General features: G+C 48.0%; 3 protein-coding genes across 3 annotated transcripts in view; 2 read left to right on the forward strand and 1 right to left on the reverse strand.

The window, feature by feature from the left end:
* The first annotated feature begins 24,612 nt into the window (after positions 1-24,612).
* Positions 24,613-36,041, forward strand: LOC135804422 (protein Wnt-4-like). Its single transcript, XM_065318291.1, has 8 exons — positions 24,613-25,098; positions 31,733-31,840; positions 32,434-32,618; positions 32,971-33,098; positions 33,393-33,536; positions 34,164-34,304; positions 34,655-34,817; positions 35,163-36,041. The coding sequence occupies exons 1-8, from the start codon at positions 24,959-24,961 to the stop codon at positions 35,318-35,320; spliced, it is 1,167 nt and encodes a 388-aa protein (XP_065174363.1). The 5' UTR covers positions 24,613-24,958; the 3' UTR covers positions 35,321-36,041.
* An 18,723-nt stretch (positions 36,042-54,764) lies between these two features.
* LOC135804428 (peptidyl-prolyl cis-trans isomerase FKBP1A-like) lies at positions 54,765-59,708 on the forward strand. The gene is made up of 5 exons (XM_065318297.1): positions 54,765-54,928; positions 55,026-55,073; positions 57,243-57,335; positions 57,619-57,641; positions 59,222-59,708. The coding sequence occupies exons 1-5, from the start codon at positions 54,892-54,894 to the stop codon at positions 59,348-59,350; spliced, it is 330 nt and encodes a 109-aa protein (XP_065174369.1). The 5' UTR covers positions 54,765-54,891; the 3' UTR covers positions 59,351-59,708.
* Positions 59,709-59,972: 264 nt separating this feature from the next.
* LOC135804426 (protocadherin Fat 3-like) overlaps positions 59,973-71,635 on the reverse strand; it is a 29,140-nt gene continuing 17,477 nt past the window's right edge. The window contains exons 3-5 of the mRNA XM_065318295.1: positions 64,862-65,274; positions 64,130-64,371; positions 59,973-62,048 (exon numbers count right to left, since the gene is read on the reverse strand). Coding sequence (XP_065174367.1) covers positions 60,423-62,048; positions 64,130-64,371; positions 64,862-65,274 — 2,281 coding nt within the window. The 3' untranslated portion in view covers positions 59,973-60,422. The remainder of the gene's footprint in view (positions 62,049-64,129; positions 64,372-64,861; positions 65,275-71,635) is intronic.

The raw sequence follows: 71,635 nt of genomic DNA on the forward strand, positions 1-71,635 counted from the left end.
GGAAACCGAGCAGAATTCAGCAGAATACCGTCTGTGTGGAGCAGAATCGTCAGACAGTACACAGACACATCCTGTTGCTGTCATTGGAACTGGAACAACTATCATGCGTGATACTGATGATACCAAGAGTACATAACCCCCAGACTGGCCAGAGTGTGCAACGCCTGATCCTTCTCTGCATAGGGTCCTGGTCGATCGAAATCGGATCTTCTGATGTAATGCGTAGGTCTACGCTCCACATGCATGGCCACACCAGAGCGAGGTCAGGTCTCCTGTATGTTTGTGATTCTGGGACCCAAAAATAGATGATGTGGATGTACGGTAAAATGACGCATTTTCTTGGTCTTTGAGGCTATGTGACACATCCTGTACACAAAAGGAATTGACACACGAAATTTCTACTGTGAGAAGGGTCTATGACTATGGACAGGCAGCATGCACTTAGGCAGCATGCAAATAGGCACCGCCCCCCCCCCCCGTACATGATGTGTATCGCGTCGCGAAAACAGGAACTAACGTTACAAGCCACCACAACCGCAACACTGCCAAACTCAGCAACTGCACGCGCAAATATCCCCAATATCCCCTGCTTCTAGAAACACCGTGACGACAGTACAACTCGCGCACAATGCCAGAAAAGGAAGGCACTGCACATACGCCAGAATGCAAAGGGACACTAGTAGTGGCTATGGCTATGCGCAGAAGGTCCAAAGAAGATGGTACGGCACGCATCACATTTGCGTTTTTGAGAATGGAGGGAGATATCGAATCTGATCCAGTTCGCGATCGGGCTTGCGACTATGGCTCAGAGTCAGATCTTGACGTGTTGGATGAGAATTACGAGAATGCTGGCAGTGAGCCTTGGGAAGATTTAGCAAAAAAAAAAAAAAAAAAAAAAAAAAAAAAAAAAAAGCTGAAGCCCGAGAGGCCACGATAGCTCGGAAAAGGTCCATGGAGCGCAGTGGCAAAGATAGTAGGATCTCCAACAAGCCAAGGGTAGCTCATGGCCACAGTACTGCCATTAGCATCAGCCCGCAGCAGCGTGTAAAAGAGTTCCCCGATGAGATGTTCGTGACCTCCGCAGGGAAGCTGTTCTGTGAGGCGTGCCACACTACAATACATGTAGCATTGAAGAAGAGCATTGTGAAAGACCACGTGGCTTCCACTCGGCACAAGAGTGGCAAGCTCGCGGCCAAGGAGCAAGGTGTTCGCCAACAACGTGTTGTTCAGACTTGGGAGCAGTACCAACGGCGCCATGCCTCTGAACTACCAGGTATGGGCTTGAGCGCTGCAGTGGCACCTGATATCAGTTTGAGGAGAATTGAAGTCACTACCGTTATGCTCAAAGCAGGTATCCCTCTCGCCAAGGCAGACGTGCTCCGGTCGGTGCTGGAGAACGGGGCAGAGAGGTTGACTGACTCCACCCACCTTGCCTTCTACATACCCTTCATCCTTGAGAGTGAGAAGGAGTCCATCAAGCAGGAACTGAGTGAGAAGCCTCACATCAGTGTCATATTTGATGGCAGTACCTACCAAGGAGAAGCGCTCGCCATTGTATTGCGCTTTGTGAGCAGTGACTTCAAGATCTTCCAGCGCTTGGTCCGAGTTCTTGCAAAGAGCTTGAAAGGACAAGAGCTTGCCCGGGAGATTATTGCCGTCCTGTCCACAGAACTGCAGTACCCTACCGAGAAGTTCATCGCTGTTACACGCGACGGTGCCAGTGGCGCAGCTGTTGATCTTCTCAAGGATGTCATGTACCCCGATCTAGTTGACATCATCTGTATGTCCCACTCATTGGACAACGTGGGGAAGCGCTTCGCCACACCAGAGCTCACCCGATTCCTGCAGTCGGTCCTGTCCTGGGTGTCCTTATTCTCCCACATTCCAGCATCAAAAATTGCATGGCGAGACTTCACCAACGTGGCTATCAAGTCCTACTCCTGTACCCGCTGGTGGAGCTGGTGGGAGATGCTGTCTCAGTTGCAGAAGCAGTTCGACCACGTTCTTCAATTCCTGCGCGGCTTAGAAAGCTGGAGACAACCAGCCACATGGCGTGGCACAGCTATTGACCCAGGCCAAAACCTATGTCCTTGCAGCCATCCAGTACTTTCGCACCCGCTTCAATCATTGCGAGAGTGAGCTCTACCAGGCCATCCACCTGTAGACCCAGACCCAGCCAAAGCCACTTGACTTAGAATCGGCTTGCCGAATGTTGAGGGCTTGCGCGTGCTGCCAGCCCTTGACAAGGATGAGCAATCTCTCAGCTGCTCGAGGAGCTACCTGCCTACCTTGTAGCTGCGGAAGAAGCAACTGTGGCCGAGGAAACTACTCGTCTGCAATGGTGGAGCGTGCAAAGTCACATCCCTGGGTGGCAAGCAGCGACGCGGATCGTGTTCACCCTACTACCTACCGTCATCAGCTCCGGTGGAGAGAGTGTTCTCGCTGTTGAGCTCGATCAGCCATCTGCAGCGAAACATGCTGTCAGACCAGCTTGAACTCTCCCTCATGCTCCAGTATAACTGCCGATAACTATACCGCCGATAACTATGTGTGGATACGGAGCTATCTGCATTGTCCATGGTGCTCTGTGCCTGTGCTAGGAGCTGCTCGTGGCTACCATCCGTGCGGCATTGATATGCTTTTATGCTCTGCCTCCTACTGTGCCCCCCCCCCCCCCCCACCACCACCAAACACACATGTACCTGTAAGTTGTTGCCGTGCAGCTGGTGTGAAACGTTTGTATAGTATCATATCATTACACTATAACCAGTTCGGTTCTGTTTCATGACCGTAAACATACCACTAATTGTGTATTAGCCCCCCCCCCCCCCCCCCCCCCGGAGTGCCTTTTCTGATACTGTTACTGTTACGCTGACTTCTGCTTGCATACCAGTATACTAGTACATTGTGATTGTATGATTGTGTACATAAGGCAGATTTCGTACATGAAACGTACCAAACTCTCATTTTCTGACTATTGTTCGGAGCAGAAAACCAAGCAGAATGTGGTGTTTGTCCGAGCAGAATGCGAGCAGAATGAAAAGCAGAATCCGCCTTCGAGCAGAATCCGCTGGACCCTAGCTGGACATGCATGCTCTCACCAGGCCGGGAGTCGTCAAATGCCGGTACTTGACGACTCCCTGACTCTCACGTGTCAGCCAGCTCATACGTCTGGTTGTGCACGCGCAGACGTCCAGCATACATACATGTATCATGTGACACTAGCCATACCGGCATAATATTTTGGCATAATCTTGGGATTTCGTCAAAAAATTATGCTCCGGCATAATATACGGATTCCAACGTGTAAGGTCGGCATAATCTTTCGGTTTAGACAAAAATTATGCTTTGGGCATAATACATCGGGTCCAGCGGATAATGCCGGCATTATATTCGGCATTATGCTGACCTTGCATACTTGCACAAACTTCCAGTCAACTTGCCCATCATGCTGGCGGCTACCGCTTATACTGGGCATATAAACTTCATACAAACCCCATATAGACCGCCACCATAGAAACAGGAAGAAGTTGACTGTCAGTTTGTATGAAGGTCAGCATAAGTATAATACATGTACATGTACATCCCACTAGTACGCTTGTACTGTTGGGTTGTATTATATACTTATACGACTATCCGAGCATTATGGAGCATTAGAAAGGAACACAACGAGCATTATGTGAGGTTTGAGCGGCATAACGAGTTTCATAGTGGATAATATCGGGAAATCCCAGGTTTTTGGCAACAATCGGCTACACATGATCATGATCATGAGATGATGTCTGATGATTGGTTTTTGCCATGAAACTCTGAGTAACAACGAAACAGCCCTATTTTACTTCCTTTTGTGTACCTCTTGTGTACTACGCTCCGCCCATTCCGGGTATTTGAGCACTATACTACCGGTGCATGACTTTGTGATTGTGTAGACACGTAACACCTTTAGCACTAACGCTACATAACTATTGCTCCATAAAAACGTTATGATTGTAGCGATGTGGTCAGGTAAATGTATACAAGCCATTTGTGAAGCATGCCCAACCGAGGCCGAGGCAGTTCAAGTGACACAAATCCGGAGAAATTGATTTACGAGGTTTCTTTTACTTTTAGAATAATGGAGAGCTATGGAGGAGACATACGCGAAGTGAATATCAAACAGACGAAGAAGAGTTTTCTAGTTGTGCCAGAGCTCTGGCGATAGCATCTCTAGCGATACTGAAGCAGACACTGATGCATTGCTAAATTTGGACCAGGATGAAGGAGCGGCTATAAACAGAAATAGCTCGTTCCAAAAGAACTGCCTTTGCCGAGTCCAGCTCAGGAGGCTCGAAAAGAACTAGAATTTCTCATGGACTCAGTACCAAGTCGATTGCTCAGCAGCGCCTGTCTTACTTTCCTGATGAAGCACGTACAGTTAGTTTTTGACGGTAGTAATGTCAGGCCTACAGTCACTGAATGCTATCAGAAAGGAGGAGTATAGTAGCAAGCCATACGTCTACACACCATCTCAAGGAGAAGCCGATGAGAGCACAAGCAAAGGATGTAGAGTGGCAAAATAACTTCTGACCACGTGTTTTCAGGATTTCCGCAAATGGGAGGGCTCTCCATCTGAGATCGGATCTCAGGAGCTGGCCTCACGTCTGGTGTTTCAGATGAAGACATTATTCACAGAGTGGACGCAGTGACAGCTTGTCTGCAGGCAGGAATACTATTTGCCAAGATTAACTTCATCCCAACAATGAATGACTACCTGCAATAATGGTTTCATCTCTCACTACATGGATAATTAGGGGAAAGATTTGATACACCGACTATTCTGCCACAACCCTGCAGCAAAGTTGGAATGGAGAGCAATCAATGGAGGAGTGCTATAAAGTGGTGGAGCTCGTGAGAGATAAGGTGGCAGCTAGGCACCGGCGGATTATGCCGGCATAATTATTGGCATAATTTGGTGGTTGAAAATTTGGAGCATAATTTGGCATCCTTTCGGAGGTAGGAGCATAACTTTCTCACACTGATACTGCAGTACATGTAGCAGAAGATGTGAGTGAATCAGCCTTTATCAGGTATCCTGGAGCGGACGAGATAGTGACGGGTAGTCCGCAAACTGACTCTGCGTACATGTATATCTACATGTACATTGTTCATGATACGAAATCATGACCTCTGGATTTTAGTAGCTATGACCGTGCAGGCTTCAGACATTGCTATAATAATTTAAAAAAATTGAGTTATAGTTGGTGTTCGGTCATGATGGAAGGAGAGGTGGAGGCGGCAGTGGAGCTACGGAAGAGATGAGCTGATTATTCGCAGGGTGAGGGTGACATATCGGTTGGACGAGTATGACGATTACGAAGACAGTTGAACATGGTAATTTTCAAAGGTAACTCAAACTGATTTGACCAGAGCTCTGCAAAAACCGACCTTAGGTGCTATTTTGGCGAAATTGAGTTTGTGCTGGATTGTTGACCCATGACCCTTTCTTCAACTTCCGGTGAAGTTTGAGGTGGATTGCATACATATTCAGTTAGATACAATGACAATTTCTTTGCACTTTTCCCACAATTTTTGGAGGAAAAGTAGCAAAAATCCTGGATTTTATGCTACATTTTGGAGCCAATGCTGTGAGAATTCAAGCAGCATGATTGCAGCCAAACTTTGCAGAATAAATCTGTATGTCATAATCTTCAAAAGGAAAGGTTTATGATGGCATTGGATCTTCCTGTTGTGGAGATAGACACATTCTATCTCTGTTCTGTGGATGGTGTTGCTCACGAATCTGCTGGAAGAGGTATTTGGCTCTGTATGAGGATATGCCAGCCGGAGTGATGGGTAGAGGCAGGTGCAAAGTAGTGAAGAAGCTCCGATCAATGCCGGGTTAAAGGATATTGATAGTTTTATCTGGTACTGGTAGTAGAACATCTAGTTATGTCTACATCTGCCGCACACATTGTTTCATAATCGGTGATATCATGGCAGTCTCTTTTCCAAATCTTGCCAAACGTACTGTATGCAGCTTTGCCCTGACCAGGCCTTGTGAACGCCTGGTGAAAAAGCTTCTTCGTAGTGATACTGGGCAAATACATGTAGGTTGGTACTAGCTTGTTGTGCCCATGTGGATCTGCAGGTTAAGCCCTGAGCTATAGCATAATGCTCTATAAAATGCTTCAGCTCCACAACATCTTCCACAGGCAGTGCATTCCAGAGTTCATTCCTGTGCTGGGCTGATTTGACTTGCACTGACAGCAGCCTGCACAGATTTCAGCACCCAGGGCTTGATCCTGGGCTGGAGGCATACACAAAGACTTCCTGACATGCATGTACATGACTTCCACACCAGCCACTGACTGTAGTCTTCAGTACGACTGTAGTTCAGAGTAGCATTTCGGAGGCTCGGCCTTCGAATGTGACAGTGTGTTAGGCCCAAAATCGCTCCGTTTTCATATAATTCATAGCGTTTTAACGACAAACACATTCAACCTCATTTCCCGCCAAAACCAACCCTTCCCAGAATCTCTTTGGCCTTTTTCTTCGCTCCGTTTTGTGAACGTTTCAATTATTTATTTCTCTCTGACATTCTTGTCACAACCATGGCCTCGTAAGCAACGCCACATGCTCATATCGGAGCAGTGTGCATGCCATGCCTTGCTGAGCGGAAACTCAGTGGCATCGGGTCGCGACCCGGATTCCAATCGTGACTCGGAGCTGGACGGAAATCCAGTTTACTGAGTTGAACGATTTGCTCAACAGGAGCTTGAACGGCCGTCGCTGAGCGGAAACTCAGCACGGTTCGATTTGACGGACGGAAATCCGTCAGTAGAATTTTCCCGATCGTCAGCTACTAAAAGCTGTATTCGATCCGCAGGCACTGGCGGCTGCCAGTAGATTATTAATTTATTATGTATTCCGATCACTCGGAGCTGGGCCGAAATCCAGTTACTGAGTTGGACGATGTGCTCAACAGGAGCTTGACCGTCCGTGGCTGAGCGGAAACTCAGCACGGTTCGATTTGACGGACGGAAATCTGTCAGTAGAATTAGCCGATCGTCAGCTCCTGAAGTTGTATTCGATCCGCAGGCACTGGCGGCTGCCAGTAGATTATTATATATTCCGATCACTCGGTAGATAGTGATACTAATATTCTTTAATTCCACGATGGCCATGCCTTGTATACAGAATAGGAATTGGCCTATGAATTGATTATTACATGTATTATTATTATTATTATTATTATTAATTCAACATCTCCTGGCTCGTCAGAAGACTGCCAATATATATGAGAAGTCGAGTGGCAGTGGTAGCCAACCACGGCGAACTGAATAATAAGGAGAGAAACAAAGTGAGTACTGCAGCTGCAAGGGGAGGCATGACGAAAATGGTGAGATTATTCAGTAGGACGAAGAAGCTGAAGCTTGAACTCCTTAAAGGGGAAGTGCATCGATTTTTCGAGTAGGGTCCAGAAGAAAGACAATTTGATATCGGTTCGAATGGCATATCTCTCGCTTCCATACGATAAGCCAAACTTGCCAAATCGCCAATTGTATGCTCACGTTGCCATAGCGACCAGCGGAGTGATGACGTACGAAAGGCTTAGCTCCTCCACAGAGAAGGTCGATCACTGCAGAAATTGGTCATTTTCAATTGTCTTATTGTATTCACGATGTGAAAGAAGTGCTGTGTTCAATGCTGTTAGTGCCGTGAACTATTTGTCGCCCTTCTCATGCATTTCCCTAGGCTGACTGTGCCTAGGAAATGGTTTCCTCCAGGACAAGATGCTTGGAATTCGCCGTCTCTCCTGAGACATTTTCAGCAAACTTTCAAACCTACGACATTATTTCATTCGTCAATCTCCACCACCCGTCGTCTCACCTGGCTTCAGAAGATGTTACGAGAGATAGGAGAGTCGCCAGGAAGCATCACATTCACCTTCAGGAATTGGAAAGAGCAAACGGCATGGTCCTTGGTTGGGGGAAATGCTGAACGTCTGATTTGTCCCAACCAAGATTTCAGCATTTTGTTTGTCACTATTTTCGCTTGTCTGCTGGTGTCTCCGCGCTCCAGCTTTCTGCTGTCGGTGTCACGTCCCAGTACACAACCGAGAGGACTACTAACAAACAGTTCACTGCACTTACAGCATTGAACACAGCCCTTCTTTCACATCGTGAATACAATAAACCAATTGAAAATGACCAAATTCTGCAGTGATCGACCTTCTCTGTGGTGGAGCTAAGCCTTTCGTACGTCATCACTGCGCTGGTCGCTATGGCAACGTGAGTATACAATTGGCTATTTGGCAAGTTTGGCTTATCGTATGGAAGCGAGAGATATGCCATTCGAACAGATATCAAATTGTCTTTCTTCTGGACCATACTCGAAAAATCGATGCACTTCCCCTTTAATGACTTCGCAGCGCGTGCTCGAGTCGAGACAAGATTTGAGGAAGAAGCTCAGCCGCTAGTGGGCTTGCGGATTTGTTTTGACATCGGCGGTTTTTGGATAGCTTGGTTCTCCTGCCGACGTGTCGTGGGGATGAAGACGCGGGAGAGTAATCTGTCACCCACGACGCGGCCTCGCATTCTGCGTACTGGACGATTCAAGAAGCCGAGAAGGGGGACGCTTCGCAAGCTCGAACGATCGATCGAGTTCCTGAAAAACGGAAAGGGCGATCTCCACCACCAACGCCACTGGATTCGACTCCCGCGAAGAGGTCGTTCAGTGCCCCTCTTCACGGTCGACGAATCGTTCATCTCAGGTATCTGGCTGTGGGATTGTCTGCTTGCCAGAATCCTGGATGTGGCAAACCTCTGGCGCTCATTGATTGCGTTGAAGAGAATAGGTACGGCCTGGGCAGCGTACTTGTCATTCCGTGTCAGCAGTGTGGGATGGAGAATTTTATAGATACAGATAGCCCTGTAACTGCTCAGCACCCTGGCCCCGTGCTTCCACAAGCAACACCAAAGCTGCTTTGGGTAAGTGTGTTTTTCAATCTCATAAGATTTATTCATGATATTTGCGAGTCATTGCCACCCTATGGCTATGGAAATGTATGAGCACACTGTATGCGCGGCGCGCGCGCGAGCGTGTGTGTGTTTGCATAGACCTGCATGTTTGTGCATGTGTGCACCATACGCATGTATTAACATGCACATGCATATACGCTCATGTGGACGTGCCCTCGCACATATACTATACACACGTGCATGACCGCCCCAAGGGCATGTTGGTGTGACATGATTGTGTATGCGGGCATCTCCACTCATGCACATGAGTGTGCACATGCATGTGGGTGGGTACGTACACGTGCGTGAATGTATGTGTGTGTACGCGCACGAGCGCGTGTGTGTTCTATTGCGTGTGAGAGCATGCGTGTGTGTGTGTGTGTGTGTGTTTGTGTGTGTATTGGCGTGGGCCTGCGTTTTGTAGTGCGTTCAATGATGAGTGTTCTCAATTCTGATTGCCGGTACTTTTATCCCATTATTGCGGTTCTATAATTTTTTGTGTTACATGCGCGTGTGTGTCTGTGTCTGTGTGTGTGTGTCTGTGTGTGTGTGTGAGTGTGTGTGTGTGTGTATGTGTGCACGCATGTGTGTGTCGATGGTGTGCATTTGTGTGCTGGGTGAACACTCTGATCCCTAAACCGCGATACCGGGGCTCCCAAGCTACAGCCTCAGATTGATTTATAGTTCATCGTTGGGAATGAGTTCGCTGCTCATGATGCTGTTGCGGATATTGCGGCCCTAGTCGAAGCTCGCCCTGATGCCAGTATCCTGTAGCACTCTGTCACTTTTGCATCAGCATGTTCGGTGATGGAGTTTGCAGAACATCAACAAAAGCGGCTGGCCACCCTTCAACCGTTGGTCCAAGCAACGTGCTGCTCTAAATCAGTTGCAGTGCGGGCAGCTGCTAGTGGGTTGGTGATGAAGCACTTTGTCTCGCCCTACAAACGAAGTGGTGAGCCAGCCATTTCCAGACTGATGAAGGAGCAAGTCGGAGGTAAGAAGCGGGTGACAGCCTCAAGGAAGATTATATTAGCGGTGGCTGAACACCTAGCCAAGAACCAGCAGCAACCCAACTGTAAGTAACGCCCTGTGGCACAGCGCTTCACTTGTTTGTGCGCACCGTAAAATACCATCATTTTTGCCAGTGTGGGAACACGTTCTAGCTCGCATAGTTGAAGAACAAGAGGACTCAATGTTGTCTGATTCGTTCCAACATGTCAGCTTTCATTGTAGTTTGATATGGGGCTATGCTAAGCGCTATCACAGCTACATGTGTAGTGTATCCACTCCAAACCCCATGCCCGGGAGATTTCCGTCAAATTTGTCTAAATCGCAACTTGTACTCTTGACCCTTCCTTACTTTTTGGTCCCGTATATCCATAATCACTCTACTCTAGTTTCTGCCGATCCCGCGTACCCGAGTGCGGTGTTCTCACGCACCGTATTGCGTGGTACGATAATGTTGTACTTTCCTGTGCCGCGTACCCATTTTTGGCTTTCTTCTCCCTTTTTATGTATTCTCCCTTCGACAAGAAGTGCTTCTCTTCCCTTGGTAGTTAGAAGACGGTTGTCGTTTTTTTCTCTCTGAACTTCAGTTTATCCATGTAATTCTGGTGCCCCTGGCTTGCTGTGTCGTGTGGTGTTGGATGTGAGGAATCTGCATGCTTTCCGAAGATTCCAACACATGTACATGTATCAAAACCAAGTACCAACAGGAGAGTAATCATGGAGAAAAGTACCTATCGATAATGCGTGCACCCAGGGTTTTCCGGCAAATTCACTAGTTCAGCTATTCCATCCTTGTATTGTTCTGAACGCCGAGGGCTCTAGCGAGTTTATGCAACACCTAACAGCCAAAAATCCAATAAGTTATGACCAAAGCAGCAGCAGCGAAGTACAAGCAATATAGATACGTGAATTTACCAATTTTAGGCAAATTTTGACAGTTTTTTGGATTTTTCTCCAGAATATGCACGGTGACCCCTATTTTCGCCACGGTAAACCTGTTCCAACCCACGTATAGAATGTATTTGAAGTATCCACATATGGGGCAAACTCAAAAATAAGCTGCAAAAAATATTCAAAGTTTCATTTTTTGCGTCTTTTTGTTCTTCTCAAGGAAATGACGACCTGGATCCCATCGTCAACCAAAGTGCACATTTTTCGGTGTTGATATCATCTTACAACATACCTCGAACAGTCTGTATAATATTATGTCATATTTTCTGTCCTAACTAGTGTTATGGACGATTTCTCATCAATTTTCGGATTTTGCGATATTTTGTGTTATCAAGGAAAATTGTGTTTTTGGCAAGACCTATTCAGGCAATTGAAAAACTGATGTTACTAAGCGAAAATATAAGGCTATACCTATTCAAACCTGATGTCAGATTGGGCTGATGTTGAAATTAATTTTTTGGGCCTAACTGTCCCGAACCCCCTTAAGGGGGCACATCACCCAAAAATTCGCTGAAAAATCGAATTTGTAAATTCATATTGAGTGCTACGTCAGTTGAAAGAGCATGAATAGCTGCAAATTCTCTGAAAACTGTGTCCCTATCTGACCAGCCGTTCAAGAGTTATGGCCGAAAATGTGCCCTTGCAAGGAAAGATTTTTTTGTTGCATGCTGTCATTTGTTGGCAGCACTGTATTTGAATGTGAGCAGACCGTGCGCAACTTGTCGTATTATGGAAACACGCGAAAGTGTGCAGAATTTTGCCCCAAGTCCAAAAAAGTCCAAAAAATCACGTTAAAAAACCACGTATTGGGCTGCACGGCGGCGGGCGAAGCCCGCCGCCGGCGCGCCGTGCAGCAGGACTTTTGCCAGCACCCTCGTGACGTTGCAGATATGTGGCTTGATTATTGTAGTTGACGTTGATTTAGTGACTTTGGCAAGTTTGAGTCGTGTCAAGAAGTCAGGTAGGATTCAGTACTAGGCAGTAGTGAAACGTGAGTGGCAGTCTTTGCCGGTTTCTGAGGGCATCCTGGATTTGGTTTGCAGCGCTGTGGAAATGGCTTGCTGTGGAGGTCCCAGCACTGGATGTTGTATCAAAGGTACGACCTCGTAGCACGTGCCAAACCTAAAAAAATTCAAAAATTGCCTTGGGTCTGTGGGAGTCCGTGAAAGAACGCCCACTCGTTCCGTTGTGACAGATTCCAGGGCCACGTTGAGGGGCCCTACCCCACCACCCATGGCTGCTTCTGGACTTGTTTTAGGTTTGGGTCCCGCGCACGGACAGAATGGGCACGAAAATGTGAAAAAAATGTAAATGCATTTGTTTGGCTCCTGGGTGGCTCGCACACCGTAGCACTATGCCGGAAATTTGAGTTTTTCCGGCCTGGAAAGCCTGTCAGTGAGACGCAAGAACTTGTAAATCATGTCCTGAGGGCCAGCATAGTGGCAGGAGTGTGTGGTCAAAATTTCACTCAAATCCACTGAGAAACACCAAAGTTACGGTCAATTGAATGCCATATGAAATTTTTGGGTGATGTGCCCCCTTAAGGCAAAAATTAAAATTTCACCAGTTGTAGTCTTCGGGGTGCTGAGTCGAATGGTCTTGGTCCGAGAAAGCTGAGACGCTCCCTTCCTACTTGAATCCCAATCGAACTCGCGCACTTCCACCGAAACTGGGTGACTGCGCCCTACTAGATGGGGATTTGTATGCAAAATCTCACTAAAAGCGCCGTTTCGTTCTTATAAAAGCACGGATGACCGCGATTGGCCCTTATGTTGTAGTCTTTTGGACGCTGAGTCGACTGGTTTTGGTCCGAAAAGGCTGCGATGCAGCGTTCCTCCTTTATTCCCAATCGAACATGGTTGAACAAGCGGTCACGTGCTCCTGCGTACACCAGTCAGCTGGTCACCGTGCCTGCAGGGTACAACTTACTAGCCTGTTTGACCTTTTTTGGGTGCAGTCCTGTCACTTGAGTTGAACTCGAGTTGAACCTTGGTGTGAAAGTTGTCGCCTGCTGGCGTGGTGACCAGGTGATTTTGGGCACCCAGGAGCACGTGACCACTTGTTCAACCATGTTCGATTGGGAATAAAGGAGGAACGCTACATCGCAGCCTTTTCGGACCAAAACCAGTCGACTCAGGGTCCAAAAGACTACAACATATGGGCCAAGCGCGGTCATCTGTGCTTTTATAAGAACGAAATGGCGCTTTTAGTGACATTTTGCATACAAATCCCCATCTAGTAGGGCGCAGTCATCCAGTTTCGGTGGAAGTGCGCGAGTTCGATTGGGATTCAAGTAGGAAGGGAGCGTCTCAGCTTTCTCGGACCAAGGCCATTCGACTCAGCACCCCGAAGACTACAACTGGTGAAATTTTAATTTTTGCCTTAACTTCCCCTTTAATGTCTGTGCATGCTTTAAGGCTAGTTGGCAGGGAAGACCAGAGAGTGTACGCAGAGAAGATAGGAGATTTCAGAAACAGGGAGGTATTGGCACGGGGTAATGAGAAGGAATGACGTGTTGATCTGGTGGACACAAACCAGTTATACTTAGCAAAGTGTTTTGGAGCCAGGTCTAATAAGATCATGTGTACAAGGATGCAAACAGTCATGTTGCTGGTGTCGCTCTAAGAGGGGAGATACTGAAGCTAAACTGTAGAGACGTTGGGAGGAGAATGTTTGATTTTTGCGAAACAGGATTTTTAGAAGCAGACGCTGGTGTATTTCCAGAGTTTGAACAAGGGCCTGAGACAGACCGCACCACGCTGTGTCACAGTAATCAAATATAGGTAGAATATACGACGTAAAGAACAATTTTCGGCAATGGTCATTTAAATGGTGGCAGTGAGGTTGCAACATGCCAAGGGAGGAGCTAGCTCGCTTGCATACTGACTGGACCTGTGGGGACCAGGACATATGGCTGTCGAATATAACACCAAGGTGTTTGTGTTCATGAACAATTTTTAACGTTAGCATTGGCTCCTGGAAAGTGCAACGGCTGAGCAGGCGGCGATGGGCTGATGAACATCGCTTCGGTCTTCGCGATGTTGGGCCTCAGCTTCCAAGCTTCCATCCATGCTATGGTGGAGTTAATGCCGGTCTGCATGGAGGTAACGAGGTTGGACGACGAGCTGTCAGAGCACAACAGTGCAGTGTCATCAGCAAAAAGGCTGACGTCTGGAACTAGAGAGGGCAGATCGTTCACATAAGTTAGGAAAAGGAGTGGACCCAGTATGGACCCCTGTGGAACACCAGACACTACAGGTAAAGGATCGGACAAGGAAGCAGAGACACGGACAGTTTAATGACGGGACGACAAATATGACGACAGCCACTGCAGAGCTGTACCACGTACTAGAAAAATGTACTCAAGCTTTGCAAGTAGGCCTCGATGCCAGACTGTATCAAACGCGACAGATCAAAAAAGACAAGACTTACATGCTTCTTCAGGTTACGATGTCCGTAAATATCCTGGATTAAGCGTGTCAATTGCAAAGTAGTTGAGTCGCCACGACAGAAGCCGGATTGTGGAGAGGGCAGGGGTGACATGGTGGTAGAGAGATTCATCCAGCTCAGCTCTCTTTTTATCTGTCTTTTCTTACTCTTTTTTCTTTGTCAGCTTTCCTGGTGGTTATGTGCTTTTTCAAGTAAATAAAAAAAAAAAAAAAAAAAAAAATTCATAGAAGATGCGTTCACAGACCTTGGATATAGTTGGTAGGAGGGAGATGGGCCTGTAATTAACAGCTTGGGAGCGTTGTCCTTTCTTAAAGATCGGGACAACAATAGCAGATTTCCACGCAGATGGGAAGACTCCTGCACGATATGACAAGTTGAAGAGCAAGCACAGGGGATACGACAAGGAAGGCACCAGCAGTTTAAGGACTTCATTTGGAATACCGTCTTTTCCAGGAGACTTGCAGCTCTTAAAGACGTTTCAGTTGTTTGCGGACCACACCAGTTGTTGTAAAGACCTCCAGAAGTGGAGCGCGCAGCTCTGGAGCTGGGTGCAGGGGCGGGATAACCCAGTTCGGATCGTCGGGAAGGCCGGGAGAGACAAACTGTTTGTTCAGAGTGTCCGCAATGGACTTTGCCTCAGACTGACGGTTGCCATCAGGATCAATCAAGCACTGGATTGGGGCGCGAGAGACACTGGGACGCTGGGTGCGAATGAACTGATAGAGAGAAGGACGATTGGGTGATGAGATTGTTGCAGAGAGGAAGCTGATGTAAGAGCGGTAGGTTTTACGGGATAGGTATTTGACAAAGTTGCGTTGAATTCAGATCAGTCTGAAATAAAAATTAATAAATAAAAATTAATTACAAAAAAAACATTTTTTATTTTATTTTAATCTACACTCAATTTCTGCGGAAACTAGAACAGCATGCTGTTTCACCCTTCATATGACTGTGGACTGATATGATCATCAGCGCAGCATTGAGAAAATGAGGCCGAACCTGATACCAATGGAAAATAAAATTTCCAAAGCCTTATTATTATACTTTTAATCTACATGCCATGACATGTAGCAAGGGCCAGGGAGAAAGCCTGAACGACAGCTGCTGGAAGCTGTGTTCGATCCAGAGACGCTGGCCGCGGCCAGTAGATTTAATTATGATCGTGTTCGATTGAGGCTCCTGTCATGATGCAGGATACTTATTACTTATGTTGACAAAACAGTCCACGTATTTTTGCCCGACCCAGCCATAACCAGATAACTGCGTAAGGTGTAGCTGCTATGCAACAATAATGGCGGAGGCACATGCGAGACACCGTACTACAGACACGTTACTGATGCCAAGGGCTGATGATGTGGTTGGGTGCTGTGTATGCCAATGCGTCCTTATCTAAAATGAGGCGGAACTGGTTGATAGAAGCCAAGCACAAGCTCTTGGCTAAGAGCTGCCGGAGACTGGAAATCTCAGTGGCAAAATGTTTTCCGCCAAGACCATGAAAAAGGTTAAATCAGGCAATGCCCTGGTGGATGCATCGCACCTATTGCGAGCACAGCGTCACCACTAATCCCGCTTTCAAACTATGCGGCATTCCACAGTCCCCTCCGTTCTGCTGTGACACCTGCCCGTTTAGCGGTCGGTCGCCCCTTTTGGCGCAGGGGCCCCTTGCCATTCGGAGGCTACCGACCGGGGCCCCATACCAGACCAATCGGTCGTGGCATCCCCAGTGGTCATCAGCACAGAAGTGGAAACACTCACTTCCCGGTGTATCGGACAGCCTGGCGAGAAGGCTCTCAGGGGCAGTCCAGCTCTGGCGCGACATACGCACCAAGACCCCGCAGACTCCTTTGTCACTACGCCAAGCTGTGGAGTGCATTATTATTAGTATCGACATGTTCGCGGTGGATCGCTTATGTTATGTACAATACCCGTTCCCAGCTATTAACTGGGAAAAGAGATCTGCTGTGCCCCATGCCATGGGTACGGGTCTTACTATAGCCTAGGTGTGTTGAAGCTTGCTGTTGAGAGCTGCGAAGCCTCATTGGCAGGATGGTAGCATCCCGGATAGCAATTTGCCTACTTGTAGCGTTGCTTTGATTTCGGAATCTCCAATTCCAGTTACACCGGGCTCTGGAGCGGCCTTGGACAAGAATATGTCTGACGCTCGAGCCTCAGGACGGCCTCCTTGCAGTGGTGGTCACACCAGTCGGCAGCACACAATGACATGGCAGTAGCGAGAGCCCCGCCAGTTCTAATCATATCATCGGATGCATCCGACTACGGTCGGGGCGCAGTGTGCCAGAACCGGGCCACGGGAGGGCCATGGACACATCTGGAAAACTTACTTCCGCATCAACTGGAAGGATCTTCAAGCTGTTTTCCTGGGCCTGCAGACGTTTGCTCTTGCCAGTCACTGATAACAGTATTGCTGTGCTAGAGATGGACAACACAACAGCAGTTACATAATTATGTTGATCACCAAGGCGGGACATACGAGACTCATATTCTCATCAGCTATGCCAACTAGCCAAGGACATTTGGACCTGAGTCGAGCAGCGCCTGCTACACCTCAAAGCCCTCCATGTGCCGGTCGCCTGAACACTGAGGCCGGTTCTCTATCATGGAACATTGAAGAGAGCGGCGATTGGCAGCTCAATCCAATTATACAGGGCTGGTTCAGCTGATCAGGGAGAGTCGCCATCCAATTGTCCGAGATCTGTTCGTGACGCGGCACAATTGCCAGCTGCCGGCGTACATCAGCTAGCCACGGCCAAGACCAAGTGGCAGAGTGGTCCGATGCCCTGACGGCATCGCCGGCCATGTGGCGGAACGGCTACCTGTTTCCACCATTTTGCTTTGGCGGGCGCGTGTCTACGCTGCATCCGAGAACATCGGATCCAGCGAGCAATTCTAGTAGCTCTAGTTTAGCTGGTACAAGGGTTCTATCCCTTCTTGCTGCAGATGTTGATCTAGTGCTCTTGGCAGCTGCCACAGCGTGACCCTATGCTCCTTGATCCATGGGAAGAATCTACATCCACTGCAGGGCCTCCGGCTAGCCATTTGGACCATCTCAGGCATACTACAGCTCAGCTGGGACTTTCAGCAGACGCCTCCACACGGAGGCGCGACGGTCCTACTGTCTCATACGAGTCAGCCTTCCGATTATAGAACAGCTGATTGGGTGCACGGTAGGAAGATCACATGGCTGCCTCACTAGCTAACTAACTTCTTAGCTGATCAGGTTTCCGAAGGTAAGCAGTACCGCACTATCAACATGTGTCGGTCAGCTCTGCCGTCCCCCTTGCCTAACCCATCTGGTTTCCCCCTTAGCCAAGACTTGCATGTGTGTTGTGTCCTGCGTGGTATCTATCACCACTAGCGACCACCACAGCCATAGTGTGGTAACACATGGGACGTGAAGATGATGTAGGATAAGAGTAGTGCTCTGGGTCTGAAAGCTCAACTTCGCGGGTGCCCCTTCTGTCCAGGAAGACTTAGTGTGTAATGCTAGTATTATGCTACTTGCGTTTGCAAAGTCAGCTCGATCATTTGAGCTGACCTCATTGGATATCAACTAAATGCAGGTGCTACTTGATGTTTCAGCTTACATCGCCGACGAAGTCTCAGAGGTCCGGAAGTCCAAACTCATTCTTCGTTCCCAAGCTACTACTAGTACTAGGTAATCTGGCTAGCCTACAAATGTAGTTGATTATGCTCGAGAATTTAGAGCCCGCACAGCCAAGTTTCGATTGAAACCAGAGCAATCAGCATTCTACCACTGGCTTGGCAATCCCAGCTCCTCACATAGCAGTGGGTTCATCCACTCTGGCACAGTGGCTGAAGGGTATCTTGTCTCTGTTTGGGAATTGATCCAGCCTTCCAGGCTCATTACACCTACTCGCGGCGCCTCAGCTGCAGCCGCTTTCCAGGCTGTCATCTGTATGTCAGATGCCTAGCTGGCAGCCAATTGGAGCCAGCCTGCTACATTTGTATCCCACTATAATGGTCACAAGCTGTGCTCAATAGCTCAGCCATTCACAATCATCCTTCCATTGTCCCTACTCAGCTGCTGCCTCTCCGGACTGAGGGTGCCTATGTTTCACCTACTGATAGTGCAATCCGTGGTAGTAACCCAACTGCAGAATTAGTTTTTGTGGGAATATCCGAACGTACCCCACTACCATGACAGACTGATCTAACAGAGACTATCACTAGTATCAGGAATGGAGTTGTCATTGTGTGCAGATTGTCAAGTTTCATTTTCTTTAAAAATTGTTGTTTGTTTTTGTTTTGCTTTTTCTTTAGTTGTTGCGTCAGGCCAGTGGTATCATGTTCTGTGATTGCCCGTATAAAAGGCTTATTCAACAACAAAAACCCACTGCCATGCCTTTGACGAGGAGAGGTTAAAACGACGCAGCCTGCGGTCCCGCTGATCTGCAGCCTGCCTGGAAATTGAACGATGATGGAGGGGACACCTGTGAGAGGTGAACCATCCCCGCAAGAGAAACCTGGGGCTCGGGCGCCGAAGAAGACGTAGAAGGCGCTCCGGAGGAGCTACCTGAACCACCATTGCTGCCTCCGCCACCAGCGGGGGAAGATCCGCGGGAAGCGGGCTGAACCGAGCTGGGGTCCGAAGAAGACATGGCTTCTGGACCGCTGCCACCATGTAGTGTTTCGTACTTTAGTCTAACCAGACCAACCAGAGAGCCAAGACATTAGTTCTAACTGTCGTACTACCATAAGACAAAGGACCTAGAACACTTGCAATCTACTATATTTATATAAACATACAGGCTAGAAGGAGGAATGGAATGCAAGATCATAAATGGATCATGATGAGAGGAATGACATCAGAATGCATGTACCGGTATGCATGGGCTTCATGCATCTAAATGTAGTCATGGCGGCTTTGTGGTGGAGTGCAGAGCCCGTGCTCACCTGGCTGTGTGGTACCCGTGCTCACCTGGCTGTGTGGTACCCGTGCTCACCTGGCTGTGTGGTACCCGTGCTCACCTGGCTGTGCAGAGCCCGTGCTCACCTGGCTGTGTGGTACCCGTGCTCACCTGGCTGTGTGGTACCCGTGCTCACCTGGCCTGGCTGTGTGGTACCCGTGCTCACCTGGCTGTGTGGTACCCGTGCTCACCTGGCTGTGTGGTACCCGTGCTCACCTGGCTGTGTGGTACCCGTGCTCACCTGGCTGTGTGGTAATAATCTGACCTACATGTACATGTAACTGCTTCATGATAAAATTATTGCTGTCTGTATTTTTGTCCCTGGTTCGAGGTGGTGGTGACAGTCAATTAATTATTTTTCTTCAGACTTTTCCCGTTTGTCTCTTTCCCTCAAACCAGTTAATGTATTTTTGTTGTAGCAATTTTGCTATTATAATCATGTACATCTATTATGTTGGTCATGATTTGATGGTTGACTTTCTCGTTTTCTTTGTTTGCCTTCTCTGGTTTTTCTGTTGTCTGGGTTGCTGGATGAGTTGGGTTAACGGTGCTGCTTGGATGGTGTCTGCGGATGCGGGTTTACTCTTTGTTTTGGTATTCCCTAGTTGACTTGGTTCTTTCCTTTTCTTTCTAATTGGATTTCCTATTTTATTTTATAGAAAAGAACTGCTGCTTGTTTCCGCTGCTTATTGTCCATCTAAATTGTCATAGTCGAAGTAGAGTGCTGTTTTACTGAGGCGTTCGGTTTAGCATGATTCTTGTTCGCATAGCTTCCCCTTTTATCGATCTTCGCATCTTTGAGCCACGCAAGTTGTGTGGAATGTTGCTTTGCGTCCTTGAATCGTGGTTTGACCGTATTGTCCAATGGTCTTGCCAGTATCTTCATCGACATGCATGAACATCCGCCAACGTCCTTCATACGCTGTGCTTGTCTTGGTTGCGCTCACTTTCCCGTCTTATGTTATTATAAGTTAGAACCTTCCAAGTTGGAAGGATGTTGGAGTGCGCATCCAAGATGTGCTAGAACTGTTGGTGTTATCCAGTTAGTTGTAGAACGTCAGTACCGTCGGTCAGTGTCGTGCAATGTTATCGCATGAGCTGATTGTTTAGTACCTGGTGGTGTTAGTGGACATTATAGCTAGGGTAACTTGTAGTTCCTTGGTCCTTTTTCTTTTCTATAAATTAATCCTTGGCTCTCCATCCGAGTCCATCCTATTTATTTGATTTGATTTTTCCTATTTACTTGACTGGATTTGTCGCCATTGCCTTCTTTGCTGCAAGTGCGCTCTTCGAATTCTTCATCCCGTGCATTACCCAGTTTCCGACACCCAGTTCGTTTTCAAATAAAGGCAAACTGATCACCAGATCTACATGTACATGGTGGATCTACATGTACCGGTATTAGTGTTATAGTACTAGTACTCGTAGTTCTTGGTTCCTCTTTTCCTTGCTAGCCGTGGTTGCCTATAATAATCCTGCAATCTCCACGCAAAGTGATCATTGACTACACCAGCCATGTATTACTTGTACTTGGAAGAAAACTACTAAACTAAACTAAACTCTATGATGGGGAGTCGTGCACCAATCTGCAATGGTACGAAGGGGCTCTGCTCTATGCCTAGAGAGAGGGCTACGATTCCACGATGCCATGACTAATGCCTTGGAAGTGATAGCGGCCAGCATTATGTGGATTGATTGGTACATGTACTGGTAGATGGCATGGCCGCCAAGTATGTATTTGTTCTGTCGATCATGGACAAAGGAAGCAACTCATCACCAATGATTACCACCTTGTTGCAAAGTGTCTTCATCAGTGTTTCCAGTCTTTCATTGCACATGGGAATGAGCATGGTGGAGATTGGTCGAGAGCACTGCACATGTGTCGTAAAATACCGACAGCACCACTGTCACAGTGCTGTGTCGGTAGTCGGGCACCCGTAGCTCAAAGGCACTCTAGTCCTGCAACATACGATTACGAGTGCCTTGCAGGGCAGGCTGTTTTCGCAGAGTTCCAGTTTTGGAACGGACAACAACAACAACGCGTGCCAGTATGGTGCATGCCGGCAGAGTCCACTCGTACACCATGATACACGGTTTTATGATTGCCCCTGAAGTCATTGTCATTCATCATTGGAAATGTAATACTTTCTAAATAGACCGACGTTTTGCATACGAACAACTGGACAATAACGATACTATTTAAAATACTGCTATAAATTATGATTATGTACCTGTACATGTATTAGCAGCCTGCGTCTGTCAAGACTAAGGGTCAGTAAGGACAACAATTACATGGCCACTGCATGTGCATATGGCTTGCTGTGCGGTCCCGGTGGCGGCCATACAAAGTCATGCAGGCACTGTAGTAAGTGTACTAGTAACCCTACTAGAGTCGTGTTTCCAGTTTCCATCCTGTTCTCACATTTTGTCGAATAAAATTATTAATATTATGTTGTGTCAAGAACCCTACTCGAGTATACTAGTAGTACCCTGTCATGGGTCTCATTTTAGTTTTTTCAATCTCTTGGACATGATTGTAGGTGAGGCAGTGATCCCAGGACACTGATCATCTACTTTGCCAGTCTTTGGTTGTTATTAGTGTCAGGTTGTTTGTTTGTTAAGATTTACATGTATACTTGGTTTTTTACCCGATTCTTGTAATCCCTCCATATTTGTCAGGAAGCTACATGACTTTTGAATTTATGATAGTTTTGTATTTTATTGTATTACTATTTACCGTAGTACTTCAAAGCCGTAATACTGACTGCACGGTACTTGTACTAGTATTCATAATCCTGCAGTGGCATTGCATTGACTGATAGTATCATGACTATTATCCTCCCCACAGACGTCGGAACGAGTGGTTGCATTTGCAATCGAACTCCGAGTTTCACACTGTTTATGTTTAGTACTTGTGTATTAAGTTGTAAAGAACCGCTGCATATACATGTGTACTGTCTGATGAGCGTGGCCGTGGCATGGCTGATCATTCCGCTATAATATAATGTAGATACACCTACACGGTCATGTGGCCGTATTTCGTGCAAGCTGCTGTTGCGAGCAACATGCTCGAATCAGATGGCACTATTGTGCGGTGAAGAGTCACCCTTCTATGATGGCGGTGGCGAGAAGGTGAATAGAATTAACGGCTGATTACCATGAAATATGTCCCTATCATCCTCGATTATGAGGCTTTGTCTGTTGCTGGTATACCACTAGCGGCACTAACGTTAGTAGTAGTCCGTGCTCTGCGTGCCAGGCGCCAGGGCGTGCGCGTACAAGGTCCCATTCAGTCTATCATCTGACTGCAAGACATTCTGATTGTGGCATGGAACATGAGCGTACTGTTCTAGAAGAGAAATACCAGGCATTTGCATTCGTAACGAGTAGACGGGTGGCTTTGGCATGCCTCCTCCTCCACCCAGACATCCGTGCTGTGCATGCGTGCATGGCTACCAGTCACAACAACGTGCGATTATAATGCACCTACGAAGACGTGTCCGTCTCTCCCTCCTTCTCCATCTACATGTACTACTGGACTGTACCAATTTGTTAGATTGACAGCATGAAACTGTACCAGTAGGGCAGTAGTACATGTACTACTCGTACTGACCACTACTGGTCAGTCTGTACCAATATACATAGTAACATATCAGTTAGAAGAGAAGGTTCAAGAACCTCAGTCTACAGTTATACAGTGATGCTACAGCTGCTTTCTTGGCCATTCTCTCTATGTCAAGAAGGATCTGCATCCGGGACTGATGTGCAACGTTATGCAGCACTCACAGTCTCGAGCTGCCACAACTCGCTTCGATCAAGTGTACTTACAAGTTACAACACACTGTTGTACTGGCGAACTGCATTGAATACTGGTAGATTTAACCAGTATGCCGTGCAGTTTACCAGTACAGTATGCATGCACTACAATGACATGTATGAAGGAAAGGGAGACGTATGTCTGAGGTAGCTAGTAGATACATTGTATCTACTAGCTACCTCAGGTATGCGTCCCCCTTTCCTTTATACAGGAATATCCCGGTCTTTAGCTCGGCTCTCACTGTCTCAGATAATTGCTCACGCACACCATGTAGATCTACATGTGTATGTTCCTGCAAGGCTACAGCAGGTGCATGGCTATGGCCGAACGAAGGAAGGTTCTGGTCTTCTCGACCACCGATAACATAGTCATCGGTATGACAACACTAGGATGACCGCAGAACAAACAAGAGCTAAACAGGCTGTATCTTTAAGAGTACGTGTACTGTCCAGCGATGCATGCATGCAAGAGAGAGAGAGAGAGAGTGATGGATTGCTGTTTCAACAGTTTTTTTGTTAGGAAGGGACAGGAAGAGACTAGGAATGCAGCCTGGCACGGGGATTCGGATTTCACACTTGAGTTAGTTCACTCGGTATTGTGACTTGGCTAAGTCAGAACCGAAGTAGCAGATGATGCAATCACCGCTTATGGTCATAACACATTGTTAGTCGTTCGCACTGCGTTGACAGCAGCCAAGAAGTAACCTTCAGGCTTCACATTCTGCATAATCGCGGTGGCACTTGTTGTTTGTCACGGGGAAATTCTCTCAGATGAAGTACAACGAGTTGTGTCGATCTACTCGTATTGTTCGCACCCTGGTCCGTCCCATATACAGTGATTCTGATTCCAGGTTTGTACACGTTCATTGTACTGTACTAGTCCATCACAGATGCTGATTGCCATGGTCAACGGCCGCTAGTCAAGCCAGTACAGGTATGGGAACAGTGGGAGGTAAAAGTGAATAGCGATTCTACAACCCCTGATCCTTCAACTCTCGGGTCGTGGATTCGTGTTTTCAAAAGAATGATTCTCGGCGATTTCCGCAGTTCCAGCTGCTCGGCATGGCAGAGCTCGTGACTCATCAACCCACTGAGAACCGTGCAGTTTGAACATAAACAGTCAGCTATTCCCGATGCGCTTTCTCGCACAGAGCATGCACTGTAGACCCAACTCTCTACTCGACTTGCCCCTGGGGCATTGATCTCGAACAATGCACTTTGTACTTTCTGAACCAGAGCTGGAACCCACGCACGTAGACCTACACTCACGCTACAGTGTGAACTGTCCTGTGGTGTAGTGTAGATCTACCGGTCGAAGTGCAAATATCTGTATGTACATGTGCGCGTGCATCCGATCCGTCTTCGCGCGCCGAGAATGCGAGATGTTGGACAAGCGCGTGATATTACAATCGTGTAGCAAATTGTTCCCGTGAGCGAGGCCTAGTGTTCCACTTTGTATGCGAGAGAGGCTTGCAAGAAGAGAATGTGTATTGATCACTTGAAAGAGCGAGTACCGCCACAAAGGGTCATGTCATCACAAGTCCTCTCTGGCAAACAGGGGCCATTTATATCTAGTTGCGACACGAAACCAACCACTATCTTGAAGTCAACTTCAACCGACAAAGTTTGGAAAAGACAACGGTGAACAGAGCCCTGTATATCGATTGTTTATGCTGGTGGCTTCATTTTGGTTTTTGCTATTTGGATCAACCTCATCTTTCCACCGTGGGTAGTGTGATCAACAAAGGAACTCAGAGACGCCAGGGAAATCAAGTCAAGCCGAGAATGGCTTCCTCTCTCCACACATCCAGCCATCTTCAGGGATGCAGCGCTCTCATCCAGGCATCCACAAGAATTCTGGTTGTATGTTTCCTGATGCTTCCGCTACTACAGACTGGCACGGTGTCCCAATCGCTGTTTTTCAGGTAAGCTGCAAACATTTCTCATAGATTTCCTCTTCTAGCTCCTGCAGTGGTGTCACGCTAATCATAATCATAAAATTAATGCAATCATGTTAGTCTCTACTGAAATATTCTGCTCTCTAGTGGAATGTTTGATTGAGAAACTGTCAATTCCTGCGCGCAGCAGGTGAAGGGTGGCGTGGCTAACCACGTTTGTTACAATCCATGTAGAGTTGTTCTGGACCGCCCGTAGAGCACTTGCCAAACTGCATGTATCATGCAGGGAAGCTGTGTTAGTTTGGGCAAGCCTCAAGGAAATGTCAGAACGTGATCATGTCAGTTTGAATGGTAATGACTCATGAGTGGTGATCCACAGGGGTGGCAGTGTTGGCAATGGAAGATATGGGAGGGGACCACCATCATCCCATCCATCCTTCAGAAGGAAAGAAGGTTTCAAGCTACTGTCAATCATATTTCACCAGGGCCAATTCAAAGGAGTTTACATAGAAAAGGCATTTTCATCATTGCAAGATGGAGGAGGAGTACATGTACACTTAGATTCCACAAAACTGATATAATAATCTTTATTTCAGGATTACCCAAAGGCTAACGCCTATCTGGGGGATCTCCTATTTGTGTATGTACTAGTAACATAGTTAAGGATGCGAGAGAAAGTGCGCAAAGTGAGTGTGAAATGTTGGTTTGAAACAGGAATACTAAGAAACACAAGGAAAGAAAGTAAGACAGAAAAGAAAAGAACAAGCATGTAAATCAATGATTGCACATCAAAGGTGTACCAGTGCAGTCCAACTGATACTGATATACATGTACATGCATAGAATGTGAGCTTTGCACTGAACTCATAGTTCTAAATCCTCAGGCAGCATACAGGTAGCCACAGGGGAACGTTGACAGAACAGTGCTCCTGCCTGAGCATTGTTGGCAGTGCCTGCGGGCAAAATGTGCTATTGTGAAAGTACTACACATTGCCATAGGGCAGAAGATAATGTATGGCAAAACTATAACCGTCATAGCCATTGCTCATTGGGTATTTCTGATCGCCGATCTGATCTGAACATGTTAACAAGGGAGACTGAGTTGGATTGATTGCGGGGAAACAAAGCCAATTGTCATGTACTGTAGAACACATTGCCGGGTCAACTCTGGGTCTGGGTTGGAGGCAGGCACACTGAGTTCAGTGTTAGTCATGGAGCTGTGCACATTTTGTCTTCAGCTCCATTCAAGAAAGGCTTAGGAGACAATTACTTGGTTGTGCACTGCAAAGTAAAGTAAAGTTTGCACATCCGCGTTTCCACCGGCTATTCAGCTGTGTTGAGTGACACAACCAGCTTTAATAGGTAGTTTTGCTTGTGCGTGGCTACCACTATGCCTGATTATACAAAGGCCATAATGCGAAAGAGGGATATATGTGGCACAGGCTACTGTTATCAATATACAGTTAAGAGGAAGCCGACAAAACCGTAATAAGTTTCTTCGCCGTCCACCGATTATGGTTTCGATCAGCTTCCTGTGTATCCATACATTAAAGCTCCAAATCTCTGACACAGACACAGATAAATACTTGCAGTCTGAAAACCAAGTCACAGCAAGGAAGTTCTTCTTTACCCGGGCAATCATGGTGCACTGGGGAAGGAAAGATGCAAGACACTCACTTAGTGGAGGAAACATTTCAGTTATCATGCAGCTGGGTTTGCTCTTGTCAAGTTAGCATGATGTTGTTATTTAGATCCAGTGCCAGGCTTCACTGAGTCTTGCATCACTGATGTCGTAGTTATGGACTGCGGCCAGGGGCTGCAATGATGGACAATGGAACACCATTGAAAAGCTACTGCATACAATGTATTGGGCTGGTGATCATGACCTTGTCCTTGTATTAAAGCAGGCACAGGGTGCTGCTATTGAATGAGAGCCAGGTTCTGGCAACTACAAGCATGTACAATGTGAATACATGTAGGTACAGAATGGTGCTGCATCAATGATTATGCCTGTGTTGAATCAGTGTATTACTATTAGCAATATTTACTTTTGAATAGATATGGCACACCAGAGAACGTAGAAGCCGGGCTGCATAGGACAGTGACCAGACAGTGGGAAATTCCAGTAGGACCCCCTTGCAACCTGTACGCTCTCATCACTCCATTGACATTGAACATGGTTGCAAATTGAAACTGGCTTGAGGCCATGATGGCACAAAGGATCATCATGTCCATCTTGCTCAACGACATGGCTTCAATTGAATTTCAAAACAAAACAGCCGGCAAGCCACAGCAGGTGATCATCACTGCTAATTAATTTGTCTATCAAGAGCCACTTCTTCCTGAAGTTGCACTGTAGATGTACGGCAGCTGCACGTCATTTGAAAAGGGAATGCTTCACAGTTGTCCGGGTCAGGTCCAGTGCTCCGTCAGTCCATGGGGAGGAGGGGGGGGGGGGGGGGGGCAAAAAGATCACCCATCAAGCATTCCCTTTTTCCAGTGTACATGTAGTAGCGATCATGGTCCAAGGTATCCACCAATACCGGGCCAAGGTGAAGGGAGCATCAGCTTCATGCCTCAGTGGCGCATGCTGAACTGCTGCATGCAAATTCGCCTGGGATTACAGCTGCTGGCCATAACCACATTGTATTAACTGACAACAGCATGCTCAATGCCTGCAGGGATCAATATTCCTTATACAGACAAATAACTCTCTTGACGCTTTTGTTTTGCAGTAGCATTAACTTTAAATACATGGATGCATACTGAAGTGATAGTTGCAACGTTGGCAATTCCGTGAGTGCACTGCATGCATGCAGTGACTGCACTTGAGTATACTATTCACAGCAGTGCAGCACGTACTGTGACGCAGTCTCTTGTACAATGGCTTTGTCCCACGTGATGGAAGAGTTCTTGCACAGCAAGTACACAACGCAACACGTTTTATGCTAATCAAAGTTAGTGCATTCCATACACTCTCACACTCAAGATGTATGATGGTCACGAGTACAGGGCATTGTGCCTGCCTGGATGCAATGGTAATGGAGTGGCCGTGGCATATTTACGTATTTGGTGTCCGCCGCGGCTAGCCTCAAGCTCCCCACTCCTACCTGTCACCACGTCCAACAGCGCCATATAGGCATATGCATACATGACTAAGTTTTGCAAGCAGTGCAGTGGTCTCCTCTGGTCGTGCCATGAAGGAAACTCAGTACAGATGAGGGGACTCAGGGAAGATCGAAGAAGAGGATCGTGAGCAGAGCTGCTCCGTGGGAGGTAATCAACACCACAATGTCAGTGGTAGCGAGCGACAGAACAACAGCTTAGTTACGTATGCCTTGGTCATGATGAGATGATAGTGTTGTGTAATTCACCGCACTGAGTGCCCAGAGATGTCCAGACACGTCCAGACACCGGACCAGAGTGCATGCGACGCGCAGGTGTTCATTGCTCAAGTCTGTACCGAAGTATTCAGATAATGTCATAGTATTTATCCCTCTTCTGCTGGTATTGCCACGTATATGATGACTGCACTCAGTGCCATTATGCTAAATACTAGAATAGTCTGCGGCAGAACGTACTGTACCGGTGGTATAGGAAGTAGGAGCACATTGCATAGCAACAATGCCAATGGCAATGGTTCAAGTGCACCGCGGCATTGCGGCTTCTTCCACTTCTTTGTTATGGCAACATCTTTTCACTCTACCGTCCACGCATTCTCTCACAATTAGTTACCAGATTGTGTTTGAAGTTCTAGTACACCACTGTCACACAGAGTCAGTGTACTAGTGGTGGGCAATCTCGCAGTGTACCGCTTGAGCACCTACCAGTTACAGTACATGGATATGAAATAAGCTGCTTACCAGTCAGGCGCCATGACACTGGCAACAGACTCTGCGGCTCCTCTGGCTGCGGTCGGAAGACTTGAATAGACACGCTCCAAACGTACAGGTAGTGAACAATCATGGTGATCCGACTCCAACAACGATGATATTATTATGGTGGTGGTGGTGGTTCGGAAAACATCTACTGGCAGCTGCGAATAAAGTTCTCAAGTTCTCATCTCCGGACTGTTTTGTTGAGTAGGAGTGTGGTACAAGTGAAGTGTCACTTTGTCAGCCGCAGTATACCATGCTTATGATACTCCCAGGCTATAGTTATGTAGATCTTGACATCACACTACAATTGTACAGCCGAACATGCATACAGCCATGTAAATCCACCCATGCCGAGTTCCATACACGCAATAGGGTGCAAAGTGAAACGTGCACGATTTTCTCGAGGGTCTCCCAAACTCGGAGCCCACTCTTGGGGCATAAAGGGAGACCATGGGGACCTTCGTGATTGATTCATTCTGTCACACTACCTGCTCACGACATTCCACTTTGTCGGAGAAGATGCCAGAAACGAGATACGCGAGTTGTGTTCCGAACGTGTAGGACTTCTTAGGACACACGTTCGTCCGATATGTCTGTTTCTGGCGTGTATTGATGACCCAGAACAAGATTGCGATTGAGATAAAAGCAGAGGTTTGATGTATTCGATATCACTTGGAGTGGATCTTGTGTAGTGGTGTCTGTTGACCTAGCGAAACAATGTGCACCGTCGAGTCTTACATGTGTAGAATCTACGTGTGAAGTGTCAGTCTTGGATCAAGTGTTATGTTCCCTGACAATCTCCATCACCAGCTCTTAGTCTTAGTACTTCGAAGTGCATGATTGTACTATTGTTGCCCAAGAATGTAGAAGGTCCCTGTAATTTTGGGTGACCATTATATTCCCCATATGCATACGCAATCACGGTGAAAAGAAGTTGCGGATACGTGCAGACTTCTACCAGTATAGCCCATCTACTCTTGATGAACGGAACATGTAGTGGTACATGTATCAGTCATTTTGACGCCATTGAATACTAGTAACGGATAGAAACATACCGGTATGGCCTTTCCCCATGACTTGGCCACGCTTTTACATAGCATCCTGGACCTGCCGCGTTTCAGTCTGTGTCTGTGTCTGTCACAACAGATCTTTGCTGATGCTTGCTCGCTCGCTCCTATCCGCCATAAGCACAGTTTCCTCGGCAGAATCGGTGTAAAGTGTAGTTGTAGGTCGTGGATTTGCGTTCTTCTTTGCAATTGCTTCTAGCAGCGTTAAATGGTAATGTACCACTTTACAAGTGGTGTGTCTACAGTGGCTTTCTTTCGAAGATTCTGAAGCAGTTTTTTTAAACGTGCATGGACAGTTGGTGCACGTTCTGCTTCGAATGTTCCGGAAATCTTCACAGCTCTTTCAAATGCCGATCGAGTCGACAGGGTCTTCCATTGTTACTGGAAAATCCCATGTCGTGAGTTTCGACTCGCGTGTTTTGTCACGTTTCCATACAATAATCAATCGAGAGCTGGCCTCTCGAGTGAGTGATCACCAGTGATCTCCCGCGGGGCCAGTATGCACAGCAGGTGCTCCAGGAGTCTTCCGCTCCCGTTGCAAGACGCTACAATGCGTTAAATACATGACCCACCGAGATGATGTAGATCCACAAGTAGCTAGCTGGACATGAGTAGCTGTACCTGTACTGCAATGTAGATCTACATGACATACATTGTACTTGTGCAAGTAGCAGTGAGCCCGTGAATTAACACTGATGATGTGGATATCGGTAGGTTGGTTAAATCGACATACAGTATTGTATAGAGGAATTTATCAAGTTGCTATCCAGCCAGAGTAGCCGTGCATTGCTAAGTGAGGTTACAGCATAACAAGCTATTTATATAATAACTATGTTGTCATAGGGTATGAAACTGTAAACCTTGATCACATTAGTCATTATTACCAAATTATTGTCACCACTTGTTGAAGGAATCAACAAGAGGTTTTGGAAGGACATAGGTTATCAAATCAAAACTTCGGAAAAGGTGGGAGGAGTACTGCAAGTTCTCCTTGTTCTTGGCTTGCCAGGGACGTTAGGTCGTAAGCCAAGTCTCCCTACCAGTGCCAGGATGCCTTGAGCTCAGTGTAGAAGGCTTAGTTCCTGTACCATAGCTGTAGGCATTACAAGAGCGGCAAGAGTCCCATTCAGATCGGAGTCTGATCATGTAGCCACGATTAGTTGTCTCTAATGACAGTGACAGGAGCACACACGATTCCCTGAACCACAAAGCATGCCCCGCATGCTATACAGTACTGAGTATACGTCCCAGCTTTCCTGGTTGCTGCACAACCACTGTTTATCATATATATTAGTTAGTCATGGACAAGCACACAAGTGGTGTGTAGGAGCTGAAGACTAGTATTGCCAGTATTGGCAGTCATTGCGGCATGTCCAACGCAATGTCTCGGCATGCACAGGTCAACATTGTACTCGCCTCTCTGGAGTGTTCTCTCCCGACTGTCAGAGTACAAGCAATGGTTCCAATACACTTTAGCTGTTCACATTCCAGTTTTGAGTGGATTTTCCTTCGCGGTGTCCGGATGGGAAATCGAGTTGAACTGGACAGGTGCTAATGTGTGTTGCACCAGTGCTGCTACTACTGTACTAAGTCTTATCCTGCACTATCTGCATGACTGTACTCCTTGTCACGTGACCTACTTCCTTTAAACTCTGTGTTCCAACATGACCCAAAGCATTAATTTTGTGTTGTTTGTGTGCTTTTGTGGTGCGTGCAGTTTGCCTTTTCACACTGCATCTGGACTTGCATCAAGGAGTCAGCATGCCTCACGTATCCTCTCCCTCTCCATGTCCTCATCCATCAAGAAGGACATCACCAAAGAAACGTGAGTGCATGACAATGTACATGTGTACATGCTTGTGCATGTACTGGCAGTCAATACTGACACAGCATAAGGTCACCCATATCATGGGAATGCATTGACGTATCATGTTCTTGATTTCATCAATGAGCAACTAAGTCTTCAAGTTACAGACAAGGACACACTGGTGCTTGTGATCGCAACATGCCATCTGGGTATGGCCTCCTCAATACATGGAGTTATGACATTACACCCCCCCCCCCCCCCCACACACACACACCTCACACCTCAGACCTGCCCCCCCCCCCCCCACACACACCTCTGACCTGCCCATCGCAGAAGCAATGGTAGAGAACAGCTATGTTAGACATAGCACACTTAGACCGACACATACACACATACACACACACACACATACACATGTACACACACACACACACACTGTGTGTATGAAGGGGGGGGGGGGGGGAGTATGAGGACATTGTGTGTGTATACTCTGAGTACAATTATTTGTCACAGACTATGTATACCCCCTATGTTAACTAGTAAATCTTAATGTACTGAGATAAGTCTATGCAGTCAATTCACAATTTAATTTCTCTGCGTGCTGCCCACAGATGTCGACAGGTTGTTGGCCTAACTTCAAAGCAGCGGAGGTGGTGCAGGAAGAACTACGAGCTTCTGGCCGCCATTGGAGATGGCGCACGGCTGGGTCTTGCCGAGTGCCAGCGACGCTTTGAGAAACGCCGCTGGAGCTGCCCCATAGCGCAGCCGTCCATCTTCTCCAAGATCCTGGAAGCAGGTATGTGCCCCAGCGCTATGACCGACTGCCTCTATGCTGACACTGCTGTCACGGCATTTGCTGCCCACATGTACACATACATGCACTGCTGCTTGAGTCTGTCGTCCCGACACCTCACATGGTCTGAATGTCTGATCCCTAGCATTATGACTGTAAGGATTCAAACGACACACATGTACATGTATATGCTGGTCATTTGGCATTGATCCTTAGAAACAGCTTCACATATTGGAGAATGCCTCACATAAATCATGTACAAGTATGCTATCGTGTTGACTTCTTGGAGGAGCTGAGCCTCAAGTCCTAATCTAGTATGTGTTTTTGTTTTGTTTCAACTGCTTGTCGATTACAGCTAGCAAAGAGACGGCCTACGTGCATTCCATTCAGTCAGCGGGCATTACACTGGCCATTGCGCGCTCGTGCAGTCGCGGTGAGGCGAGCACCCTCTGCGGGTGCGCCACTGGTAGTGAACTGGGAAATGTGAGTAGTGCCGCACACGCTTCATGTTAATGGAAAATTGGTGGTAATAACTCAGGGCTGCACACTGCTGGTGATGGTACATGTACCTTTCTCAATCAGCGCCACTGCAGCCCTTGTGTGTGTGTGTGTGTGTGTGTGTGTGTGTGTGTGTGTGCGTGTGTGTGTGTGTTTGTGTGTGTTTGTGTGTGTGTGTGTGTGTGTAAAACTGCCTCGGTGGGTGTAAGTTAGTAATGTTCAATTTTTCATGCAACTTTGTTTGTGTTGTGCAACCTTGTCTCTGACTGATGTTGACAGCCTGAGGGAAACTGGACCTGGGCATCATGCAGTGATAACATTGCCGATGGCATCCGCTTCAGTCGCGAGTTTCTGAACGGTCGTGAGGACGGAAGAAGCCCCTCATCTCTGATGTCCATTCACGATACGGAGGCAGGCAGGAAGGTCAGTTCATGGTTGTTTTGAGATGATTACGCATGTCCACGGGATTTGTATTGTTGCCTCAGCAGGAAGCATGCATTGGGAGAAAGTGACAGTGGAGGGTGTTATTAACTTGGTTCAGGCATGAGGTATTGTCCTTGCTCTGAAGTCTAAAGTGTATCTGTAACAGTGCAGGGCATAGCTGCCTATCCGGCTAATCAAGCCAGCCCTCTCTTATTTCGCCCATGCGTGTTCTGATGTCGGGGAAAGGCGGGCGGAGTGTGTAACGTTGACAACGACAGGCCTATGTGCTGACCACTGTAGCCGGACCATCCAGTGTGGATGTGTGCCAGGGTCGGACCGGTTCTACATTGAGGAGGGAACTGTCCATGTGGTATGCACTCCTTCTACTTCTAGGTGTATACGCAGCACTTTTAAGTGAGGCACATGATAGGACAATGGATCACCCCCCCCCCCCCCACCCCCCATGCACGAGGTGTTCTGATTTGTGTAGCCATTGAGCATTGCCGGTCTCGGTGCTATTTGCTACTTTAAAAATAAGTTTAGCATCAATGGCGGCTTGTTGTTAATGTACGAGTAGAGGGTGAAAGCTTGAACGAATGTCCTCGGTTTGTTTGACTCCGGCTACAGATTGTCAGGTCGAGCATGCTGCGCGTGTGCAAGTGCCACGGTCTGACGGGTACGTGCGCCCACCGCACGTGTTGGTATAGCCTGCCCAAGATACATGTGGTTGGAACATCGCTGCTGGACAAATACGACAAGTCGATAAAGGCAAGTTAGAATAGTGATACAGAATACAAAACTCGTATACTTGTACTATCTGATTGTAATATTTTGATAACTTTAGCCTACGGTGATGGAGGGCATGCAACGTTTCCCTCAGGGTGATCAATGTCCAGATGCATGTTATAAAGCGACGCGTGTGCTTGATCTAGCCATCACAAGTAGTGAAAGGTCCAGATCATAAAGCACATTAGCTGCATGCATCATGTTATCCGTATGCTTGAGAGTGGCGGCTTCCCTGCGGGCGCGGAAAGTTCATTCTGACTCACTTTGTTTGTACGCGGGAGAATGAATCATTATCGATGATTTCAGTTTCCTTGTTATTTATTGTCATGTAGGTAATCCCTCGTGCTGATCGACGGAAACTTGTTCCGCTGAGAGCCACCAGCAAGCGACCGAAAGACGACGACCTCATTCACCTTCAAGACTCCCCTGATTATTGTACATCGAACAGCACCGTTGGATCTCTGGGAACACTGGGAAGAAAGTGCTCACCAAAAGGTACATCATCATCATGCTCAGCATGGCATCATAGCACAATCAGCGTGCATTTCTGTTTCCACCGTATATTAAACAGTTACTAGTACTTGCTTTGAAGAAAAATACAGCCGGTGTGACTGGAGTCTACTGTGAACTGTGGAGCTTAGCTCAGTGCCGTACATGTTAGCTCAGTGTACATGTTGAAACATGTGACCAAAGGCAACTTGTGACACAGTTCTTGGACCATGTCGGCATGGGATCGATATCACTGACCAGTATTGCTGTACTATTATTTACCAAACTGAAATATTGTGTTCCCACGGCCTTAACACCTGCTTCTGACTGCCGGTGTTTTGTTTTTTGCAGAGGGTGCAGAGAACAATTGCGACAAAATGTGCTGCGGCAGAGGCTACAATGTGCGCCGGCGCATCAACAACGAGAAGTGCAGCTGCCGCTTCGAATGGTGCTGCCGCGTGAAGTGCAAGCGCTGCCGCGTTGCCAAGCAGTCCTTCACATGCATGTAGCGTACGGATGATATCATCGACTCCACTACCCGCGTGTTCCTCCCTGCGCTGCATGCACCCAGCCAGTATCGGTGAACCTACTGAGACGCCGACCAGCACTGTGGCTACTATGTATCCACCATGCTACCCGTGACACTGTGGCTACTATGTATCCACCATGCTACCCGTGACACTGTGGCTACTATGTATCCACCATGCTACCTGTGACACTGTGGCTACTGTGTATCCACCATGCTACCCGTGACACTATATCACCCCAACGTTAGCTTGCACAGTGGAGCCAATCGGCCTGTACTCATACATCCATGGACATTGAGTTATTTATAGAAGTTTATGCTAAGGCACTGAGCAGTATTTTCTTGATTGACTGAAAGTAAGTAAGCTGTGAGCAAACCCCTTGAGATCTCCATTTACCCCTGCCTCACCAATGCCTCGGAAGACAAGTTATAAACGAGGCTAGCAAGTACCATCGCAGATATGTGTGCCTCTCTACACGTACCCTTGTCTATTGTTAGTCAGTTGTTTCCATGAGTTATGCACATACAGCTACAATACGGTGTACATTATATACCCTGGGCCCGTTGCCGCCAAGCGATAGACAAAGGCATGTGAGGTGCATCTCGCCTTTTTGTGACTATTGTCGTTATATTTTTGTAGCATTGCACAGTAAAGCTTATTTTTATGATGATGCTTGTGCAACTGGCAAGTCTTTTCCAGTCTATTTGCGCATATGGCTGGTTAGTGCCATGATTCAGTGTGATGGCCGGGAAGAGTAGAAAAATGCAAAAGAGTGCGATGAGGTCGCTAGGTCTGTTGATAGCTGGCAAGGTCTCCGAAATCCTGCTACATGTACTGGCAAGAGTCCATAAACATGTTTATGCACTCTTGGTACTAGTATCACCCTGCAGTCGCTCTCCGGCAGCGCCGATGACATTGTGTGCTGGATTCCGTAAAGCCGCAATCCGATTCCGTCTTCTACAGCAGAGTCGGAGTATGGCATTTCTCATACACTGGTTCCCATTTATTGCTCAAGAAAAATTCCAATCACTGTGACGTCACAGGGCGGTCGTTACATGCAGGCACCACCGGCAGGCACCACCAGCATTTTTACTTGTAGGTGGTGCCCCCCCCCCCCCCTACCGGTGGGGTCACTGAGTTGCCTTGGTTACTGTTGATGTTATGATGGTGATAACCAGTGTGAGTGTACTAGTACCTGAAGTACTTTAAACTGCCTAGGAATATTCGCGACGGATTAATGTTCGCTATTTTCGCGAGAAGAGTGTAACCTGAATATTAGGCAGCGTGAAATCAAGCCTTAACAGTAGGTGTATGTAGGTGGCCCCGGTGCTTCGCAAGCTTTTGCCATCGCAAACTTGCCGGCTCTAAGAAATTGCGAAAATTTAGTGACGCGAATATTGGGCGGTTCACAGTACTAGTACTAGTAGTCATGTATAGCAGGGAGTCGGTATTTTATGGCTCCCTGCTATATGACACAGTGTACTCTGTAGGTACACATGGCAGCTGCACGTGCAACGGGTTTGGGTGATTGATAAGACGAGTAAACTTCAGTAAAGTCAGACTACAGAACGGTGTGACTAGATTGTGAGAAGACGAAGAAGGAAAGGGCGGAGGCTTTTATAGGTTGCAGGCAGGCATACTTGTCTATATTCTAGATGGAGTGCAATACTGCCAATAGCGAATGTTGTAGAGGTCAGTAGAAGAGCAGGCGTGGATGGCTGCTCTTCTTACAGCATTGCTGGAACAGCGGGATGCAATTGTTGCTATGCGTGAGATGGTGAAGAAGAAGGTCTGGCGGTGACAGCTATGCGGAGGAATGGAGTCCAAACATAGAAAGCTCATTCTCTGATTGCACGTCTGATTTGCAAAAGCGTGCGGGAGAGGAGAGTGGGAGCTGTGTCAAGAATGCTGCGCATGCAATGCGTGGTAGACTACATGCGCATATGCGAAGGTCATGCGTTTAGGCTGAAGAGGCGCCGGCAATCAACGTCAGGTTACGTGTTACTACTACTAGTGAAGGGGAAGAGCTGCTACAACTAGTAGGGGGTCGTAAACTTTCACGACTCCCTGGTGATATCTGATAACCCAGCTAGGCCAGGTCATATTCAATACTATACATTTGATTACTTTTCATGGAGGTACAAACCTTCACTCTCCCGTCTTTGATCCATGCATTCTAATGTGTTCAGAGTGTCATTAATTGACGACTCTCTGAGTGTGATCCGTTGAGACTTGCGAGTGGTTTTAAAATATTACTAGTGCCAGTATGACAGGTGAGAAGTCACAGTTGATTGTTGTTGTTGTAGAAGTTTAAAATTAATACCGTCGCACCACAAACAGGCGGTTTCGCCTCCTTTGATCCATGTGGACGACAGAGGGAATGAGAGAGAGAGATGGGGGGGGGGGCAGAAATACGGAGAGAGGAGTTGGTTGCTAGCATACTCTCCACACCGGAGCTCGCGCTTTTCCGCCGACTTGACTTGACACTTGACTGACACACGACTGCCATCCGGAAGTCGAAGTCGTTACCATTACCTCGTAGAATCTCTCCTGTTGTGCCCAGCGCGGGCTTGCGACTCGCTGGTTGGAGGTAGTAGACTCTACCGGTAGTAGTAACAGGGTTGCGAGTGACCCTGGACTGGTGACCGAGGGCGAGAGTCCTCACTGCCTGTTCTACCGGTACCTGAGTATGAGCAAGAGTAGAGGGGACGGTTTCAAATAGGACACCGGTTGCAAACCGGAACGGACTCAATATTCACTTTCTCTCTTGGTATTTTGATTAGAAAACATATGTCACAGTGAGACTACGATGTGTTATACTCCGAGCCAAAATGTCATGGCTCTGCGATGACCAGAAGCGCCATATCAAGCAGGTGAATTTTTGACGTGTTGCTTCGCACTGCGACTTGAGTTTTACGACTTTCGAAAAATCAACTTCTTGTCGCACTGAGGTAAACAGCGGCTCGCCTCTCGCCAATAAAGCACCGCATACCAATCAAAACTAATGGAAGCACACACAAGGCTTATTGTTACTCTGTACTGGCCGTCGTGGAGCGATAGCAATTACCTAATTTCAGACCCAGAGTGAATTTGACGTGCACTCTAAAACGTGTCCGGTTTGGAGCCACCTCTGATTTGAACTTTTTTGAAGCGAAAAATTGGGCAACTTGGAGGCAATGGGTCAACACAACGGAGTGGCTCAGTTCGATTGACTCTGGCCCCAGAGCAAACTTCAACATGCCAGTTTCCTTCCACAAACATATTTCGAGTGAAAAATCAACGCTGATGATCGGTTTGGGTCTATACAAATTTGGCTATCAAAACGTCCCGGTATCGAGCCGTCTCCTCTACATGAAAACCGGTTTTCATGTAGATCTACTCTTGGTATGAGCGACACTGTACTGACTCACGGAGTCACGCTGCTCTCCGCGATCCGGTGTTCACGAGGTGTTGTCGCGCTGGAAACGGAGCGTTTCTGATAGTTTGTATCCCTGGTGATGGTTTGGCATGGAGAGAACTACAAAAGCAAGAGTACATGAAAACCGGTTTTCATGTACTCTTGATAAAATTAAAAGCTATGCTCTTCAGACACAATCTTCCTCGGCCTGCTCAAGCTCGACTGATGAGGGGTGAATAATTCTCCGAAACACTGTGCATTATCTCCTTAGCGGTGCATTCTTGCAGGTTTGCCGAGTCGAAGGTTCGATAGACTTCTCGTGTGCTCTGGATGGCAGTTTTGAGTCAGTCAAGTGTCAAGTCAAGTCGGCGGAAAAGCGCGAGCTCCGGTGTGGGGAGCAACTCACTTTCCTAAAAACAATTATCCCCGAAGTCGCTACCGCTAGCTCGTAGTATGACAAGTGAGTACACATTTTACCTGCCATTGGAATTGTGTAAAAAATGGAGTTGTGTTTACATTATACAACTCCCTGAACCAGCCTTTTTACGTTCAAAGCAAACACAATGAATATAAATACGATACAAAACTGGTGAAGAAACTTGGGACATAATACTTGAAGTTCATCTATATTAAATGATTTTCAAATGCAAACCAAATGATCGTGACTTCAACAAGGCTGTATTCGATTGTGGCACCTGAATTAGGCTTTCCCCAAATCGATCGGCTGAAAATTCTACCAAATTTTGTTGGAAAGTGCGTTTACGAAGGAATGATGTTGCTGCAATCATGACCGTAGGCTTTACCCAAAAATTCACTGAAAACGTTAGCTTTTCGCCGATTTTGGAGGGTTCTTTTGAGAATCGCCGAAAGTCTACCGAATGTTGTTGCAAAGAAAATTCAGACAGATTAGAGTATCGCGGTTTACGTTTTTCGAGCTCCATGTGGTGAGCATTTGTTACTTAGTAATAATTAGTATAGCCTGTCCCCGGGGAAAATTGCGGAAAAAAATCGCAAAAAACGCGGGGAAAAACGCGGCATAATATGGCATAATTTGCGGTGAATTTGCGGTAAATATGCGGTGAATGCGGCAATTTTCAGTGAGTGTGTAGTGAAATCAATCAGTTACAAGTCTCTGGTGTAATCACTCGTCATATTTGAGTAAAAAGCCGCCACGATGAGACGTTGCTGACCGAACAGTGCACTGTGTGTACGTGTAGTGGAACAAAAATGTTCAAAAAACGCTGGAAAATCGCGGAAAAAGCGGTCTTTTAAAAATCGCAAAAAAACGCGGAAAAAAACGCGGCCGCGGAATCGCAATTTTCCCCGGGGACAGTATAGCCTACGAATGGCTTCGGAACAAGTAGATTTCAGCTCTCTTACGAATGAGGATCTAAAGGAGCTGGCCCGGTGAAACAATCTGCAATGGATCGGGCAAAGTAGACCCGAAATCGTGCGAGAAATCAAAAGTCGGTTATCTGCCGCGAGTAGCAATGTGATGGAAACAAGGGACCTACATAAATCAACCAGTGCTATTTCCCTTTTAGCTATTCTTGTGGACACGGTGAAGGTGCTGACTAACCAGGTAGAGGAACTGAAGGAAGTGGTGCAGGGCCTGCTGGAGAGCCAGGTCAGCCGGGTCACGCGCCCGGCTGGGGAACTGCACGACCTGGCTGAACAGATAACAGCGGGTCCAGTCTGACCCGGCTGAAAAATGTCTCAAACTGACAATGGATTCCTAAAATACCGGTATATTACGACTCGCGGACCCATCTGTTGCAAATCTAGCGCAACTGTACACACTAGTACAGTCTACAAGCGACAGAAACTCGGCTAGGGTCAACTGGGGTCAACTGGTTCGAGCGCGATCTGGCCAGCGGCGAGCAGGAAGTCAGGACATTCAAAGTCGATGGGGCAGGCAGTCAAAAGCGTAACTATGTTACGTTGACACAGTTGCAAGTTTTCAGCCGACTGGTGATTTGGACGATGGAGCACGCAGCGAAGAGAAAAAGAACTCACGCTTTGTCGTTTACCTTCTACGTTTGCGGACTTCGATAGTTCGCCTTGTTCTCTAAAATTTCCGATTTCCGGTAATAAATTCGCCTTTCTGTTTTCCTGCGTTTTGAGCAGGCTTTTTGGTTGTTTTTTTGCCGGATGATCTGACCCGGCTTGACCCGGCTGGCCTGCATGCGCCAGGTACACTCTGACCGGGCTGTGTTGAATGTCTACAGCAGGCCCTGGTGGTGGTGAGTCAAGCGAAGGCAAAGAAGTCCGCCATTGAATCCCTTGAGAAGAAGGTTGCTGTTTTGGAGAAAATAGCTGCAGCGAAAGTTGTACCGTACACCGGAAGCGTTCCTGGACCTGACGGTCCCCCGTATGCAACTGTAGCGGTGACAGGTGTCACGAAGGCTCCAAATGGAAGCTCGAAAGTTGTAGCAGCACGTGGAGCATCAGCCCAGACCGGTTCGCCCCCAGTCTCAGCAGCAGCTGACGTGCCATATCGATCAGACAAGAAGCCTGTATGGGAGGAACCCAAGAAGCGCCACGCCTTCAAAACTGCTGACAGTGAGCAGTGTCTGCTCCAGGATTGTAGGACAGCCGGGTACACGTGTACCTGGCGCAACCATTTCAACCGGGTGGGAGCCCGGTACACATGTACGCCCAATGATCTAAAGGCGAATGGATAAGCCGCATTTAGAAAAGAGAGGACAGGAATTAGAAAAATTACGAAAGAAGAAGAAGTATCTGACACATACAACGATACAAGCCATGTAGTCAGTCCTTTCAAAGTTCGAAAGTGTAAAGTACCAACCGGGTCACAGGTGAGCCGGTACTATATTTTCAACCGGGTCCAATCGCCGCCCAACCGGGTGGATTACCCGGCTCACCCGGCGCTGGAGCAGACACTGAGTGAGACCGTAACGAGAGACTTGTGTCATCAGTGTTACTGTACGAACTGCCCAAGCCAGAAATCGCCAAAACGGACACACTTCGTGGTATGGACAGGCCACGGCGGAAAGTATACTTCATGGGCAACGTTGATGCGGGATGCAATGCCAAGTCGATTGCTGACTGGTGTAGTAAACATGCAGTGGAAGCGATCAGATGTAGTGTCGCGGAGTCTCGAGCCTTTGGAACAGCTTATGCTCGTCTGGTGGTTCCTGAAGCCGCAAGTTCCAAGGTTGAGCAGAAGGATTTCTGGCCAGCAAAAATCAGTGTGCGACCATGGAGGTTTAAGTCCGACAACGTGGGCTGGACTAACGAAGATGCCATATCCACAGACGAGGAACAGGCCAACAGCTAAATCCGTTCGCCACTCCATCCCGCACCAGCACTGGGTGCATGTGCCTCAATCCCCTTGCTCGCCCTTTCTATCCCACCTCTTCGTTCCCAGAACAGCATAAACTGACAGTCATGCTCCTAAACATCAGGAGTCTTCGTAACAAGATTACAGACGTATCTCGGCTAGTCGGCACCAACACAATCCTGATGTCATCTGCCTGAACGAAACTTGGCTTGATAGCACAATATCTGATGGTGAGATTGCCATCAGTGGATACTGCATCCTGCGCAATGATCGCCAGAACCAACTTGGTGGTGGTGTATGCTTGTATTACAAGTCCACCATACCTCTTCATCCTCCACTAGATATCACTGTGGATGGTGTTGAAAGTTGCTGGGGAGACATATTGTGTAAGCCAACAAGTTGTCTGGTTGGAACTATCTATCGCCCACCATCAGAACCAGTGAGTTACTGGCACGGTGTAGAATCATTGCTGCATGCAGCTGTCAAGCCTGGTGTAAACACTGTTATCTGTGGAGACTTCAATGTTAACATGGATACAGTGCACATGACGGATCCACAGCTTGAGCATCTGCGAGACCTGACCAGCAGCTATGGCCTGCAACAGGGGGTGTGCCAGGCTACCAGATTTGGCGCTAATGGATCCACAAGCACCATTGACCTTATTTTCAATACATTTGAACCCAACAATGTCGCCACAGTTCTACCGGTAGCATTCAGTGACCATGCAGCCATCATCAGCAGGTTCTCTGTCATTCCTCCATCCCCCCAAACCCATTCCGCTTCAACTTTAATACCGAAACATCAAGGCCATCAACATCGACCGTTTTCGGCACGACCTGTCAATGGCCAATTTGTGTAGTGTCACCGAGGCAAGCAATGTGTCAGAGATGTGGTCCCAATGGACAAACCTATTCCATAGTGTACAATATGATGACCACTGTCCAGTCCAAGCCAGTAAACCAACACATCGCTGTCATGTACCCTGGATGGATCAGCACCTGATGTACTTACTGAGGAAGCGAAATCGACTGCATCGAACATGGCTCAAGGAAAGAACAGATCAGCGCTATGAATCATACCGACTTGCACGGAGTGAGGCTACATCCTGCAACCGTGAGAAGAAGCGGTCCCACTACTTAGCAACATTCAGCCGATGTGAAGGAAATCCTAGACGCTCTTGGCAGGTCACCAAAGAACTGACAGGAAAAGTCCATGTGAACCCTCCACCACAGTGCTCAGCAGAGGAGATATCTGCAGTATTTGCGACTATAGTGGACGATAAAACTAGACCGCCAGTGCTCCGAATCCCCTCTGGTGCTGCCCCGCGGATGAACTTGTACTCGTTTCAGCCAGTATCTATAGCCAAGGTCAGAAAGCTGCTGCAATCAGTGAATTCAACTAAAGCAACTGGAAGCGATGGTATACCAACTGTCCTTCTCCGTTTGTGTGGGGATGTGCTGGCCCCATCGCTGACTTTGCTGTTCAACAGATCACTGAGGGAGGGGAAATTCCCAGAATCAATGAAAGTCGCATGCATCCGCCCACTGTTCAAAGCCGGTGACCCCAGCCAACCTAAGAACTATAGACCAGTTTCCCTACTCCCTGTGGTCTCCAAGATCCTTGAACGGATTGTTCACGAGCAACTGTCTGATTTTCTGGAGAGCCAAGATCTGCTACCAATAGAACAATTTGGTTTTCGTAGCCACCTCTCTACCTCTGATGCCCTAGTGTTAACGGTAGAGCAAATTAAACAGGCACAAGTGGCACGCCTCTACACTGGAGTCGCTTTTGTAGACATGTCGAAAGCCTTCCGCAAGGATCAGTGCTGGGTCCATTGCTCTTCGTTGTATATGTTCGAGATATACCTCATGTGGTGAGGCCATACGGTGTTACCCCAACACAGTTTGCAGATGACATCTCATTACGAGCCAGTGCCGAGACACCGGCAATTGTTGCTCAGCGACTGTCCGGTGCAATACAACACCTGTCTGACTGGCTACGACAGCGTGGCTTAATTCTGAATGAAACGAAAACACAAATCCTACCAATCCCTCCTCACAGAGCACCACCCTTTGCCCTACGAGTGACATGCAATAGTCAAGACCTGCCAGTGGTACCATCGGCCAAGTATCTAGGCTTACATTTTGACAAGTCAATGTGCTGGCAGACAATGGTTCAACGTGTTGCTATCAGGGTTTCTGCTAAAATAGCTGTCTTAGTCCGCCATGCTGCATCTTTACCCCTCTCATGTCGTATCTGCTACTTCAAATGCTTTGTGCTGCCTGAGTTTCTGTATGCATCCAATGCTTATGTCCCATATTTATCTGTTCACCAGGAGCTCCGTCTGGAAAGGCTCTTCAAGCGTGCACTGTGTGCTGTATGTAAAGTGCCCCCATGGACCCCCACTGTTACACTGCTTGAGCGTGTACATGTCTCTCCCTTGCGCGCTGCCATTCAACTTAACTTGCTCTGCTTTATATGGCGTTGTCTAAATTCTTCGGGAAGTAGATTGTTTGAAACTTTTTTTCGACCTCTTCCGTCACGAAGAACTCGAGGAGGCAACAGTAACCTGGTTATTGTCCCTGCAGCTGCTTCTGCACATTCTACCAAATTGGTGACACATGCTGGCGCAGTTCTCTGGAATTCCCTCCATGCGGATATCCGAGGCGTCACCAAACTAGCCACCTTCAAGTCAAGCGCTTTGCAACACATTCTTGCCTGCTTTTAGCTTTACGCCCATGTTTCTGTAGCTGTACTGGAACTGCTCTATATCGCCGCCACTATTTACCATTAGCCATGTCCCCCCCCCCCCCTCCTCCACCCTACACAGTGGGTATATTGTTATTAGCAGGGAGTCGTAAAATACCGGGAGGCGACACGAGATGCACAACCGCGTCGGATGATTGACTCAGCTCGGGCACGAGTGCTGAGGGAAAATATAGAATCTCCATGAAGTCAAAGCGGCGCAGGTCATGCACAAAGGACGCGTTCGCTGTTTGGTCCCAAAAATCAAAAAATAATCCTGCTCCCAAGGAATCGTCCGAGTGTCAGCAGTTGATTTTGTTATTCTAAGTTTGTGCCTTGGCCTTCGGAGTAAAGGATGATGGAGCTTGACAGAGATGCCTGCCAAAGTGATGAGTCCACCGTGGAAGATGTAGATGACGCCAAGTATCCACTTGGTGACCTGAGTTGTGGAGATGTTCAGCTGTGACTACTGGTGAGATTCTCTCGTTTGCATTTTTTTGGTCTCGTCTTGTCCTTGTGAACACGAATGTATAATCTGTAGCATACTAAGCGCCCCGAACTCACCCGAAAAATTAGGTGGTCGATACATGTACCATCCTTTTCATCTGAGTCTGCCCATGGTGCATTGTCTGTTCACTACTAGTATGACCTGTGACAGTGTTGAAACTGTGACAGGATATTTATTCAAGTCCTGAAAATTACGTGTGTACCTAGTATGTAAATTGTTGACATTCTATGTGAACCTCCGCCCTCAACCCTTGCTTTGCCTATGTGCAGATCCATGTAAGAGTGGCAGTGCCATCATGGTGTACAGGCCTATGGAAGGTGCAATAATCCATGGAATTTGCGAACTGCTGACAATGAGACAGGCGAGTGTTACTGAGGCGATGGAGTCATTCCTGCATGTTATCAAGACACAGTTACACAAGGCATCAGGTTTTGGAAATCTGCTACACCAGGAAGTGTGCCAGCTGAAGGCATGCAAGGGTTCTGGCATCACGTTTCACAAGCATGGCAACAAGTGCTCTCCAGCATCTCAACAGCTTTTCCCAAAGTGAAGCTCTGTATACGACACAATATGACACAGCTAAAAACAACTGAAGCAGTGACATGTGAATGTTGCACGAGCATGCGTGTGTGTGTGTGTGTGTGTGTGTGTGTGTGTCGGCGTCGTGGCGGAGCGGCTTCCTAGTGGCAGTGCTGACTTCTCTCGAACTCTCTCTTCTACTCTCTCCTGTCTCGGTGCGGCGTGGCCAAGCATTTGGCAGCTGTACACCAGGCCAGGTGTGTGTGTGTGTGTGTGTTTTCTAAAAGTGTGTGTGTGTGTGTGTGTGTGTGTGTGTGTGTGTGTGTGTGTGTGTGTGTGACGATTGCACTCTTTGTAGCTCTGTTTTATCTGAGTTTTCAGTCGTTCCTCTTACTAGTCTTAGGCCACGGGGCGGCTCTGAGTCCACCAGAGTCGCCCCTGGCGTGTTTCTGAATTTGCTGGGGCGAGGGTTCCGCGACGTGGTCGCCCAGGCCAGTGTCTTTTCTGTCACGACCGTTGTCGTCCTCGTCTCTTCCATTCGCGGTGGTGTAGCTGACCCCCGAATGGTTTCAAACTGCGAAGCTCGGAGTACAGTGGTGCCAGAGGCATGAGCTGTGAGTGGAGACGGTTGCTGGAGATGGATGGTGATGCAGGGAGAAGAGTTACGCTGCCTGACGACGAGTGGGAAATTGTTTGATCCTGCAATTTCAGTTCGAGCGCGGTGGACTTCTAGACGATGTGTCCTCATGGCTGTTTTTCAACGCTTGGCCTATCGCTGATATCCCTGCGTGGAATGTTCTTCCAGTGGAGTCCAGGTGGGACTTCGGGTGCTCACACTCCATCACCTGGTTGATTATTTCGGAACTGCAATAATACAGGTTCAAATAATTATTGTTTCCTTTTTGTGCGTATCTCTTGTCATCTCTCTTTTCTATACGTCGCACACCAGATGTACTACAATCGCTGTCTTTCTCCTGCTATCTCTCTCTGCTTGCTGTTTTTTGTTTTTGTTGCCACTGCCCCTCATCATACCCATGCTTGGGTGGAGGGCGGCGTGACCCGTTAGGGTAGCTGTCAATACAGTACAGTGTGTGTGTGTGTGTGTGTGTGTGTGTGTGTGTGTGCGTGTGCGTGTGCGGGTGCGTGTGCGTGTGTGTATGTGTGTTGTGCATTGGTGGTCGATTCACATGGCTTTGCCAGTTGTGTGGATTATACAGTTATCTGGCGCAAGTCTTGATCTGTCTCATTCAGATCTTGTTCGCTATCGTTGCTATAAGAGAAAATCTGTGGGTGCACATCCTGTGCACTTGCAGATTTGCGTGCTTCTCTTGCAACGGGCGTATACATGGTATGTGTTTACATGCGTGTGTGTGCATGCTTCTGTGATAAGTGGATCAAGCAGTATACAGGGTATTCACGGGTATTCGCCTTGAGTGCATTCGCCGATAGTGTGACTTTCGTCGCAGAGAGCTTTGCTCAGTCGGTCAGGCGACTCGGCCTTACGTTTCCTGAAGGCAATGTGTTCAGAACAGTTATGAACAGCTATGAACAGTTAAGAAATGACAAATATTGTGTGCAGTTCATGGACCATAATGTGAAACACTTTGAATGCAGAAGAATGAGGATAGTGGCATCAAATGCTGCATGGATTCTGTTTGATATGCTATTTTTTTTCCCTTCCATGGAAAGGTGAGTACATCATCGATCTTCATCTCGAAACTTCACACAAACCGAGAATGGAACTTGGACAACATGAAGGGGCCATGGGCATGGTATGTTTAGTGGAGTTCTATACCGAAAACAGGGTGTCATTCGCACTGACTCAATTCAAATTTGAGTACATTTCGTGAATAACTTACCTTGACATTCCGTCGTCTCCAAAGCAGTGAACTTCCAAAAAAAATTAAAAGCCACGGCTCAACCTAAGGTAATGCGTGGTACGTATCAGAAACAACCAGCTTTCGCTCTGGAGATCCAGAATAGGCCTCGAAGTATATTATAGCAAAAACAATTGAGAAAAAGAAGATGACGACGACGTCTCAATCACGCTTCAAATTTCGCGGGTCGAGTGCAGCAATCCTCGGATCGTGAAATGTGTGGCGTGTCGCCTCCCGGTATTTATGACTCCCTGGTTATTAGGCATCTGCCTGTTTTGGTTTCTCCACTATAAATAAAAGAATATTACTAACAGTTACTACTAAAGTGAAATTTTGAAGCCAATATGTCAACAATTCTTTTAGCCGATTTTCCAATATATTCCAATTTTGCAGTCGATTTTCAAACAATCAGCTGATTTTGCAACCGAATCTGATGTATTTTTGAGCCTAGCGAAAAGCCGAATAGGCGAAAAAAACCGGGCCGATTTGGGGAAAGCCTAGCCTGAATCCGGATTCCTGTCAAGCCGATCAATTCGATTTAACGGATCTCATAGAACAGTTCAAGCTAATTTCAGATGCACGTGGATAAAGAAGGATGGGGTTGGCATGGCAAACAAAATGGCATGCCCAAAAATTGTTTTGGTTGCCAAGGGCTCTCGCGAGCCGGGCCAGGAATATTTGAACCGCGGCGAGAAAGCAAGAAAGTTTGCCCGATTTTGTGAGCAGTGCGAAAAAAGATCTGTCGAATCCGCCGAACCCACCTTTGGGAGGTGGGTTGACCAGATCCGAATTAACTCGAAGGAAAAGCAGCAAGCATGATGGATACAGAACTCTGTTGCGACATCAACATAAGGATAATACAATGTTGATGTCGCATCAAAGTTCTTTATCCATCATGCTTGCTGCTTTTGTTTTTTCTCTGGATGTTGGCAATTCCACAGGGTGCCAATCCTGTATAATAAGAGCGATAAAAGGGATCTGCTTTTTGGCGGGAAGGGGCATCTGGGCAAAACACTACATCGAAAAAGCATCCTCCCCACGGCTCCAAAAGACCAAAAACCCCGAGCGCTCACATCCAATCTGGCATCTTCGATGATATTCGCAGCCCGATATTGCAGATCGTTATTAGTTCCTCCACCAGGAGATCCCGAACCTCGTTAGTTCTGAGGGTGGGAAATCCTCCACGACTACAACAAAGCTTGTGCTCCAAAAATCTTGTCCGCGCGGTACTAGTATGCAGGACTCTGGAGTATTCTGCAGTGACCAGCCGCAACGCAAAGCAACTGCGTCCTGGAAATCCCCCCTCGACAGACGAAACCCAAGACTCCTAATAGGCAAAGCAGCTAGCCACGGCAAGGCACCCGTTTCCGCCAGTTCAAGGATATGCCTTTACTCACCGTGATCCTCTCCAGCTCGTTAGCAACCGCATGCTGCCCTACTGTAGCCATAGCACTACTCACTCAGTACTCAGTCTTCGCAGCGCATGCGTCTGGGCCTTTCGTCCCCAGCGCCGCACCCCTTTCACCACGGATCAACACCACAGGAGACGCTAAAAAAAGGAGTGGAGGTGGTGTGGCCACTCTCGGACACTCCATGCCCGAGATTAGAAGAGGCGGCAGGTCGAGAGGAACAAGCACTGATTCCAGGCAGCCACCGACAATACCCTGTACCAGAGGCTCGGAAATATGCTGTGATTGCTGCCGCTGTTGAGCGGAAACGGGGACCACATCCAGGATAGCCCCCCCCCCCTCCCCACCCCCTGTGCCGAATCGGGAGTCTTAATATCTAAGTCAGTGGCAGACAATGCAGGTTGTCCCACATCCTCCCCCCCCCCCCCCCCGAAGGAGGTAAATTCCCACCGGAGCACCTCCTCATCCAGGACCATTAATTTTCACAAAGCAAACGAGTCGACTTATGCCCATGCGTCATTGCGGCATAAGCCACACGGGGCTCCACCGCCGCAAAGTTTCATTTGAAACCATCAGCTCCCCATTCCCTGTATCACAAAATCAGTGGAGTATGCCGAGTAGCCCTTTCCCAAAGATGCTCGCCACTTTTTCGCAATTTTTCGTTGTTTAGGAAGAAATCACAACTTTCGCAACTTTCTTCATTTTCGCGAACTATTTCGCAACTTTTCCGCAATTGGCGCCATGGCATGGGGTCAAACGGTCAAGTCACCGACTCACCGACTACATGTCGGACAAATGCAAACTCGTACTCGCTCATTTCTCGCCTGCCTTCAGACTGATTTCAGAGAAACAGTAGATCAACGGTAGTTGTGATAATGTGCACTGAAGTAATAGTTCCCTTTTCCTTGCACTGGAATGATGTACATGTAGGATACATGCAACAGGCTACTGGCACTGTGTAAAGTGGTGGTTCACCGCAGGAGGGGGTGTAGATCTACGAGTTTGCTGTCGATGCACCGTAAGTTCTGCTATTTCTCCTCCCTTTTGTGTAGTTTTTTTGCACTAGAACTCTCCAATTCTACGTTGCGATATTAGCAACTTTTGAGCTTTTTCTGAAAATATGGATGCGATTTCAGCAACTAGCACTTGTTTTGGCATGGTTGCGAAAAATTATGGCATCTTCGGGAAAGGGCTAATGCCGAGGCAGCCATCCCAGCACCAAGATAGCGTACACTATCGGTCCTAACAACCAAGTGTCACCAAAGCGTTCACTGGCAGCCTGGCACCTCAAGACTGAACTTAAAACAAGCAGACTGGAGTCCTACTGCCATTGACCAAGTAACCCGGTTATCCTCACCATGCATTTTCAAAATGTCATTATGATCATACCAAACACGGAGCGGATCAAACTTCCCAGCTGTTACAGAATCATCGATCAGCATACCATCCCTGGCAGGCTACATGTATTCACAGAGGTCACGGAGTTGAATAGCGTCAACTTGCATATTGTTATGGATAAAGGCCCTTCGCACGACGTGCAAACTCACTTTTATCGTACTGTTTCCAAGGATATTTACTCGGATACGATAAACTTGACTCACGCGTGCAACTGATTTTTTTAACTAGGCCGAGGCCCTTTTGCTCGCGATTATCTTTGCACGCCAGGAAAAGTGTCGGTTGTTGAAAGTGCGTACTGCAAATGCAGTGCTTGAACAAAGGAACATTCAACATTTCCCGGCATTTTCAGGAGGTCACTATGGATACATTGACGGTTGCAAAGTTTGCCCAGCTCCATGTGAACTAGATCACGGTTTGCCAGTGTTATCTTGGTCACACACATGCAAATGTTTGCACGTTGTGTGAATGGCCTTAAGAGAGGTTCTGGAGTACGATTTTCGTGCCAAAATCCGTAGAGGCGCTACGGATTTTTGATATGTAATTTTCGAGCAGTGAAATGTTCCGGAGGACGGAACTTATGTGTTTGCCGTCATTGCCTAGGTTACGATCGCAAACACGTCATATTCCCGTGCTATACCTTTTTTATTTTACGGTACCCTGTAAGAAGGCCTTAGGCCTGTGGGGATTGCCCTATCCAAATTTTTATAATAATAATAATAATGGGTTCGAGTCCTGGTGGGTCTGGCAATTTTTTCTCTTTTCAGGCAGTTCACTTCCCCGACTGATACTTTGAATTTGACGTTCTCCCAATCCTTTCAAAAAATAATAATAACTATTATTATTATTTAAGAAAGGGTTTGCTCCCCACATGACTAAGTAAAGTCGGCGGAATAGCGCGAGCTCCAGTGTGGGGAGCAAACCCTTTCTTACAAATCATCGCCGAAGTCGCAACCACTACTTCGTATTATTATTATTATTATTATTATTATTTGAAACTCGGATGTTGAGCCATAAATAAATGTAGAAAGGAAAAGGACATATGGATACGAGTTAAGAGTAACTCTCCATCACTGTAACTGGATACTAATATAGTCAGAAAGTGCAATAACTAGGCACAAAACTGACAAGATTATTATTATATTATTATTATTAATTTTTGAAAATTTATACCGAAATCGAAACTTCCCGCGGAAAATCGATGTTTCTCGTTCCAAATTTGTACGCGAAAAATCTTTCTGCACCCAATGACGCAAAATCTCCATACGAAACAGGGTTCGTATGAAAGCCATTCAACACGGATTCTCCGTTCCGAAAAATCGTATGAATCAGTAGAAGCACGTCTCGAAAAAATCCGTAGGGGCCATACGGATTTTGGCACTGAAAATCCTAGATCTACCCCGGAACCTCTCTATTATGAACTCTTGCTACTGTGGATCCTGCTTGCTCGTAGTATCCGTACAAACTGGCGGTTCATTTGCACGAGACCCCACTACCAGAGACTACCAGATGGGGTCCCGCGGATTCTGCCGGCAGAAAAATTGGCAGAATTCGGTACTTTTTCTGGTAAGTTTCATGCATGTTTGGTATGTGGTCATTGTGGATAAAAAATGGGCCAATTTTACTGCTCTTCGAGCAGAATCTGCCACCTTTTCGAGCAGAATCCGCCGCTCCCTACTACCAGACTACTAGCAAGAGTTCATAACCCCAGGGTTATGTACTCTTGCTAGTACAGGTAAAACCTGCTCCAAAGACCACCTGGACTCAGCGACCACCTGATGTGGACGACCGTATTTGTCTGGCACCGTCCGTTTCACGTACATTCTGACTCGCATTCAGCGACCACTCGCTCGACATGACCAGCGACCGGCTTACAACTGGTACCGATCGCCAGTTCAACGACCACTTCACGACTTCAGTACCCCCTAACTGCCTAAGTCCAAGAACTGGCAGGGCAAGGTTGGGCTTTTTTGTACCTTACTTAGCTGTATGGTCTCTCGAATTCAAATATACAACAACAACGTACAGCTTCTCTCTGGTTCTGGCTTCTTGTGCTGTCTCTCAGTGCCACCACGTACTTGTACTTGTACACTACAAGTTACACCTACAGTGCACTAGTGATGGACATGTATGACTCCCCCTGTAAGTAATGCACTTCACCAATGGTATTGACAATGCACAGCATGCAGTGCGAGGATTCATTTGATACCATAGTAAGATCACCTGCTTTGAAAGACCACCTGTTTATAAGACCACTTTGGGCTGGAACCATGCGTGGTCGCTGAAACCAGTTTTTACCTGTACCGTAAAGTACCGCCAGAGCGCCCCGTCTCGCGAGAGCGCCCCACCATCGTATGGCAGAATGCTACTAAGTTTGTACGGTGTGAGAACCTTAGTGTACTAAGGTCACACCTGGCACGTTTTTATGTGGACCTTGAAGGTAAACTGGGTACAGATTGACTGCACAACGTGCAATGTGTGTACAAGGTCCGTGTCGTACGACCTACAGACAGGAAATCACCTCCACAAGACGACCACGAAAGGACGAGATGGTGGGGCGCTCTGGCGGTACTTTACGGTACTGTCTGTACCGGTACTAGCAAGAGTACATACCGTATTTCCGCAAATAAAAGGCCGTCCTCCGCCTTCCTCGTATACAAGGCCGGGGCAGGGGGCGATTGAAAAAATAAAAGACCGTCTCCGATTAGAAGACCGGGCCTACTAAATGAGTCTTTGTTCTTGTGTTAAAGGGGAAGTTAAGGCAAAAATTAAAATTTCACCAGTTGTAGTCTTCGGAGTGCTGAGTCGAATGGTCTTGGTCCGAGAAAGCTGAGACGCTCCCTTCCTACTTGAATCCCAATCGAACTCGCGCACTTCCACCGAAACTGGGTGACTGCGCCCTACTAGATGGGGATTTGTATGCAAAATGTCACTAAAAGCGCCATTTCGTTCTTATAAAAGCACGGATGACCGCGATCAAGAGTACATGAAAACCAGAGTGTGCAGCTTGGGGCCTTTTCTGCTATGGGTGTCTGTCACGGCGAAATTCCGTGATTACATCATATTTGGCCCAGATCTGAGGCGGGAAATGGCGTAGTGCGTACAACTGAGCTGCAGTTGTGCAGAAAGAGACCTGCTTGAATCCTGCTTGTACGCACTACATCACTAAAATGATGTAATCACGGAATTTCGCCGTGACAGCAACCCATCCGAGCTGCACACTCTGGTTTTCATGTACTCTTGCCGCGATTGGCCCATATCTCTTTTGGGCGCTGAGTCGACTGGTTTTGGTCCGAAAAGGCTGCGATGCAGCGTTCCTCCTTTATTCCCAATCGAACATGGTTGAAGAAACGGTCACGTGCGCCTGGGTGCCCAAATCACCTGGTCACCACGCCAGCAGGCGACAACTTTCACACCAAGGTTCAACTCGAGTTCAACTCGAGTGACAGGACTGCACCCAAAAAAGATCAAACAGGCTAGTAAGTTGCACCCTGCAGGCACGGTGACCAGGTGACTGGCGTACGCAGGAGCACGTGACCGCTTGTTCAACCATGTTCGATTGGGAATAAAGGAGGAACGCTGCATCGCAGCCTTTTCGGACCAAAACCAATCGACTCAGCGTCCAAAAGACTACAACATATGGGCCAATCGCGGTCATCCATGCTTTTATAAGAACGAAATGGCGCTTTTAGTGACATTTTGCATACAAATCCCCATCTAGTAGGGCGCAGTCACCCAGTTTCGGTGGAAGTGCGCGAGTTCGATTGGGATTCAAGTAGGAAGGGAGCGTCTCAGCTTCCTCGGACCACGACCATTCGACTCAGCACCCCGAATACTACAACTGGTGAAATTTTAATTTTTGCCTTAACTTCCCCTTTAAAAATAGAAGACCGTGCTCAAACTGTGGGAAAAAATGAAAGACCGTGCTCAAACTGTGTAGAAGAAAATTGAAGAACGGGATAAAACTGTGTGGCGAGAAATAGAAGATCGGGGGTCAAACTGGGTTGAAAGAATAAAAGACCGTCCTCGATTATAAGGCCGGGTTAGGACGAGGTTGAAAAAAATAGTAGACCGGCCTACTATTTGTGGAAATACGGTAACCCCATATATAGGTCTACTCTTGGTACTAGCCACTGCGAGTGCGAGCCAGGGAGTAGTAATATATCGGTATTTTAGTACTCCCGGCTCAAAATTTGTGAAGGTGTTCTTTCCTCAGCTCCGATCCTCTCGATCTCGTCGACGCGTCGTAGATCTACATCTGCAGTGTACTAGTGTCTGCTTGATCGACATAAACTGCAACAACGACTCTACGAGTAGATCTTCTCCTGTTGCAGGTGGCTGTGAGTGTCAGAAAGAAAGTTTGTGTTCTTCCACTTCGTTTCTATTTACCTCGGACATCATGGGTGTCGATATCGAAGTAGTGAAACCCGGCGATGGTAAATGAATGCAGTGGCTTCACGATGTACTGAAGGCTTCACGAAAGAGTTGGGTACCATTCCCCAGATTCGTGTCTTTTTTGAATTGTTTTCACAGGCAAGACGTATCCCAAGCCACACCAGACAGTTGTTGTCCACTACACAGGTGATTAATCTTGTTCAAGCTGTTCTCTTGCTCATTTTGGGCTCTGTGTGCGATTTTACAAGGGAGTCGCGAATTGGTGTGCATGGCGCCAGTCCACCAATTTACCGTTATAATATATCTACTGTGCCAGCTGTACCAGTTGTCGCACCGGGGGTTTGTGTTTTGTTCTAAATCTCTGAAGGGCCAACATAAAAAAATATAATAAGTTTGTGAAAATACCATTTTGAGAAATAACTCCTAGCACAGGACATGGAAGTGTGTTTCTGGGTCAGAAAATAGCATTTTGAGGGTGAATTTCACTTTATCTTAGAATACATTTTGAAAACAGCAGTAGGATAGGTAAATTCACGAACTCCACCACTCCACACTAGTACACTGCTCTCGTGGCTACATTCCACTTCTTGTTTCTGGCAAAGAGGCTAGCTGCAACAGCACAGCGCAGCCACCACGTAGATCTACTGGACTCACTATCTCGTGACAAAAGCGATGCGATGTCTGTGTACATATTGTGTTAGCTTCCACCCTACGTTTTGTATCTTGCATAAGATTGAGAGTACAGTCATGTACCACCTACACTGCACTGTATGCATCGCGGTTTTATACGAGTCACGGTGATTTTTGAGTAGCAGTAGATTGATTTTTGCATCGCAAACTGTGATGTGATACCTGATAATTCATTCCTGAGCATCTCCAAACAACTATCAGGATAATGTGGCTTGTGTGTGCATGTGCATTGTTGCAGCAGCGATGATAGAGCAGTTTCCTAATTTGCAAGTCAAAAGCCTACTATAGCAATGAAAAATATCAATTGTGCACTCATAACCATGTATAAACAATTAAAATGAAACAATTCCAGAACGTTTTCGTGTGACCATCATCAGTGGAACATCGTCACATAGTAAGAATCACTAAAACAACCAGTTATATAGCTACAGTAATATGAAAAGAAGCGTGAGAATGCAGCACAGCTAGCGGTTATGCATAACGCGTATAGTGTGAACCTTTGCAGTGTATCTGAGAATGGTAGCAGTAGATGAATGTGGCAGCTGTGAGTGCGTGTGAACAAAAACTGGTGAGTGCGTATTATTTAAAAAGTGTGAGTGCTACAACATTTTCTTTTTGCTTGCATAGAACAGGGTCACGTGTGCGAATATATACAGCTTCCAACACCTGCAACTGCTTAAAGAAACGCGCGTGACAAATAACACTAAACCAGGAATCGTCAAACAACTTACGACAATCCGGACTGGACACCAAATGCTTGTAGATGGCAGACTTGCTCTTGTCGATGTCGAACTCCTCCTCGTCCGTATCACTCTCATCCTCCACTTCCTGTTCCTGCTCACCCTTGCTTTCCTCCTGACCATCCTGTTCATCCCCATCATCATCCTCCATCTCCATCTCCTCATGCCATCGCTTCTTTCTCCTTGACGTGTTCACTGCTGCGCCCGTACTTTCACCTGCCACTACTGGTTCCGCCTTCTCCATTTTTCTCAGTCGTGTCTCCGCTAGTCTCTGGCTTCTCCTCAGATTCGTTTTTCCTCCATTTTCATTTCGTTCTCCTGGTGATCTTTCCGTTACCGCCGTCGGGTTTATTAACGAACGATCGTCCGGTGGTCTCCCATGCCGTGTTGTTGTCGTCAAGAGTGACACCAGATTCATGTGTTGCGCTACTGTTGAGTCCGGTGTTGTATCCGTTTCTGGTTGTGTTGTAATACTGACAGGCGTAGTAGTAGGCAACGGGTGTTTTCGTGGCCTCCCACACTTTTTAAATAATACGCACTCACCAGTTTTTGTTCACACGCACTCACAGCTGCCACATTCATCTACTGCTACCATTCTCAGATACACTGCAAAGGTTCACACTACACGCGTTATGCATAACCGCTAGCTGTGCTGCATTCTCACGCTTCTTTTCATATTACTGTAGCTATATAACTGGTTGTTTTAGTGATTCTTACTATGTGACGATGTTCCACTGATGATGGTCACACGAAAACGTTCTGGAATTGTTTCATTTTAATTGTTTATACATGGTTATGAGTGCACAATTGATATTTTTCATTGCTATTTTACGACTGTTGTCTCCTCGTCGGTTATTCAAAAGCCTACTTCTAATGTTTTGTGTGTTGATAATGTTGTTGTTTACGACTTTTGCTTTTGGTCCAGGTACATTGACCAACGGCAAAAAGTTTGATTCCTCTCGCGAAAGGAAGCCACACGGTTTTTCGTTCACCATTGGCGTCGGCCAGGTGATCCGAGGTAGGGAGCACTTTAATTCTTTACAATCAAGTGTGAATAGTATATGTTGGAAAGGAGGAGAATGGGGAGAAGTTGACAAGAGGGGACTGCCACTACGTTGCAAGCTGCTCGAGAATTTGATTCTGCACTTTTTCGGCCTGGCCTGGAAACAATGCACTCACTTGTCATTTTGATCCGTGTGCAGTTACCCGAGTGTGACTCTTACCTCTTTTCTTTCTCCTTTGCGATCGCCTTCGTTACCTCACCAGGGGTCATTTTTGGTGTTTCCTTTTTTTGTGTTTAGGATGGGATGAAGGAGTTATGAAGGTAAGGTGCCAGGTGCTTTTCACTACTGATAATTATTGAGATAGTTCTGGTGTGTATGCATGTAGTTTTTTGGCTATTATTTAGCCGCTTCAGCTCCGGTGCGGCGCTAAACATGGCTGAAATCCAGTGTACTGTATGGTTACGTGCGAAGGCTGTGCCTACTGAAATTAGATCTTGGACAAAGAGCCTGCAAGTCCCTAGGCCCAAGTTTGATGCGGCCGAAAAATTCTCTGTTTGCAGTGTTTATTAAAAGGCTTCTCTTTTCGCACATGTACCATTGGCTTGAACCTTCGTGCAGAGTGGAGCAGCATTATTTATTTTCATGTAGCTTTGGAGAACATGGGGCTGTGCTTGTTTCGAAACTGGTGTGTATTGGGGCGCATTTGTACTCTGTTTCTGGAGTACCGTTTCATTGGCGTGAGGCTGCTCCATGTGCACCAGCTGTTCGATCCTGTTCTAGATCGTATAAACGCGCCTTTGATGTGTCAGGTCAGTTATTTTTTTTATGGTGCTCTGGCTCCACTGTACCCACTTCACAAGTCGGTCGAACTTTCAACCATGGTGCCACTCGTTTTTGTCTAATAGCCAGGCGTTCCTCTTATGATGGAATGAAAATAGGTTTAAAAATTTGTCTCACATGTAGTAAACTGTTGATTGTCCGGTACTATTTTCCATGCCGGCATGTGCTCTATACTAGTATAGTATTGTTTGGATAATGGCAGATGGACACCTACTGTGCAGGTGTGTAAATAAGCAGAAATAAATATGCAGCAATCAAGTATCAATCTCATGTATGAGCCTTGTAGATCTACTATGATGAGACCAGACACCCCCCCCCCCCCCCCCCGTGGGAAGCCGCCAATGTGTGTTCGAATGCGACCCGAAACCAGTCCGGTGAAGTTCGTGCTGTTTCCCACACTCAACCTGCATGTGCTGACTAGTGCTACCGTGAGTACCGTCCCCGTGCTAAAGACTTTGCCGGCCACCTGTACTAGGGTCTCGTTCTCATACAGTGACTCCTTCCAGAAGGATGTCACACAACTCGTCACCTGTGATCTTCTCCGTTACCATATATTTCGTTTGGCGCCGAATTTCTCCGTGCATGCCGGTCCACTTGCACCACTTTCAATTTGAGCATGCACGCACGCGTGTGTGTTGATAAGTGCGGACCGCTTTCAATTTGAGCATGCACACACGCGTGTGTTGATATGTGCGGACCGCTTTCTCGCCAACATGAATTAAGGTCTCACCGCCTCAGGAGTACCCACACCGAACTGTGGAGTACCCGATTTATTCATACTCGTTTGTGGAGTGGGGAGAAGACGTCTATTACTAGTATCACTGACATCACTGTAACGCTTTTCAAGGCTGCAAAACAACAGCTGCATGCGTACTACTAGTACAACCAGGACAACAAGCACAGTACTATTTGTGCTTACACCGCCGTGCTGCTCGAGTTGATTGTCCGTGGGATGCATGCGAATCAAACCTGCTCTCACTCTCTCTCCCTCTCTCTCCCTCTCTCTCCCTCTCTCTCTCTCTCTCTCTCTCTCTCTCTCTCTTGCTTTCTTCGTCCGTAGATGAGCGTTGGAGAGAGGTCCAATCTGACATGCTCTCCCGACTTCGCTTACGGTGAGCGAGGAGCTGGTGGCGTCATCCCACCCAATGCCACCCTCATCTTCGATGTCGAGCTCATCCGAATTGAGTAGGCCGATCCATACGCCACGGGCATATGACCGATCAGCGCCGGCTCCATGTTTTCTAGATTTTCCCATGCCTATTCTTTTTGGTGTCAAATTTCTGCAGTGTTATTCAAGGTGCATTCTGTTACTGGCAATACACTCTGGAGTTAGATTTCTTCAAATTGAGGAAACCTTTTCTTTCTTGACTCTGCCTTTAGTTATAGGTTCGTGTGTTTTTTTTGTTTTCCTCTTATATTGACCTTGATTATTTTAGACATTAGGTTTTTCAGCCATTGCATTTCCCTAATTTATGACGGTGTGTATGTGCGAGCATTGGCACAGATGTGCACACTATAATTGCGGACGACCTGTTTTGGTGCGATGATGGCTTGCGTCCTGTGCTGGTTCTCTGTGCGTACTACTACTACCGTGAATAGTGTGGATGCTGGTGCTTGTGTACGTCACCGATGTGCATCGTGCTGTACGTCAATGTGCATCTGCGCCATACTTCAAGTAACTTGGTAGTGCTTCTTTGTGCATGCACTGGTGAAGAATAGCTGCATGACCTTCAAGGCAACTTTTTCAATTTTGTCTCCTCACCCTTCACACCACTCTGCAACCTACAATGCAACTCTTTCAAGCCGACTGCTGAGGTCATGCAGTGGGAATCCTGCGTCCAAGTCGAAAGTATAGTGATAGCAGAATTAGCATGAAAATAAATAATAGCGCACGGTTACATGTACTGCGCGCCTGTATCCTATTTTATGTTATCCATCATGACTAATGCTTGCCCTAGCAATGAGAATACCGGTATGCAGTTAGGTCTGGCTGTATGCCATTCGACGGTCATGTTTGAAATGCAAAAGCAAGAACCCGTTTACTGGTAATTAAAATGTACTTTTAGAAACCAGTAATGCGCATGCGACAAACAATTGCAAGCATCAGAACGGGATCGTGATCAAGTTGTAACGAAAATATTGCGCTGCCGCTTTGAATGATTTACCAGGCTGATGCTGTGATCAGCTCGGGGTCCTACTGTACTGAATTTGTATATGTTGATGTCCAGAACGAGGTGTGATCAATGAAGTCATTGCATGATCTAGATGTTCATGAACGTCAGTCGATATCTCTGTTCCAAGGGTACCAGGGTTGATACGTTTGTCGTTGCCGTTGACACGCTCCCTCCGCCATCCAATGTGTCGTCGTAGAAATCACCAAGGAGATCTGTGTCGGTGCTCATTGGGCCGCTGTTGGTCGTGTGTGCATCGCTGCTTCTACGGCGATAGTTGCTGCCACTGCTGCTGCTGTCACTAACGGTGCTGATCTCATCAAGGATGTCATCGTCTGCTCCGGACCAGTTACTTATGCTCATCTGTTCTGCGCACTCGCCCTCGTCTTCAAACGGTATTGGTACGTCCAGAGCTGCGTCGTCCTCGATCAGGTGTTGCAACCGGCGGCCAAGGTAGAGGTCCACCTCATCTGCCGGCTGACAGTACGCATAGCCAGTGGCCAACACAGCCACCAGCTCGTCGTCTTCGCCGTCCAATGTCTCGTAACCCGATTGCGGCGGCGGCGCGGGTTCCTTGTCTATGCTCAGCGTGCTATGGTCTATGAAAGACTTGGCGTCGTGTGACAGGCCGCTGCCAATGTCTGGAGTGTCCAGCACCTTCAGCGTCGATCGGCTGCTCGAGTCCAGCAGTCGGTTGCCGAGTACTTGGGGAATGCTACTGGCACACAGGTTGCCGCGTGCCATCGTGTCCGCACCATCATCATCGTCATCGTAGTCGTACTCCAGTTGATCGGCACTGTCGGCGCGGAACAGCTGCTCGTAGTCAATGTGCACGCTGGCTATGTCCAGCTGACCACCGCCCTCCTCGCCGTACTGCATCACGTTACCGGCCGCACCACCCCGTGTGTCCTGGTGGCGCACCACGTCCTGCGATGGCAATCCCACGGTTGTGGTAGCCGTGTAGTTGGTGATGACGTGGTCCACCATGGACTTGTGCTGCAGGCGGCGTATCTTGCGTGTGGAGTAGTGTCGCAGCAGCATTGCCGTGAAGCTGATGACGACGACGATGACCAGCAGGGATATGAGCACGATGCTCACGCTGTCCGAGGCGCTCTCGTTGCCCTGCAGCGGCGCGTTGCCGTACACGCAGCGATATCCGTTCACCAGATCCTGGCAGAGTACAGCGGCTGCAGGGCACGGCCCACTGCTACACTCATCCACGTCCTGTTCGCAGCGCTCGCCGCTGAAACCGCTCAGGCAGCTGCAGATGGCACGCACACCGTTGCGCGTTAGCGCGGTCAGCGTGCCATTGTTCTGACATTGTTCAATCTCGCAGCCGCCGTTCGTCAGGCTGCTCCCACTACCCACAGTATTGGAGAGGACGGAGAAGTGCAGGTTGCGTTTGGCAATGAGCGGAATTTCAAGGCCATCCCAACGCAGATCTGTCAGGCATCCATCGTAGCCAGCGTGTTGGTCGCTAACAAAGATTGATCTGGCGTCAACACGCAGCAGAGTGTCCGTGCCACTTGACGTTGCGCTGGCCTGCCATCGTAGTGTCGGTTCAGCATCGCTGGTGACGATCAGTGATAGCCACGTTCCGATGCGTGCAACGCGGGCTGTGTACCATGTACCGTCGTTGATGGGCAATGGTGTTTCGCTGTGTACTGCGGCCGCCGACCCTAGCTTCATCTGTGCGAGCAGGTGACCTCGAGACAGCTGTGCATGTACATGTACGCACAAACAAAGCAGAGCGTACAGGTGCGTTCTGTGAGGATACTGCAATACACACTTGTGTCATAGCACTATCAACAATTAGATCCTTCAGCCGCACAGTACTCGTATAGTGTTCTAGCGTACAGTGCTGCTCAATGAAATCCAGTCAGGAGTCGCGTCACTCAAGTACATGCCGGGCGTAGTGCAGCCCGAGACCTGCGAACGCTGGGCTGTGAAATGGTGCAAGGTGCAAACTTGAGTGACGCGACTGGATTTCATTGAGCAGGACTGTACTACAGCACCATGGTGTGTGTGTGTACATGACTGGATTTCATTGAGCAGGACTGTACTACAGGACCATGGTGTGTGTGTGTACATGACTGGATTTCATTGAGCAGGATTACTACAGGACCATGGTGTACATGTGATGAGTTCGCAGTGTTTCCGCAACTGTGTGTGCAGTTTGTCTGGACTACAACAGCAGAACCAGTGTGCAGAACAAAATACATCGTGAAACTCAGAGTTACAGAACCGCAGCTGCTCGTTCTTCTGTCTGGGAACATCACACTACATGTAGCTTCTCCGAACATGCTTTTTTATTTTAAAGCAAACAGCATGAAAGCTCAGCATGTCAGGTGAAGCTTTGCATGTCAGGTGAAGCTTTGCATGTCAGGTGAAGCTTTGCATGTCAGGTGAAGCTTTGCATGTCAGGTGAAGCTTTGCATGTCAGGTGAAGCTTTGCATGTCAGGTGAAGCTTTGCATGTCAGGTGAAGCTTTGCATGTCAGGTGAAGCTTTGCATGTCAGGTGAAGCTTTGCATGTCAGGTGAAGCTTTGCATGTCAGGTGAAGCTTTGCATGTCAGGTGAAGCTTTGCATGTCAGGTGAAGCTTTGCATGTCAGGTGAAGCTTTGCATGTCAGGTGAAGCTTTGCATGTCAGGTGAAGCTTTGCATGTCAGGTGAAGCTTTGCATGTCAGGTGAAGCTTTGCATGTCAGGTGAAGCTTTGCATGTCAGGTGAAGCTTTGCATGTCAGGTGAAGCTTTGCATGTCAGGTGAAGCTTTGCATGTCAGGTGAAGCTTTGCATGTCAGGTGAAGCTTTGCATGTCAGGTGAAGCTTTGCATGTCAGGTGAAGCTTTGCATGTCAGGTGAAGCTTTGCATGTCAGGTGAAGCTTTGCATGTCAGGTGAAGCTTTGCATGTCAGGTGAAGCTTTGCATGTCAGGTGAAGCTTTGCATGTCAGGTGAAGCTTTGCATGTCAGGTGAAGCTTTGCATGTCAGGTGAAGCTTTGCATGTCAGGTGAAGCTTTGCATGTCAGGTGAAGCTTTGCATGTCAGGTGAAGCTTTGCATGTCAGGTGAAGCTTTGCATGTCAGGTGAAGCTTTGCATGTCAGGTGAAGCTTTGCATGTCAGGTGAAGCTTTGCATGTCAGGTGAAGCTTTGCATGTCAGGTGAAGCTTTGCATGTCAGGTGAAGCTTTGCATGTCAGGTGAAGCTTTGCATGTCAGGTGAAGCTTTGCATGTCAGGTGAAGCTTTGCATGTCAGGTGAAGCTTTGCATGTCAGGTGAAGCTTTGCATGTCAGGTGAAGCTTTGCATGTCAGGTGAAGCTTTGCATGTCAGGTGAAGCTTTGCATGTCAGGTGAAGCTTTGCATGTCAGGTGAAGCTTTGCATGTCAGGTGAAGCTTTGCATGTCAGGTGAAGCTTTGCATGTCAGGTGAAGCTTTGCATGTCAGGTGAAGCTTTGCATGTCAGGTGAAGCTTTGCATGTCAGGTGAAGCTTTGCATGTCAGGTGAAGCTTTGCATGTCAGGTGAAGCTTTGCATGTCAGGTGAAGCTTTGCATGTCAGGTGAAGCTTTGCATGTCAGGTGAAGCTTTGCATGTCAGGTGAAGCTTTGCATGTCAGGTGAAGCTTTGCATGTCAGGTGAAGCTTTGCATGTCAGGTGAAGCTTTGCATGTCAGGTGAAGCTTTGCATGTCAGGTGAAGCTTTGCATGTCAGGTGAAGCTTTGCATGTCAGGTGAAGCTTTGCATGTCGTAGTAACAATGCGTGCAAATGGCTGGCACTGCGACCCATCTCACCTGCAAGGTCAGTGAAGAGTTGCTGGAGTTGACTTTGAAGATCAGGCCTCCGAGCGCAAACGTCCGCAGCTTCGCGTCGAGTGTTGTGTGTACCTGTTCGTACAGTGCAGAGGCTGCGACTGATGCTGCTGCTGTGGCTGCCGGTGTTTGGCGACGTGAGCGCTCCGGCAACGCTGGCAGAGTGGCTGTGTTTAGCTGATAGCGAATGCTGGTTCCAAGTGTGAATGTAGCCCTGGGTGTTTCTGAAGAACAACCATTGTTGGAAAGTGGCATGAAATAGACAAAATGTGTGAGTGCATAGCTACACCATAGCTCAGTGGGTAGAGTATCGCTGGCCTCAAGCGAAGGTCCTTGGTTCGAGTCCTGGTGGTGACAGTCAATTTTTTTCTTCAGGCTTTTTCCGTTTGCATCTTTCCCTCAAACCAATGGATGCGTGAGCGGGTGAGTGTTTCATCATGGATTATCAAGCAGTGGGTGAGAGGATAAAAACCAAGAGTATGCCGTGAAAATTAGAGTGTGCTGCGGCGGAGCGTCGGACACACTGCGGTCACTATGGTATTGACCCTACCACTCTTTGCCCCCCCCCCCCCCCCCCCCCCAGGTGCCCTGTGCAGGCTTCTACCCAAAGGGCTGTGCGTGTGTACGTGTGTGGTGTGTGTGTGGGGGGGGGGGGCTGTAATGTTTTCACCGAGTGCTGCACCAACACGAACAGTAGGACATGAACTAACTCACCTTGCTGGCATTGCCGAGCCGTGACGTACCCGACTGGGCAAAGACACTGAGGTTCATAGAACCTGGACACCGGGTCATACTGTGTACTGCACTCTCCGATGCTGCTGCAGTTCACCGGCGCAGCGTTGGTCCTGCAGCGCTCGATGCCACACGCAACACCCTGCTCGCACGCCGATGTCAGATAGCTGCAGCCGGGTCTGATGTTGTTCCTGCCCAGCACCAGGCCAGCAGCCGGTCCCGAGTTCTCGATTAAGTTGAGAGCTGGTGTTGTCGCACCGCCGAGTCGCAACTGACGTAGGCAACCGAGGTAGTTGTTGTTGAGCGCGCTAGGACGCGCTTGCCAAACGTGCAGGTACCGAAGATACTTGTCCGGGATGCGTCCAATGAATACGGGTGACTCTAGATGAGCAAATCTGCGCATAGCCACATTGTCAGCAAGAGACCAAGTTGGTGTCACGGTAAAGATGAGTATTGTGAAAAAATGTGTTTCCGGTCACCACAGTGACTTGTGAGCATTGTCTCTATGCTGCTACAAACCCACCCTGAATAAACTACCCGTCTACTTGACTGTTCTACCATGATGGCACTGTCGGTACAGTACACCTAACTGTTAGTTTGGCTTTCATTCCTACAGCGGAGCAGTCGAGTAACACTGATCAAGCTGTGCACTGATGATGTCATGCACCAGTGCATGGACATGTCTGCCTCCACCTGTGCATGCTCTTGCAGCTTAGTATGGAGGGAAAGGCATGGCAGAGTGTCTTATGACCAGGCTTCCTGCATCATGCATACACACAGAAAAAAGAAAATACACTTGCACATCTCCTATCCGGACACCGGAGTTACGGGCACTTCACTCTACCGGGCACCCTTTGGGCGAGTTTTAGTGGAAATGTTTCTACTCTTTTGTCACTTTTCGTGGAAAAAGTGACGCCATATCTATGGCCTTTCCCTATCAGAAGGTATGCGATTCGGAGTTACGGACATTTCAAAGTTACGGGCAGTGCCCGGTCCGGCACTGCCCGGATGAACAAGGTATGAGTGTAATGCGTTGTCCGCTGGAAACGGTGTCAAAAGAGCACTACACACATTATGTTGTGTATCGTGTCGGAGAAAGGTCTTCTGGGGTGTCGTCGAGATCTCGTTGCGACCGTGACTCCTGCTTGTCTCCCTGGCTAGGTGCTGCTTGCTTTGCTTTTTTGCGTAGTGTTTTTGATTATTGTTTACTATTGCGTATTGTTAGTGTTCGTTGTGATTTGGTACAGTACTTGTTACGAGATACGACACATTGTGTAGTGTGTGTTTGCAGCACGAAGAAGACTGCTCACCAGAACGGTTAGCTCAGGAGCTTGGGCTTACCTTGTGCAATCACAGTTCATCAGCTTGGACATTGCGCTTGGTCCCATGCGAATAACCGACTAGAATAGTAATTATTTCTTCGTTGCATTTTTGAATTGTGTTCTTGCTAGCTCGTCGATTTATTTAGTTGATGTGTTGATTTGTGTTTGATTACTTATTTATTTGATGCGCGATTTATGTGCGCTGATTGCGTGATGGCATGCAATTATGATCATGCTTGCGCCAGCTAGCTAGATGCCTGCGCCGCGCACTGATGTTGAATGAGTTAGTATGCGCCCCGCGCTGTTCATGCATATATGGTACATGGTGTGTAATGTTTGCCGCACACGCGCATACGTGCCTCGCCTCGTACTGCTTATGTGCCGCGCGCCGTACTATTGCATGCTGTCGCTTTGCCGCCAAATTTAGCTTCCGCTGTCCGAGCGCTGTACGCTCTTCTGTACGCTCATGCCAAAGTTGGACGCACGGTGTGGCTGGCCAACGCTTTACCCCTCATGCGTTGTTCTTTTCCTTGATGCTTTGGTTTGTTTTCTTTAGTGTTCTAGAGTTCTCTTTCCGATGTAGTTCGTATTTTCCCAGTCTCTTCTTCTCAATGTATTCTACTGTTCATTCATTATAGTCCGTAAAGAATTACGTGACCTTTTGTCTTGTGGCGTCTGTGCGATCCTGAAACTTTTGAGGTGTTAGTAGTGAACACAACATTTTGGCGACCACGCCAGGATAGAGACGCGTGAACATGGATGAGGTAGAAGCGAAGCTGATCGCAAATGGTCAAGCTTATGGCTACACTGGAGAGGCATTGCGTACTTACGTAGAGGAGCGTATCGAGAAGCACGAGGAGAAAGTGCGTGCAGACAGAGAGCGCGACGAACGAGCAGGAAGTAGATTGGAAAGGAAAGATGACGAGCAGCTGCTTGCGAGGATTGCAGATTTGGAGTTGCAAGTCCAGCACGCACGAGAGACTCAGAGTGATGAGAGCACTTTGTTGAATACGACGAATGGCAGTTTAGCGAGCAAGAGGGCTGCCATCAAGATGCCGAAGTTCGACGGTAAGCAGACTGTTGAGACCTATCTCGAACTGTTCGAGGATGTGGCAAAGCAAAATGAGTTCAGCGACGACGAGTACCTGATCCGCTTGCGCGTGGCTGTTGCTGGCAGCAAGTTGGAAGGTGCATGCTATGGCTGCAACACCTTTGCCGAAGCGAAGCGCGAGCTGCTGATGGCGCATGGGAAGACCGCCGACAAAGCGTGGCAAGCCCTGATGGCCATACAGCAGAAAAGTGATGAGAGTTTCTACCAGTTTGTGGTACGAGTGACGCGCGAGACGGAGAAGTGGGCAAAACTCGCCAGGCCTAGCCGTACCTCTAGCCGCGGACAAATCGGTGAGCTGGACGACACTGAATTGTTCGGATGTGTCGTACGTCAAGTCCTGCTAGAAGCTGTGTCGGCAGAAACTAAGGCCTTCTTGATCGAGAAGAGATGTTACACGAAGGACTTGAAGGCGTTTGCGGAGGATGGTATGGCTTACCAAACAGCCCACGGACGTAGCAAGCTGAAGCCTGCCAAGTCTAGCACCAGCGACAAACGTATACCGTTTGCGTCGGCAGAGTGTTTGACGGTCAGCGTTGATGAGGCTAACAAGAAATTGTCAGCTATGGCGTCTGAGCACCCAAACGCGTACGTCAAGGCAGAGGGACTGTGTTTCAACTGCCTGAGACCAGGACATCGAGTGATGAATTGTCAGAACAAGGGTCGTTGCAAGCACTGCAACAAGCGACACCACAGTCTACTGCACAGAGAGGACAAACAGGTAACATCCGAACCGATAGCCGAATCGAAAGTCGGTACGTATGAATGTAGTGCAAACAGCGTGCACTTGATGACCGGCGTGGCTGAGGTACAAGGACCTAGCCGAAAGGCCAGTGTACGCATATTCATCGACCCAGGTGCGCAGGCATCGTTCATCACCGCGCCACTGGTGAACTCGCTGCAACCGGCACACCTTGGATCGCAAACTGTCAGGCTGAAGGCGTTTGACGTGGAGCCGAAGTTTGAAAAGATGGACAGGTACCGTGTCACCATCAAGGGTGCAACGAAGTCCATTTCCGTCAATGCCTGGCAAAAGAAGTCGCTAGGTCTCCGATTCGATCCGCTAGCAGACAGCACAATTGCACGTTGGCAGTCACAGGGATTGCAGCTGTCTGATGACTCGACAAAGGCCGGATCAAGCGAAGTGCACATGCTGATTGGAGCTGACTACTGCAATGAGTTCCTTCTCCGCAAGGAGCAAATCAATGGAGAGACGGCCTGGCACACTGAAATAGGCTGGGTGCTGTCAGGACCGGCTAATAGTGAAACCAAGTCAGCGACCGTCAGTGTGAGTTGTATTGAACTTGACCGACTGTGGAAGATGGAAGAGGTGCCGGAAATAGCTGAGACGTTACCGGACTTCCCGATAGAGCGGCAAGGCCCTCATTACCAAGTGGGATTGCTATGGCGATCTGAGAAGCGTCCGCCAGCCAACCTCAACCAAGCGATGGCAGCGGCACACTCACTGCTGAAGCAGCTACAGAGACGAGGTCAACGTCCAGCGTATGATGACGTCCTCATCACTGAGTACTTGAAGCTGGATGCCATTGAAAAGGAACCGCATCCGGAGGAAGCCGGCTATTACATGCCGCATCATGCCGTATTCCGAAGCGACGCCTCAACGACGAAGACACGGGTCGTCTTCAATGCATCCGCCGCCTGCACCGGAGCACCATCCCTAAACGACATGGTCGATCCCGGGCCATCACTCCTACCGGATCTCACTGGTATCCTCCTCAGGTTCCGTGAGTATGAATGTGCTGTACAAGCCGATATTCGCAAGGCTTTTTTTATGATCGGAATGCGTGAAGAAGATAGGCCATATCTGCGTTTTGTTTGGCCTGAGATAGGTAGCGAAGAAATGTGTATCTGGCGTTTAAAGAAGCTGCCTTTTGGAGTGAATTGTTCTCCTTTCATACTTAGTGCTGTGCTGCGCTTTCATCTCGATAGTGCATTCGAGTCTGCTTCTGCTGCTGAGCGTGATATCATAGAGCTGCTGCTGCGTAGTTTTTATGTTGATGATTGCGTTTCTAGCTTGCCATGCTGTGCGGATGCTGAAAAGCTGCAGGAGTATAGCGTTAATGTTTTGCAGGGAGCAGGCATGGAGTTGCAGAAGTGGCGAGGGAACACGATGACCTCAGACCCCAAGGCTGGTTCCAAGGCACTGGGTATTGTGTGGAACACCGAGTCAGATTGTATTTCGGTGGCTGCGCTCGGTGATGTTGAGTGTCCCAAGGAAGTGTCTGGTTGGTCTCGTCGTGCGTTGTTGCGTTGTGTTGCCGCTGTGTTCGATCCGCTAGGTTGGGCGTCACCCGCAGTTGTGCCAGGCAAGATGATGTTGCAAGAGAGTTGGAAGCTCGGCGGTGGTTGGGATGACCCATTCCCTATTGATTTGGCTGTCCGATGTGCTTCATGGTGGGGAGAGCTCGCAGCGCTTTCTTCCGTTAAAATCCCCAGATGGATCGGGTGTACTCCAGATGCTCCAGTCACGTTGCATGTATTCTCAGATGCATCCGAGAAGGGCTATGGCTGTTGTTTCTATGTTGTGTCCGGTTTGACGTCTTCTTTGTTGTGTGCGAAGGCGAAGGTTGCACCTGTTGTACGTCCCACTCTTGCGCGTCTGGAATTGTCGGCTGTGTGTCTTGGCGTGAAGATGTTGTCCTTTGTCGTCAATGAATTGAGAGTGCCAATTGAAAGGATTGTGGGGTGGACAGACAGCCTAACCACATGGCACTGGATCTCAAAGCCGTCGTATCACTGGAAGACGTATGTTGCTAATCGAGTTGCTGCAGTGCAAGAAGTTTCGCAGAAGCTGCAAGTAGAATGGCGTCACTGTCCAGGAGTTAGCAACCCTGCAGATCTTGTCTCGCGTGGTGTCCCAGTGTGTGACTTGCAGAAGGAGATGTGGCTGCATGGTCCGTCATGGTTGAGCGATGAGTCTCAGTGGCCACCAGTCATCTCGTTTCAGAGCACCAATGAGTCCGTCACCGAAGCACGCGTGTCGGCTGTGGAGGTTGACACTCCAGTTGTTTGGCCGTGGGAGAAGTTCTCCAAGTGGCAACGAGCTCGCGGTTTGGTCGCAAGTATGCTGTCATGGCGACACAAGGGTGTTTCGCGTGCAGAATTGATTCCATCTGCTGAGTCTGTGATGTTTCGCGCCATCCAAGAGCAATGCTTCCCCAAGGAGTTGTCCCAGTTGCGGAGCAAGGAGCCACTGAAGAAGGGTTCGAAGCTGTTCAAGTTGTCTCCGTTTCTGGATGAAGCTGGTTTGCTGAGAGTTCGTGGTCGTCTGCAGGAGAGCGATCTGTCCTACGAGGTTCAGCATCCGATCATCCTGGGCAGATGTCATCTAAGTGAGTTGCTTCTGCGTGATGCTCACCTTCAGCGAATGCACCAGGGTGTAGAGAGCGTGCTTGCGTTTCTACAACAGCAGTTCGGGATTCTCGGAGCTCGTCGGTTTCTTCGTAGCGTGTCGAAGAAGTGCATTGTTTGCCGCAGATTTCGCGCACAGACTGCTGCTGAGGAGATGCCGCCGTTGCCCTCAGACAGGGTGAAGCACCACCAGCCATTCGGTCTCACAGGTATTGATTATGCAGGTCCGTTGTACGTGCGCAGTTCATCAAATGTTCAGAAAGTGTGGGTCGCACTCTTCGTGTGCGGTACTACTCGCGCAGTGCACCTAGAGCTCGTGGATAGCCTGTCGACAGAGGTGTTCCTGCTAGCATTGCGTCGTTTCATCGCCCGTCGTGGGAAGCCGCTGCGTATACGTTCAGATAATGCTACGACGTTCAAGTCCGCCGCAGACAAGGTGGCAATCCCGTGGTTCTTCAATCCGCCATCTGCCCCGTGGCATGGAGGGTTCTATGAGCGTCTGGTGGCATGTGTGAAAGCTCCCTTGAAGAAGGTTCTCGGTCGAGCGTCATTGAGTCGAGACGAGCTGTTCACTGTCTTGACGGAGATCGAGAGAGTCGTCAACTCTCGACCCCTCACTCCGGTTTCTACGGATGTAGCTGACGAGTCGCCGCTGACTCCAGCCATGATGTTGGGAGACATCTTTGCAACCGGTATTGCCTCGTCTGACAGACCACTCGATCCACGGCAGTTGTCCGCTCGAGTCAAGTATGTCCACACCGTCTATGAGCACCTCAACCAGCGGTGGTCGTCTGAGTATCTCATTCGTCTCAGTGAGTATCATCGGTCGAAGTCAACTCCGATTGTCGTGAACGACGTTGTGTTTATTGCCGACGACAACCGGAAGCGGCAATCATGGCGCTTGGGTAGGGTCGCAGAGCTGTATCCTGGAAGAGATGGCAAGTGCAGGGTGGC

This window comes from Sycon ciliatum, chromosome 1, assembly GCF_964019385.1.
Source record: "Sycon ciliatum chromosome 1, ocSycCili1.1, whole genome shotgun sequence".
Classification (NCBI taxonomy): domain Eukaryota; kingdom Metazoa; phylum Porifera; class Calcarea; order Leucosolenida; family Sycettidae; genus Sycon; species Sycon ciliatum.

Excerpts from the sequence above, each read along its gene's own strand:
- LOC135804422 (XM_065318291.1), top strand. The coding sequence starts at position 24,959 with ATGGCTTCCTCTCTCCACACATCCAGCCATCTTCAGGGATGCAGCGCT. Across the intron at positions 32,619-32,970 it reads CTCCAAGATCCTGGAAGCAG|CTAGCAAAGAGACGGCCTAC; the intron begins GTATGTGCCCCA and ends TGTCGATTACAG. Across the intron at positions 34,818-35,162 it reads AAGAAAGTGCTCACCAAAAG|AGGGTGCAGAGAACAATTGC; the intron begins GTACATCATCAT and ends TGTTTTTTGCAG.
- LOC135804428 (XM_065318297.1), top strand. The coding sequence starts at position 54,892 with ATGGGTGTCGATATCGAAGTAGTGAAACCCGGCGATG. Across the intron at positions 57,336-57,618 it reads CGTCGGCCAGGTGATCCGAG|GATGGGATGAAGGAGTTATG; the intron begins GTAGGGAGCACT and ends TTTTGTGTTTAG. Across the intron at positions 57,642-59,221 it reads GGGATGAAGGAGTTATGAAG|ATGAGCGTTGGAGAGAGGTC; the intron begins GTAAGGTGCCAG and ends CTTCGTCCGTAG.